This window comes from Dreissena polymorpha, chromosome 8, assembly GCF_020536995.1.
Source record: "Dreissena polymorpha isolate Duluth1 chromosome 8, UMN_Dpol_1.0, whole genome shotgun sequence".
Classification (NCBI taxonomy): domain Eukaryota; kingdom Metazoa; phylum Mollusca; class Bivalvia; order Myida; family Dreissenidae; genus Dreissena; species Dreissena polymorpha.
The window spans coordinates 102,939,054-103,008,375 of NC_068362.1; the positions used below are offsets into that span (position 1 = coordinate 102,939,054).

Consider the following 69,322-nt stretch of genomic DNA (forward strand, 5'->3'; position numbering starts at 1 on the left):
TAAGTATTGTATTAAAATCGCCTCCTATTATGTAATTTTTATCCATATGTTGTAGTAGATGTATTTCCAGTTTTTCAAAAAAACATGTTTCATCTTTGTTTGGACCACATATATTTATAAAGGTGATTTCTTGATTATTAATAATAACATCTCTTGTGCATAATCTACCGGGTACTAATTCTTTAAAATCGCCTATGCTTACATTATCTTTATTTTTTATTAAAATTCCTAAACCTCCACTATTTGATTTGTTCCAAATGTAAAAACTTATTCCACTCCATTTTGATTGCCATTTGTTTTTTGTTAGCTCACAAACATGTGTTTCTTGAAGTAAACACACTGTGTAATTATTTTCTTCAAACCATTTGAGTATACTTTGCCTTTTATTATCATTGTTGAGACCTCTTACATTTAAAGAGCATATTTGTTCATACATTTTTTTTCTCCAAAAGATTTTATTTGTATGGCTTAAATATAGCTTACTGAATCTTGCCTATTAATTTTATAATAGTACATATTTATATCCTGTTTTATTGACATGAATTGGGAATTTGTGTTTATTTGTACTGCTTTAAAAGAAAATGTTATTTAACGATAGTATAGATATGAAAATGTATACAAAAACATCACAACAATAAACATGCAGACGATAAGCACATGAATGCATATAAAAATCAAATCAGGCATTAACATGACCAGTGCAGAAGAAAAAAACACAATCATTCAACTAAGTTAAACAGATGTGATCCGTAATTATTTAAGTTCCCTAAATGTGATAAAGCGCCATTTAAAATATAATACTACACATGTATTTAAAATTAGCACATGAATGCTTATGAGAATCAAAACAAGCGTTAACATTACCAATGGGGAAGAAAAACAAATATTCAACTAAGTTAACTGATAATATCTTTAATTATTTAAGTTCCCTAACTGTGCTAAAGCGCCATTTTTAAATATACAATGCTTCATAATATCAACCTGGATTTTGATTCCTGTGTATATAAAGACAGCTGTTGTATGTACATGTAAATACTGTCAAATATACCTACAACATAGCTATGTTATTAATAATAAAGTAGATATGAATTTGTGTTTATTTCTTCTGGTTTAAAAGAAAAGTTTTTATGTTATTAACTATAGTGTAGATATGAATATGTGTAAACAAGCACCACAGCAATAAACATACAGACGGTAAGCACATGAATGCATATGAGAATCAAAACAGGCATTTACATTACCATTGCAGAAGAAAAAAAATCTACTAAGTTAAACAGATGTGATCCGTAATTATTTAAGTTCCCTAAATGTGGTAAAGCACCATTTTAAAATATACAATGTTTTATAATATCAACCTGGATTTGATTTCTATGTATATAAAGTCAGCTATTGTATGTACATGTAAATACTATCAAATATACCTACAACATAGCTATGTTACTAATAATAAGGTAGTTATTAATATGTGTACAAAAACATCAACACATTACAAATACAATTAGCACATGAATACATGTGAAAGTCACATAAAATGTACACTGTTTTCTAATAACCAACTGGATTTTGATTCTATATAAAAGCAGCTATTGTATGTACATGTGAATACTGTCAAATATACTTACAACCTAGTTGTACCAAAGTATAGTTAAAATGAACAATAATTTATTATTTTATCTTTTATATTGTTTAACCAACAGCTGGTGATTGTGTATCAGCACATTATGTTAACTCACACTAACAACACCACTATGCTCTTACATTAACTGTATTAAAGCTGCTTAGCTGTTGGGTTCCATTTTTTATTTCTATAAACATTTTGTTTTAACAGTGTTATTGTAGCTTATTTTAAAATATATGACATAAACTATATGATATTTTATTAACAGATTTAACATGTTTTCAAACATGTGTCAAATATATTTGTTACCTATCCGGCGCAATTAATATGAACATGTGTACATCATATTATACTGCTAAGACGTGCTAGTGTAATATACTATTTGTTATACAAGTTTAGGTATAGACGTTTCATACTGTATCAGTTTATTTTGTTTTCTACTAAATCAATCTGTTCATGTATGAAAAAATAGAGTAATAGGGCAAAATATGATACAGTTTTTATCATCTACAGTTTTTATCATGTATTAATGATCACTTTAATGTAAGGAAATCTTATATCTAATAAGAGATCCTATCAAGGATAGTGGTAAATAATGTTTTGTTGTAATTATCCCTTACCACCGAAAGCAAAAGAAAAGGGATTAAATCACAAGTTTTACAATGTTTATAGCCACGGTTGAGTGGCCACTAATCCTGTGTGGGTGCAACTGCTCCTGGATTTAGGACAGGTATCTGTTATTGTACATCAGTGTTCATATTTATATACTTCTTAAAATCAGTTAGGCTGCACACAATCACTGGTTTTACTGCTTATTTTGTAAATAACTATAGTTTTCAGGTTTGCTGGGTTATTGCTTTATCACAGTATTTATGAATGAATAGTGTGTTTTCCTGATCTATAAAAACGAAAAACACAAAAAACACCTGTTCTGCTCATGATTTCTTTTTTTGAGGCCATGGTAGGTTCAGCCATTCGTCATATTGCTTGTCTAAGACTCTGTGTATGTTGCCATCTCGGTTTTTATAAAAAGAATTGTCCACTTCTACTCCAGACTGACTCTACAGTGTCTCTTTTCTTTAATCGCACAGAGTTGAAGACGTCTTGGTTTAATGGGGTAAGGTGTTCACTAGGGTATATTTTACCCTGTTTTAACTGCCTGCTCATTTTCATAATCTGGATCTTTTTGTCTCTTGATACGAATTTTATTACTACCGGTCTGCATTTTCCATTTTCAAAACGCCCTATCCTATGACCATAATCAATATCAGTTTTGCTTAGTTGAATACCAGTGTGCCTTTTTACAACGTCTGCCACAAGCTTCATAGTGTTTTCAGGTGTTTCAGTTTTATCCATATCTTGCAAACCATGAAAGACCACGTTGTTAATTCTGGTATATTGTTCTAGCTCATTTACTGCTTCTTTGTTTTCATACTTTTCTTTAATCAATGTTTCCCTGTTCATCACTTTTCTGCGTTTAACTCAGTATGTCATTTGTCTATCTCTTTCTTCAAATTCTCATTCTCGCTTTCTCTATCAAACAGCTTTGATTCCAATAACTCGATTCTATGGAGAAGACTGTTTTTCATTTGCCCAACAATTTTTTCAATCATGTTTTCAAGACAGCTGTCATCTTTCATTAAAACATTTGAGAGTTTACTATTGATTTCACTTAGCTGTGTAGAAATTTCTTTGATGCTAATGTTATCTTTATTTACATTGCTTTCTGTCTCTTGTTTGTTATTTTTCTCATGTTTAGGTTTCTTTTTGGACTGTTTTTTGCTTTCTTCTTTTGGTGAATTTATGCTGATGTCTTGTTCACTTACGCTGCTTATATATTTACGTTTATTGTCTTTTTCCTCACTTTTTTCATCACACTCGCTCTCAGATGCTTCTGAAACTTCTAGTAGTTCTGAGGTCATATCTTTGATAATGTCTTTGTTTTGTGAAGAATTTGATGCCATACTTTTTTGAACAGTATACTTTGTAATGTTTTAAAAGCAAGTTTTGATCTTTGCTTTTGAAGCTAGTTCTGTATTGTTCATACCTTTTTTGTTTTCATGTCCAGTATTCCATTCTAAACTTTAGTACAAATCATGTTCTGTAACAAATTCCCAACACTGAGGATAGAAACTTTTAAAACATTTGTAATTTTATTCTCCAGAAGAAACACAACATGCACTTCAAGGGAGAGCAGTCATCTATATGTATTGTGTCTTTATGTAATGTGTCTATATGTAATGTGCCTATATGTAATGTGTCTTTATGTTTGGGTCTTTATGTTATGTGCCTGTATGTAATGTGTCTATATGCAAAGTGTCGATATGTAATGTGTCCATATGTAATGTGTCTATATGCAATGTATCTAAATGTAATGTGTATATATGTAGTGTGCCTATGTGTTATGTGTCTTCTTTATGTAATGTGTTTGCATATGTGTCTATATGTAATTTTGCTATATGTAATGTTTATATATGTTATATGTCTATATGTAATGTGTATATATGTAATGTGTATATTTGTAATGTGTATATACGAAATGTGTCTATATTAATGTGTCTATATGTAATGTGTCTATAGCAAAAAAATGCAACTAAGTCAACTATAGTTCAGCAAATAAATGGCATATATCCTTTCTCTCTAAGTAAAAAATGACCATAAAAGGCAATCAAAATATGGAATATGTATAACTAATTTCCAAGTTTAAACGATTATATCTTAAACATTGAATACGAAAAAATGATTGGCTAATTGATACAGTATACCACATCAATTGATATTTTAAAAGACTCATTAAATAATCAAATTCAAGCTCAGCATCGGAAATCTAACCCGTTTATAATAACAACATGTGAATTACTCACTTTATAATATTTCGTTTAATCTTTTGACTAACTACTACGAAACATGTATAAGTTATAAATAATGCATGATTTCTTACAGACTTTTTTCTTACCCACATTACATACAGACCTTCATTGTGTTGAACTACAGTAAGCAACTCCTATGAATATTCACAACAGATGTAACTAATCTTTATTGTCCACAGAGCCTAAACGAACTAATCGTCCGCTCGAGAATAATGGCATACTGTTGGCAACTTCCGTGTATACGAGTATTCATATAATATGCTCATCTATGCCAATAAATAATATTCATTTAAATATGGATGATTACTATTCCTCCGCTCGAGTAGTAATATGTCAGTCTGTTGGCCGTCTGGGAACTGTTGTCAAACACACGGTCTTGTCTCTGATGTATTTATTCAGAAGTGGATTGCGAACACAGTACATGTGTATCGAGTGCAAAATCGCCTATGTTCGCTCTCGTTTGATAGGTTTTGACTCTAAAATAGTAATTGTTTATTGCCGATATATACATTAAACAATATACTCGTTTGTATAAGTTCAGTACGCTCTATTTCTTAATAACTTTAGCAGGATATTAAATTTAGTAATAAATGATTTCGAAGTCAACATTTTAGCCTCGCAATTTTAAGACAACATATGATCACGAACGAGGAATGCTATATATCATTAATTAAAAATCTGTTTATGAAACTACAAAGGTTATTTAGGATCACGTGTTCATCAGAATATGAACGTGGCCAATATACTTTCATTGCGTTTATGCTTTTAATGTATATTCCCAAATGTTAGTGTATGTATATTTTGAACTGGTAAGTTCGTGTGCTACATTTATTAAACGTGCAATGCAACACCTGACTGTTTTATTCATTCTTGTATAATGTAACAAAACAAACAAATCAAAATAAAGGTGTCTAACTCAAAACAAAATTCTTAACTATTTAGATTGTTTAATTAACGTTATTTTAAGAAAGCGAATGAAAAATAGTAACTACAATTATTTTATAAAATTTGACACAGTTGCTTTTTCATTGTTTGTTTAACAAATTAATTTAATTGCAAGCCTTACGTGTGCGTACTTACGACATGTCCAGGGTGACTTCAATTAATTATGGGTTGACATTTGTATCTTAATGCTTTGAATTGATATATCTAAGGCACTAACCCGAAGATTGTGTACGCTTTGTGCTTTGGTTTATTCGTTGTCACTAGGGCATGATTAACATTTACGTCTCTCTCGATAAGAATAAATGTTTTATTATGTACTTCAAGATAAAAACGTGTGTTGTGCGGATGTGTTATAAAGTATCCCCGACAATAGTGACAATATTGTCAAAAACAAATCGTCAGAGGTTGTTGAAGTTATTTCAGTTAGAATCATATTATCATAGTTTATTATCAGTTATATTCACTTTCTTACTGCCAGTTGAACTACTTTCTCTAACCGGCTCCAATAGGATTTCGTAAAGATAATACTATTTGTATTGGTTGCATAACACAGTAAAACAAATACAAATACAAATACACTTGTATAGCGAAAAACTATAAATATTCTATTGCGCTTCACAAAACGTCCTATATACACAGATTGAGATATCCTCTAGTGAGCTTGCAGGTCACATGAATGCATCTAAGTGTTATGGAAACGCTCAAATAGGTAGGTTTTGAGCTTGCTCTTAAATGTTGTTTCCGAGTCAGCCGATTTCAAATGTCCGGGAAGCACATTCCACCATTTCGGTCCTACCACTGCAAGTGACCTGTCGGCGATCTTTGTTCTATGCCTCGGCACACGGAACATGATGCCTACTGATGATCGCAAGCGGTAGCTGCCTTGTGCATGTGTAAACATCGATCGGAGGTAAATTGGCGCATTGCCCTTAACGACCCGGAAACCAATGACAAGCACCCTGAACATTATTCTGGCCTGCACTGGCAGCCAATGTAATCGTTTTAGCAAGTCGGAACTACGTTCTTCATACGATGCGCAGGTTACTAACCTGGCAGCATTGTTTGAATTCGTTGTAATTTGTTCAGCTGACATGCCGGTATGTCAGCAAAGGGTCCATTACAGAAGTCAAGATGGGAATGAATTAGACCATGAACAAGAAATAGTTTTGAACAACCCTGTTTATCCCAGCGATATACATTGTGAAGATAACCGGGCCGGCGCAAGAGCCCTGTGGGACGCCATAGCGTAGTTGCATGGTGTCAGAAAAAGCATCGCCAATCTTGACCTTCATGGTTCTGTCAGTAAGATAGGATTCAATCCACCTGAGTGCATTGTTGGTAATACCGAAGTCATCTTGCATCAGCTGAGGAGCTGAAGGAATGTCTATGGTGTCAAATGCAGTGCTAAGGTCAATCATCACTACAAGTGTCACGAGATTCAGATCAATTGATTCAAGAATATCACCGTACATCTTCAGCATCACTGTTTCAACTCCGTCATATCTCCTGTAAGAACTTTGATACTGGGGTAGAAGATTGTGGATGTCGACATGATTAGTTATTTGTGACAGTGCTGCCTTCTCGAGTACTTTGGAAAGAAATGGGAGATTGGATACAGGGCGGTAGCTCTGGGGTTCTAAGGGAAGACCTTTCTTCTTCAAAAGAGGCTTTATGAGAACACCCTTCCACTTATTTGGAAATGAGCCAGATGTGAGCGATTTATTTATAATGTCAGTAATAATAGGTATGAATAGATTTAAGTTATCTTTCCCTTTTGAGTAGGAATGACATCTAGTTCACATGTTGTAGATTTAGAGGTCATTATCAGTTTAGAGACTTCATTCTCTGAAATTGGCCGAAAATCACTGAAAGTTGCATGTGGCAGTCTTGAATCAGATGACTGAATGTTTGGGAAATCATGGCGAACAGAGATTTTGTCAAGAGTGTCCCGCAAATTGGCAATCTTGTCTGCGAAGAAGTGGAGAAAATCATTGGCCAAAGTAGTATCATCAGTGCGAGGAGGCAACTGGTTTTCCGTGGATCGGCCCAATAAGGTTGAAGTAACCTTGTACAGTTGTTTCACATTACCTTCTGCACCACCTACCACATCTTGATAGTACTTGTCCTTTGCACCAGAGAGCGCAGACGTGCAGCTATCTCTGACACCTTTGTAAACGGCCTTCATTATTCCAGATTTATCGTTAAGATAAAGATGTTCAATCTTTCGTTTGTATTGCTTGAGAATTCTAAGATATGGGGAATACCAAGGAACAGTCGGTCTACTGCTATAATTCTTCACAACAACAGGGGCATGTTTGTCTATGATCTGTGTTGTTGTGTCTGAGAATGATACAATTAAGTCATCAAAACTCGAAGAATTAGCTGAGAGTCTGTTCAACTGTGCAAGATCATGCTGTAGTGCATATTTATCCACAGCTTTCCAATTACGGTAGCTAAAACAAGGTTTACCACGGGTGAAAATAAATTGCCGATGGCATTTTAGTTGGATATGACTCCTCGAGAATGTAGTTTATCAGAATCTTTAAATGTTACGACGAAGCTTAACAAATATACTTACATTATTTTACCAAGCTAACAATCAGCATTATCTAACATACGACGAAACAGTGATATTACATTCTGAGACCCAATATTCGTGACCGATTTTAACCTGTCTTCATTTTTAACATCATACAAAAATGTACTGTCTTGCAATACGATATACATCCCGTTAAGTCTTAATAAGATACTCAAACTATAAATTTGCTTGATCATATTATGTGTTATTGGTCAGCATGTAAATTTTGAACGACCAAAACTGATATTTTAACATATATTCATTACAATTTGATAGGAAAACAATCCAGCGATGTATTCATGAGTTGTGAGTTAAACGGATTTTAGACAAATGTCGAAATACATGTGGGCATGTACTTTTTTACACCCTACCTGCGTTTTATCGATTATCCTGCCAAATTGACTGGGGAAATGAACCGAACTGATTGACTGAGCACTGTATACAATGGTAAATAATACACTATGTATACATAGAGAGTGGCGTCAACGCTGACCAGTAAAGTGACCGATCTATATTCCCCCGTCGCCAGTATATTGAAGACAAGATTTGAAATTTAAGTTGGTGTTTGCTTCGTTTAAAATTATGCAGTTATATATTGGCCTTGCTTATATCTACAATTGAGCTAAACATTTATTTTCGTATACTGTGTTTATAGTTAGAATCACGGCTTCTGATTCATGCGATAGGAGACCTCCAACACTGGAAAGTAACATTTATCGTCCCTAATTGGATGCGCATGGCAATCGTTTATACAGAAATATAACACTTTATTGTTTTTAATTGTGCATCATATGATTTTTACTGCTGTCCATACACGATATTGCAGCGCTGAGGGGGACCACCCTATTTCCATGTGCAGTTCTACAAGAATCAATACATATGTTAGAAGCCTCAAACAGATTTCGAGGTAAACCCTAATCCAACAAACGATGTACAGATGATTTATATGCATTCTAATACAGTGAATAAACATCGACGTGAAATGTTCAATTAACGTGCCAATTCAAAATTAGCTTAATGGCATTGGCGTTGAGATGTTATTTAATCAGAAGTGTTGAGTATTGAGACAAATTAAGCTGAGTAATCAAAGTCGTTTCATGATTTGTAAGAGCTTTACTATGCTTTAGCGAAGGTGTAGGTAGCAATCTTGCCAATTTATCTCTACATAAGGAGACAACTGGATAATTATAAGTTCATCATTTCTTAATACCGTAACATTCTTAGGGAGGCTAATAATCTCTCATGATTTCTAAGTTCATACAGTGAAAAAGCTAAAGGAATTGAATGTTGCTTGAATGTCCGGATATAATAAAGGAAGAACTAATGGTAACCTCCGTCCCACAGCAACAAACACAACAACAACACCACCAATACAGAGATCATCAGGATTTTTTACACATGCTCGAACAAATTCCTATGTTTAATCAAGGTAACATGTCATGGGTCCCATTGCATGCTACTTAAGCACGATAGAACGCTTTCCAACACATGGTATGTAGAGGGCATAGGGGAAAAAACTAAACATATATTTGTCTGAATATTAAGGTCATTTTGATAGAAATATTTATACTAAGACGAAACTGTTATTGAAACTTGGAAGTGAGATTTGTTATATCATGTAAATTTACATATTCGCATATAAATATAATATATATATATTACTGAAACGCGAAACACACATAAACTAAATACATAACACCATTTAGGTTCACATACATTTAGTTCTTTTGTTATTAGAAATACTTCGTTTATTTTTTAATCAAATTGTTGTCACAAAACAAAAATGTATCACAAAGGATATTAGTTCGTTAATGCGGGTATGATAACGATATTAATGTTGCTGTAAGCAGGACGATTGCAAATGTTTGGACTCACTTTTTTCTTACATGTGTAATTGTTCACATCAATACGCGTAATATATAAAATTATATTTAAATTAACATTATTCATTTGATTAAAATTGACTTGTAACGTGCATGAGAATTTATAAATATCATTTAATGACCAAGCGAGGAAATAAATATTATCTTTTGGAAAATGTTTATGATCAACTTAATATGCGCGATTGTTTGTCTACATGAAATTGTTTTGTATTCACTTAATTATAAAAAACATATGAAGTGACGATAAAACAGCCGTCGGCTCGAGAAAAAACAATTACATTACTTTTGACGTAGTTCAGTATTTACAATCAAATACCCACAGCATTTCAGAATTAGAAAACAAGTCGAAATTCGATACCAAAATCTCAGCTCGTCTGTTTGAAATTTATTATTGAGACATTTCAAGGCATTGAATGTCCCGACGGATTTGAGTGAACATTTGAGTCATAATTCTTGCATCATCTCGACTTTCTCGCGACTTAATGATTCAATTATTTCATGTACGGACATGGGACCGGATATGTTTAAGAAATCACTTCAAATTTATTCCCGTTTTTGGTACGGATTAATATGTCCAGAAGAGTTCAGTAAAATACATATTGGATCGATTATAATTATGTAGATTCATAGGGCTGCACAAACTGATCAAGGTTTGAAATCAAGCAGTGCTTGAATATTATATTAATTTATGAGTAGTTGTACTGGCATGCATTTGTATGCGCCTTTAATTTAGAAGCTTTAGTCGCTTACAACGTATACGAACATAAATTGTTTATTACAGCCACAACCTTGGTGTATATGTAAATAACAATATAGCACTTCATGTGCACTCATGTTGGATAAGGTTGTTTAAGATAAGATAATGATTGCTTGTTATGTTATGTGACGCCTGTGTTCATTTGAGTAGTATTTTCTTATTCAAATATGTATTCTAAAGATATCAGAGGGGGTAATCACGTGACAATTAAAATGGCGACGTCCATGCCGAGGCAGGTATTTTTCGTCATTTTATACCCTTTATTACTTGTATTATTATTTTTTATTCCGCTCACTTTCCAGCCATATTAGGAAGAAAGCTACTGGCCTTTATTTCATAGTAATATTCGCTCTATATCTCGACTTTACTCAATGCGAAATTTCTTAGCGGAATGACCTAATTAGGGCTCCACTAAGAAAATTTGCGGGGAGTAAAGTCGAGATATAAAGCAAATTTAAATACGAAATAAACGCTAATCACCTTCTTATTGATATGGCTGGAAAGTGAGCGTCATTTAAATAATAAAGTGTATAAAACGGCGAAAAATAACTGTCTCGGTATGGACGTCGCCATTTTGACTATCACGTGATTACCCCCTCTGGATATTGTACAGGACTTTTTATTATACGCCCTCATGTTTTGGATTAAAGATTATTCATGCTCAAATATTGCCACGGCATTTTACATAACAGGGAAAATTGCCGTATGGACCTTATAAATCTGAACAAACGTCTAACATGAGATTGCGATGCTTGTATCGAGGCGTTACAGCTGTATTAGGCTCGAGTAGTTGATAAGTATATGGTACTCGAAAAAGGCTGTCATATTCGTTTTGTGTGAACATATACTTTCTCATTCCCTTGATACGATTATTACGATTTGGTGCATAACATCTCTATTAATGTTTACATTCAAAAGTGGCTTTGCAGTTTCATTAAATAAACATACTTGTTATTCTTGATTCGTGTTGAAAAGAAGTATCCTATTTTTTTATCCTATTTTTTAGAGGAGACAATGACACTTGTAAGAATTGAGCTGTTGAAATGTCGCTCCAACATTTTGTTTATATTATTTCGTCAACTCTATTGCAAATAAAGAGGGTCAAGTGAACACATATTTAAGTTTATATAAAATGAATGGTTCTTTCCAAACAAACAAACTAATAAACGAATGTCACCAACTTTGTATAGATAAGTATTTACTTGCCTTAAATATATACGACTACCCGTTGTGACAAGAATTTCTCTCCTTATTATACTGGAAATTCATCTGTCAAGTATTTCATACTTATATACCTTATATCACAAGTGAAGGTGTGTTGATTGCATTGAACATGCATTACACCCGACTTGAACTGTTATTGTCTGTCTGCCTCCGGTGTTTGAACTATGTTGAATTTACACCTTACCAGTTGCCATTCGAATTGTGTGCCAAAATAGTTCATACACAAATGAAATGCAAACTCATGCAAGTAAAGTATTAAAGTACAACCCATTAAAAATCAGTTTGTTTGATATTGTTTGTGAAAACATCATTTGTAAGAAAATGATATACACAGCGATCATCGCACTTCTTGTGTTCTCACATTCAATTTTAGTATCCATTAAGGTTTCCATGGAGCTGTAAAGACGTTAATGTCTGTTCAATTAAAAAAACGACAGATCCTAGCTTACTACAAACCTCCTACGTTTCGTAAGTTAATGTCTTGAACAAATTGACAGATGTATCAGGAGCAGACAGGATAATGGGGGAACACGTTTAGCATCACTGCAGAATTAACATAATAAAACGGATCTCGAACCCTTTAAAAGGGAAGGATCACTATGACTTCAATATATTTAATATTAAACATTAATATGGTTTCAACTTCTATTAAATAATATTCCATGAAGCCCTTTGTATGCAAAGTGGTTTTGTAATTTATCCGTCGGTCGAGTCCTTTGTTTGGTAATTCGTCCGTCTGTCCATTAGCAAAAATTAAATGACTTTAGGCACTTAATATGAATCTGGATCCTGCCAATAGTCAGAAAAGACTTGATTGGAACTTTGTGTGATTTACAAATATCTTTAGACAATATTGTAAAAGCTTTTGACAACAATTGTAGGATTTTATTTGATGTTCTTTTGATATGTTTGATATGTTATACGAAACATGTTTTACTCTGGGTCTCGTCTTTGAAACCGAATTCTAAGTTTTACTATTTTAGTTATATTGTGTTGACAGTATTTTCATGGCATATACCCAATAAAACAAACATGCATTCTTTTGTTACCATTTAGTACGATCTCAGATGAATAGTATATTTTTATAAACAGAGCCTAACTCCATCGCTTAACAGTTTGCTCGAAACCTGTAGATAATGTCGTTTAATATGAACGGATTCAACGGTGATCGGCATTTAATTGTTTAAATTATTTGTATATAGAAACAATATCTAGTGACAAATGAGCTGTCATTAACACGTTTTTAATGTATGCATCATAAAAAGAAAATTGCATTTTCTGGCCGCCAATCAGATGCGACAAATTATTATCCAAATGATTTCAGTCTCCAGTGTTTCATTTTCCCCTATTTATACAGCCACTGTCTTAGATTTCATCTAGTTCATTGATATCACCACAATGCAGTCTTTTATTATCAGAGTTATGTCTGCAGCAAGATTTATGCTGTTGCATTTTGTATTCAGAGCTCTCTAAATAGAGGGGATAAAACGATGTGGATGTGTGAGTCGATCGCATCTTTAACGACTTAATGTGTCTGGTAACCATCATCCGAAATAAGATTGCATCCCTCACTAAGCGGCAGACAACGATAAGTGATTTTTGTATTACATACTATACATTTCAACTCCAACGAATTGTATTTCGCACTTACATTTGTATATATGCATAGCATACAATTACAAAGAAAATTGATGTTAATCAGAAATCTAATTAATTTGTACATTTACCAAACTGTCTGTAGCTCCAAACGTATATTGAAGTGCGATAAAAGGCATTCTAATCTATAGTTGGTGACATTTAAATGCACGAGTTGTTCAATTTTAATTGTTTTTTTTATATATAGATTTTACGGTGGTTTTGCGGGAACTAATATTAATATTTATATAGTGTATGAGTATAGAATAGTTTAAGTGTACACTCTTGTTAATTTAGGCTTCTTTTTCATTGAATAAATGAATCACAGTGGCATATATGTTGATCAACCTCGCATTTGCTATGATTTGCTGTGTCGATACAAACATCCCTGTTCATAATTGAAAATCATGAATATTGATTGTACTTTTCTCAAACGCGAAAATAAACAATTTATAACACATGTAAAGTTTATATGTTTATGTTACACATACTTTCACTATTTATAATTTACGTTTTTTTCATAAGTTGCGATATTGAAGCGAAAACCAAATTCAACACTGACATAAAACAATAATATGTTGCCAATCTATTTAACATCAATAATTACAAAAATCACATTTTGTTGCTGTCAATTATAACTAAAACATTTGTATATTGTAATGGTCATCCAAGTTAACAAATGTAAATAATAATCGCACTTCTTCGGACATTTGTGATACTTATATGTTTTTCTGTCTGATTAAATAAGCGTCCGGACTTTCCTGTCATACTGTTTAGAAGTATATTCAGTATCATGATGTGGTTGACAGAAAAGGGATAGTTTACAGAGCATTAACTTTTATGTCACGAACGTAACACTTATTGCGCTATTGAAAACGTAATGGTTTGGGATTTCAATTACATAAACTTTGGAATGTGTAGTTTGCTTGTTTTCACGAATGCTTACAATCATACACAAAGGATTGAATGAATGGTGTGTTCTATGCAGATAGTAGCATACTTCTAAATAAGATGCAAATTCCGAAAAAAAGCATAACATCGAAATGTTGTATCTGGATATGTCTGTGTTGTTGGGATGTTTTTATTGTCAGGCTAACGAACTATCAACATCAACCGTATGCGCTTCCTCATTTGAAGACACTGTATTAGCACAGCTGTTTATTAATATTTAACTAATAATTTGTGTTAAATCGTACGATTTCACATTAGATCTATGTGTGCATGCAAATGCGGTATGCATGTTTAAACACATAAACACATAAACACATAAATAATCAGGTAACATTTAAATAAGCTCCATCGAAGTTTACTAGATTTAACTTTATAAAGGAATGAGGCTTAAACTTTGACCAATTTCAAGCAGATTTAACTATATGCTGTGTTAAATTGTAGGATAACCAAAGTAGTAGATGGGTTAAACAATACAAGATTAAATTTGACAAATTGTTGATAAAAATGTTCTAAATGATAGTGTTTAAATCTATAAGATTACACATTAAATCCACAACAAATAACATTGGTACCAAACTGTGCTCTTAATTATGTCATGGTGAGAAATTGTGTATATATTATTGTGTGCAGTTTTACTTCACTTGAAAAGATGTAATATGTGATTTTGATGCTATACTATTTTGATAAATTTATTCTAACGAAACATAATCAAACGAACTGAGCCCTATTATTACATAAAATAATTTCCTCCTACAGCTGAATGATTTTACGTACCAACTTACGAGCGATTGAATAAAGAATGGTTTATTCAACAGGTTGCTTTATTATCACCTGCTATGTGACTGCTTTTGTTTGCCCTTCACCCCTAGCTCATGTGTTCTTAAATATAGATTATACATGAATTTAATATTTACTTTTCAAATCAATAATCAATATACCGTATATATATATAAGTCGTAATTAATCATAACAATGCAGCGTTTCTTTTAAACTCGTTTAGCAAAAGACATAAAAATCCAAGACCAAATGGGTAGTGAACTACGGTCTCCCGCGTGGTCACCATACACTCTCACCGCGATGCTAGAGAGCTTGAATCATTCCACATAATGTTAATAAAGACCTTATTTTATTACACAGCTGACGCAATCAAGTAGCTGACAATATCACTTGATTGCGTCATTCAGATCAATGACGCTTATGTCTGCAGTCGCTGTAGATAACAATTGTGAGTGTTTAAGATGGATTAGTATAAAACGTGGCTAATAACAGTGTTGGAATGTATATCTCGAATAAAACCGGTGAGACTGAATTTTCGATTTCTTTAACATATCGATTTTTTTTTAATAGCGCGATGTTTTGCTTAAAAACCGACGGATTAAGACATGTGTCATTTAATTGTTCTTTAATTTTTCAAAGGAAATCCATGTTGAATTTAAGGATAATTTATTTGATAATAAGTCATTTGCTTGTCAGTCGATCAAATAATGTCTCTCCACAAAGAATTGCATGCTTACATTACGTTCTTAAAAATGAAAAATATTGATGGTGATAAGGAAATGTATATTTTATAATGTTTGCAGAATTTTCATGGAATTGTCTCGTCATGGAAGTAAACAAATCTTTACAAAAACATACATGGCTGTTACACAATGTTGGTGAGTAGAACAAGAATTATTAGATGCTTGAAGAGTAAGTTCAAAATGGCAGCTTTTTTGTTGGTATTTTGAAGACGTGAAACTATAATTTTGGTGTTATCAAAACTGTCGGTGTTCTACTTGCGTGTTAAATATATTGAATGCTGATTAAATTTGAATCGAGGCATCTAGCGATATGTTATCTTGTTACTCTGCTTTGGTGTGGAATTCCAGAGGACTGTATCGAGGCGCGTAAACGGGAACCATCAAAAACAATTTCAATATTACTACGCAAGGTTAATTCAGTTAATTTATTCTGTTTTTAGCAATTGAATGAAACAAAAATTTTGCATAAAGAGCACATTTAATATTAAACATGTTGCAGGATAAATATAATACTATGTTAGGGTTATTGTGAACTTGAATTGATCCGTCTCGTCTCAGAAAGGATTACACGGCTCTGCAAACCTTGCGATGAAAACCTTTCTTTAACTCGTCGGATAAGTTAAGGTACACAATTACACTAAAATAGTCTATCTTATTTTCATAATATAGGTCCTTCTCATCATATCGTGCCTTTGTTAAAAACCTCTAAACATGCTGGGCAGTAAATGTGTTTTTTTTTTCCATTTTTATAAGTTTTATTTCTTTGCTCTTTATTAATGACTATTGCAACAATTGTTCCCATAATTTCCGGCTTTCATTTGAAAGTAGGTCATGCTTATTCAAGGCCGATATTATGATTACACATACTTGTGTTAGTTTGTTATTTATTTATTATTAGGTTTATTAAATATTGTATTAGCCGTTTATTTGTGAAAAAAAAAAAAATAATTTAAGAGAAACATGAACAGGTTTTTCGTTTCTCCTATAAGAAACTATTAATAGAAAAAAAACCTTGCGCATATTAACGAACATTAGGAACCAATCAGTAGCGCCGATACCATGAGAAACGGTGTAAATGATACTGATAACTACATGGTGCTGAATGTCGCCAGTACTTTGGCAGCTGAATGTCGCCAGTACTTTGGCAAAACTACTATTTTAATGCAGTTGTTTTTGTTATGTCCCTAGACTACACATTAAGCAATAGATGGACGTATTAAACTATTAACAATCGTTTCACGTAAAATATTAAGATGTTTTCTGTAAGTGGGCCGATACTACGGATACACATTCTATTCTCCATGTTTAAAATAATTCAAGGACAACTGAAATAAATACATAGTTAATTTTAGGAACACGTTTTTAATTAAACTATAACAAATATTGCCGGTATCGCCGAAGCAATTTAATACTAGTGATATAAGAGTTAATAAAAAATCACAAGACAATAACCTCATAGTAAAACGTATTAGTAAATGCACACAGCTGTTTGAAAATTAATTTATGCAATTCGTTTTTGTGCATTTTCATTAATGATCTTATAATACTGAAGGAAATAATTTGATCGTTGTTTTTTACTCGAGCGGTAAAACTGAATACTGATAATTCTGTATGAAAAACTAATACCGGAGTAATTTCATAAGTAAAGCTTTAAACATTAAGGGACTACTTATGCATTGAAACTATGTTAATTTTATATGCAAAACAACATTAGTTTTGTGCTGAATAAGCTTCTGTAATATATGTTAACATGCTGATTTCCTTTTATTTCTAGTTATAGTCATTATTCACGGTCAGAATACATGACAGTCTGCTGAAGGCTTTATATTGATGCTCCTCGAATCTTTTATATGTCAATGTGAGATAGAATAAGTGTTTCGCGGCATTTATGTTATTTTCGAATTCAATGTAATTGTCTGTGTGTCAGCCGTTGCTTGAATGAAGAAACGAACCAAAATATAACAGCTGCACAATGATACGAGTAAGTAAAGAATAGAGTCCGGTAAGTCCATATCTAATTTCGCAAGTTGATCTTAGAAGTAGACAAACGACAATCAAAGCGACGCATATACGATGATAGGGCATTTCAGATGGCAGGATGAAGTATACTATAGCAGTGAAAATACTTATTGAGACAATAGTGTTAAGAACCTTAATAAATCAAAGCGCTGAAGGCACTGAAGTTGTTCGCTGTTGTCGTCGTTGATAAGCTTGTGCGCGTTGCACAGGCTAATCAGTGTGCACAGGCTTAATCTTATTTGACGTGCATTAAGCCCCGTTTTCTCTGAAAACAGCCAATATATACAGATTTTAATGATAAACACTAGACTGGCCAATGTCGACTAACAAGCTGGTATATAAACTCACTGCTAGAGGGTATAGACACTCACTGCTAGAGCAGAATCATTTGTCGTCTGCTGCAGACAGGCAGCGGTAATCGTCCCTTGCAGAGTGAGTTGTGGTTCTTACCGTACTTAAGGCTGCTTAGCACATACAGAATTGCAAAATATGCTCTGTAAATTTAGCGGCCTATGTTAAACTCCAGCCAAGTAATTGACTATTTCCTGGCATACTTAATATCATATACAACTTTGATATTATGGAATGCGTGATCTTAGGCCTTCATGGAGCCTTGGTCTTATAAAGCAGTGTATCTATTAGATAGACATTATTTAGCCTCGTACATGTTACTTTTAATGCACATTGTGGATGCATGAATGCAATCTAAACCGAAACATTCTGGAAATTATTTTGAGGCTGTCCAAATCACCAATTCATCTAAAAAAATACAATATAAAGAAGTGAAACTCCAGCTGCTGGAGTAGTATTGAATTATTATTATAAACAATTAGTAGGTCCTTTTTTAAAGGCAAGTGACCGATTGCCAAAACATTACAAAACAGGACAATACTGCACAATACAAAACAACATAAACACAAATAAGAATAGAGCTGAGGTCACCGCCTTGGAACGTTCAATGCAAAGCATTGGGGGTTTTAAACCGGTTTTGGAGCGCTCAACCTCACACTTGGCCCAGCAATATTCATAATACATGTATGTGTAAATAAAATTTAACCTCATAGCATTGTAACTAAAATTAAACAATAATAAAAGGGAATTAAAACGCATTCAATTTAATTACCATTTAATTACTCAATGGTATTGAAGATACCAGAGCAACAGATTTACAATTTTTTTAGGAACGATGAAATGAAACTATGAACAAGTGTCAACTACATTCCTTCTTTATAGAAAAAGATTTAAGAATATAGCATCATGAAGTTTATATTTCAGATCATCGTCGCACAAATACAGTCAAGTAGATCGTGATACATTATGTAGAGAGAGACGGATGGAAATTGCTTTAATAGTTTTATTTAAGTCGATAAGTTTCACACATTATATGCGTTTTAAGAAAAACCATATACCATCCCTTAGTAAATATTTTATTTTAAATTTCCCCATAATAATTATAGTAACGTCAGTTTTAAAAATGGACCCGCCAGATTGACAACGTTAAAACTAGTATGAAATTCAAAATAAATCGCGGAGCGATTGCATGGTTCTTAACACATCAACAAGGCAGCGACATCGTTCATTCCTAGATTAAAGAAATGCGTTTATCTCGTGTTAGTGTGTGTTTTTGTTTTTAAATCTCTCAGTACTTTGAATAATATTGTTATGAAATGCATGACGCGAAATCTACGCGTATTGTGTTCGATATGAATAAAATGGGTTCTCATTTTAAACTTTGATAAATGAGTACTCTTTTGAAAACCGTATTGAATGGAAGTCAAAAGCCTACACAGAATTAGGGGCTTCCCGTTGTGTTCGATACAAAACCGCTGTTTTCATATGTAAAAGCAGACTTTTGTTTATATGTTGCGAAAGTAACATAAAACGAAAACTTTTACTTCAAGTGGCACAAGTCAATACAATATCTAACCAGAAAAAAACTTGTATTTTAAAATATGACATGTGACCAATGTAACGATGAGCATGTTACAATACAATGCAATGGAAAGCGTGAACTAACACAAACTAAACTAGTGTGATGTGGCTAATTCTATGAACGCTGCTTGATTCATTTACTTTGAAATATCTTTCATATACATATATGAACTTTTCATGATTTCATATAGACTGCTACATATCATGCATGTGTTACCTTTCGTTAAATTGAAGTACTAAATGCTTCGTACTGAAATCGTTTAAGCGTGTTTATAAAAGATGATACCCGTACGTGTTGCATATCCTCGTTCATCAGACAGTTCAAGTTCTGGTGCTCTTGTTATCAATAGACCATGATAAGTCAAATTAAATTCTCTATTCTCGCAACTTGATTTGAATTGTGATGCCACGAAATATAATTAGATGCATTTTAATACACAGTTCTGGACAAAGAGTGAGGTTTACGCACCCTTAAACAGGTTGTTTACCACAAATCTATGATTTGCAGTGACCGTTCCAAGGCGATGACCCCAGTTTTATTACTTGATATATGTTTTTCTTATGTGTTTGTTTATGTGTCTAAACGTATTTGTCTCAAATAATGGGCATCGCAGTATTGTCTTTAGATTGTCATCAATATCACCTTCTCATCTGAATATCATCGTAGCAAAGTCACTGAATTTGCGTTTCTGACTTTTTGTTCATAGCAAATTCTATTTTGTGTATATTTTCGCCACGACTGTTAATTACATGTGTACAATAAATGACAAGTTCTTTAATTCATGTTTTTTTTTTCATTTTAATATAATGCATTTAGAATCATCATGCACAGAAAAACACCACAATATATTTCAATAACGCAAAAAAGTAATCAACCTAAGTGTGATTTGTTTCAATTTAATTAAAGGTATTTGAGGAAAGTGGTTACAATTATTTAATTCTTTTATATTTTAGAATATTGTCACGAGTTGCTATTTCATATTGTTAAAAAACGAGTTGAAAGGCGAGCCGTTAATGACCGTACTTACGAAAGTCTTGGTTGATATCGATGAATTATGTGATGCCATTTCTATCTTTATGCTTTAAATTGATATGTTCAAGTCGAGAACAAGCATATTGTGTATTCTTTGTGCTTTGGTTCATTAATTGTCATATACAATTAGTCTTCAGAGGATATACGAGTGTTGTAAGTATTCAGTATTATATTTCAAGCTTCAAATTGTACATACTGGCTTAAATATAATTAAGTAAAGAATATTGTTATTGGTTGTATTCCACAGAACACATGGTATACCATGTGTGGAAATAAGGATTTAAGAGCATACACTAGTAATTAATATGTATCATAAAACGTGTATTACATAATAATCTTTAAATGGGACGATGCAGCTTTTAAACAACACTTTAATTTATAGACCAAGCTAACACAATGTTTCATCATAATCCAACATTTACTAAGAAAAAATAATTGGAAATAAACAGCAGCATAAGTAGAAACAACTTCCGGGGACCGATAACAACAATTTAAGCAATATACACATCTCTTTATTTCATTACAGATGTACTGCTGAGATCAAAATTGTCTTGCAAAATTGTATGCGTCACTTAAGTCTTGATAGAATACACGAAATAGGATAACTCTAACTGTGCTTGATCATACTGTGAATTTAATATTGGTTAGCAGGTTAAACTTGAAGGTGTTTCATAAGGCCATAAATAATAATGTTCATGAAGTGATAACAATTTGAAAGTAAAAGGTCAATAAGCTTTTAAAATAACTGATACGAGAGTGTTTTTCTTACTAATTCGTGTCGATAGCCATGTCTAGCTCTCCGATATTAATCTGTTTTCGTAATGGAAGCAAACTGAATTGATTAAAGCGTTCATAACTGAGTACACTGATATGGTCTATTTACACTCGTGCTAATCGAGCACAAACAGAACCGAATGCAAATAAAGAAAACAATCCAGCGCATAATGCATGCGTATTGAGTTCACGAGTCCCCGGCAAATGGTGTCGAGCTATATGTGGACATGGACATTGTTAAACTTGTTCTGCGTATATCTGGATGACCATGCACCGCTATTAAGCAAAGGTACTGGTACGATTTATAATGTAGTACAAACAATCGTGAATGATGAAATATGAATACACAGGGGCTTTTACGCTGCACAGTTTAGTGACCTATATATAGCTTTGGGTTCCAGTATATTAAAGACAAGATTTGAACATTTAAGTTGTTGTTTGCTTCGTTCGACATTGTGCAGTTAGATTGATTGATTGACACTATCTACAGTTGAGTTGGAAGCATTTCTTTTTGTAAAAAATGGACATTAACAATTCTGTGTAAATAGCGCCTTGTGATCAATGCGCAACAACGATACGAAACATCAAAACCAGACAGTTACAGTCATTATTCGACTGGTCCAGATATACATTTGCGATAGCATTATGATGTGCGATATCGATAACTGTTATACATAAATGCTGCCATGTTATTGTGTACACGTATTCATTATATTAAACGGTCTGCTGCCCATACGGTGATATAACAACAATAATTGACAAGCACATTAACATGTGGAATTCTTCAAGACACCTGTTAGTATTAAGAAGCTTCCAACATATTTCGAGTGTAAGCCCGGCCCAACAGACGATACACATATGGTTTCAAATGAAGTGAATACAGAACTACGTGAACTAAAAAATGAACTTACGTCAATAACATTTTAGCTTAACGAAATTGACTCTTAATGATGTCAATTAAATCAGAGGTTTCGAATATAAATTTAGTCAAGCTGAGCAATACAAGTCCTTTCATGTTTAACACGAATGTTTTTATGAAATTGAATGTAATAATGTGGTTTTAGGTTGCAGTTATGCCTATGAATCTCTACATCATGTGAAAACGCGATAATCATTATCTTAAGTTGTTAAAATACCGCAATATTCTTAGGTAGGTTTATCATTTCAATTAGTTTGATCTCTCCTATTAGAGAATGAACAACCGAATGAAATTCAAAGCTTCTAAAATATTAAGAAACATTATGAAGCATTTTTCAGAACCCCACAGGAACTATACATATAACAACACTATCATATTCCTTTGTTGTTTTTTAAATCAATGTACTTCGTTTTTTGTAATCTTATTGTTAACAGTTTTGTTTCATGGTGATATAAGTATAGTAATAATAACATACTCTTACTAAAATAGAGAAGATATAATAGTATAAGATGTGTAGAACTATCTTAATGGTTTTGAGCTCTATTTTGCGCGTCTTTGCTGCTTTAAACTTCGTTAAAATAGAACAACATTTATCTATGCGTGTATCATTACGGAATATTTTTTCCTGCGAGCACAACGAACACAAATTGTCAGGCTCTGTATTCCTGACAAGTATAATCGCGATATAAAACATCGAGCATTAACTTATGAAAATATGGTGAAATAATATTACTGTCCAAACATGTTTGCATTAAATCTCAATGAACACATGGTATAACATTATATTCTAAATTGTAAAAAAATACTTAACTTGATGTATGTTACCTGTTGCACAATTCTATCTATACATATTATCCAATACATGCATAACTCATTCGATTAAAATTTGATTTGACCGTGTTAAAAAACATCATATATTATATTATTTAAAAAAAGTGAGAAAATTAATATTTTTTTATCGAAAATGCTTATGTTTATGTTGATTTGCGTAAATATTAGCTTACATGGTATGTTCTTGTATACTGTCAAGAGTGCATAGTGAACAGATATGGAGTGACGGTAAAACAATCATGGGCTCACGAACAAACTCACACCTAGATTGGTTTCTTATTAATATCAATACGTTTGTTCAATATAAATCCCGAGCAAAACAACAACAGCATGTTTACCGAGCGTTTCCATTACTTGGATACGTCATGGGGCTCTTCGTTAGCATCCATTATTGACATACACATATCTGCACAATCTCGGTATATGAAAACACTTTGAAACTTGACTGCAAAATCAAGCTACTCTGTGTGAAATTAATTAGATTTCCATTTCAAAGCGTATGATGTTCAGAAAGTATTAATATTAAATAAAGAAACGTTTTGTCTATGTACAGCGCGTGTAAGGATTCAATTATTTAATCTACGAACATTTGACTGGATATTATTTAGAAACCACTACAAAATATTCCCGTTGTGAAAATGGGTAATATTTCCAGGATATTTTATAGTCACATACATGTTTCATCGATTATTATTAGGTTGATACATAGGGGTGAACTTTAAATACCATATTAAAATCCAGCAATTCTTAAATATTCGAGTAGTGTATGGGTATGTGTACTGACTAATATTTACAAATAACTGTAATTTAAGAAGATTAAAACGATATAAACTAACACATACGTTGCGAATATAACATTATAAAGAAGTGAAACTCCAGCTGTTGGAGCAGTATTGCATTCTCATTATATACAATTGGTTGGTCCTTTGTTTGAGGAAAGTGACCAATTGCCAAAACAGTACAAAACAGCACAATACAAATTAACGTAAACACATATTAGACCTATTGGAACGGTAAATGATAAGCATCAAGACCGTGTGAACGAATTGTTGATTAGAAACAAAATTACCATGGTTCTTCGGCAAACAGAAATATGATTCTTCGTTTATGCGGACGTTTGCAAACTACTAATATAATAATCATTGCAAGCAATCATTATTATTTGTTTGCGTTAAAAAAAGGTATTGATACATTTAAATGCATATACTTTAGTGTTTGTTAAGCGGGAATTTATGTATTATGTATCTTAGTTTATTGTATTATTGTTTTAAACAGATGTTATGTCCTTCACTTGATGCTATTATTTAGCGGTCGTGCATTACCTCTCTATTACTGCTCAAATTGCAATATGGCTTGCAGTTCCTTAAATCAAACTGGAATGTTCCAAATGATTAGCTCAGAAATAAGAGTATCATAGACATTATAAGGAGGCAAGAACACTCGTGATAATTAAGATGTTAAAATGACACGTCAAGCGTTTATACCAAATATATTATCGTATCAAAACTATTGCAAATAGCAAAGGTCAAGTCAAGTTAAATTTAGTTTTTATCCACATAATTACTTTGAAACAATAAACTAATAAATAAGAAAACACATTCGTTGAATTGATATCCGCCGCCATATAAAGTGTGTTTATTAATTGTTGCAAATCACTTTATATTTGGTATAATCCTAAATAAACTATTAAAGTGTTGGTTTATTGTTTTATGCATTGCGATTCTCGTCATTGATATATGTACACCTATGCAGTTTTATATTGAAATATTGTAGCGCCTTGATGTAGAACCCTAAAAGGTTACACAATACAAAAGTAACAAAGGGACATAACACTTATTTAAGAATTTGAAAGGTATTGGTTCTTGAAAATTGCACCTCCTTTCATTGATATGAATACACCCACGAAGTTTCATGTTGAAGTCCTGAATAGTAGCTGAGTTATTGCCCTGAAAATAGACATATTATTTAAGTAAGTGTAGGGTTATAGGTCATGTCTATGGCACTTCTCCTTATTGATAAATACATATACCCATGCAGTTTTATGTTGATATCTTATAAAGTCTTTGAGATTTAGCCATGACATGTTTTGTGACAGACGTACGGAATGACAGATTGACGAACGGATGGACAAAGCCTATTCTATATCCCTCCGCCTTTTTAGGGAAACATATTGAAGTGTAGGCTATTTGCTTTTATGAATTGCAATTCTCCTTATTATCACCACGCTTTTCGGAGAAAGAATGGGGATTATGTGGTTATCTCCGCCGTCCGCCCGTCCTGGCCACTATCTTCTCCTACACTATTAGCACTACAATCTTGAAACTTACACACTTGGTAGCTATCAGCCTATGTGCGACGGTGACGGCGACGGAATTTTGATCTGACCCCTGGGTCAAAAGTTATGGGGGTTGGAGTGGGGTCGGGTCAGAGATTTACCTGCGACCGCGATTCGAAAAAGGTTCATAACTACTGTGTCCGTTCAGATATTGCTTTCATATTTGGTATGCATGTGTATCTGGACAACACCTTTCCATGCGCATAAAATTTTTGAACGTGGGATCCGCGTTCAGGTTTCGAAATCTGCGACCACGATTCAAAAAAGCTCATAACTTATGTGTTCCTTCAGATATTGCTATCATATTTGGTACGCATGTGTATCTGGACAAGACCTTTTCATGCGCATAAACGTTTTGACACTTGTGACCTTGAATTTGAACCTTAACTTCTTCATTTCTACACCGATTTACTTCAAATTGTAACTCAACATCTCTTATGACAATACGGTCAATCTCAATTATGCATGGCTCCATTGCCGACCCTGGGGCACCCCTAGGTCGAACAGGTGGCGTGGGGATACGCGTCGGCCTCTGCCGCGCCTTTTCTAGTTGATAATCTATTCACGCACGCATATCATATTGAAATAGTGTATCGTATCGGAGTAATAGCCCTGAAAAGATACACAATACAGAAACAACAAAGGGAAATAAATCTTATTTAAGAAAGTGATGGGTTATGGTTCTTGAGCAGGGCACTTCTCATCAATTTGCATACACCTATGAAAGCTTAATGTTGAAAATATGAATAGTATCTTAGGCATAACCCTGAAAAATTACATCATACCAAAAAACAAAGGGCAATTACTCTTATTTAAAAAAATGTAGAGTTATAGTTCATGTACATGGCACTTCTCCTTATAGTGTTTGGGATAAAGGCATGACATGTTTTGTGACAGACGAACGGACTGACGGAACGACAAACTGACGGACGGAGGGACAACGCCTATTCCCTATCCCTTCGCCTTTTGCGGGAAAAACAAATTAAAAGTGTAGGGTTATTGGTTTAATGTATTGCAGGCCTCCTCATTGATATCTATTATCTATCCACCAATGCAGTATCATATTGAAATTATATATCGTATCTGAGTTATAAAACATATGGTCATGTAACATGTATGTGTTCGTGCGTTGTATGAGTATATATCGTTTCGCGAAATGAAATTGGCATAATATGAAATTGTGCCAACAAAAAAACACTGGCATTTTGTATTTCCTTAAATCTATGTTACCATACCACATCTAGCGTTGAAATTTTGGTTTTTGCTATAAAGAACCCTGATTTTGCATGCGTTAACTTTGTTTATCGACATACTTTTCGAAATATTCGCTTATTTGATGTTTTGAGCATTTGTGTAAACGCTTTATACATTACATTAAAAAGGGCAACGTTAATAACACGTACATGTATACATATCTATTTCGGTTAATGCTGTTTGTTTACATTTCTTATATAATTAGCATAAGTGCAATTCGATCACGTTAGCGTACACATGTTTGAAAGACAAAATACTTTATAGTTTCCATTAATTAATCAAGCTGGTACTTCGTTTTATTTGTGAAATCTTTGATGACGTATTTTATTGATATGTTAAACAACGAAAAATATGTATAGAACATAATGTTAATAAAATCTAAATAACTAAACTAAACATTCTTTCTTACTATTAAAATGGCTTCTTTTCAATCTAAAAAAAGCAAGGTACATTCATTTTAGTCTATCAATAAAACCTCCATTTTACTTTTCTGATCATAAAATAATTTATTGTCTAAAACCGTCTTAAGCATTCAGCATCATCATTAAAAGAGCATTATTTTACTGATGCTTCTGAAAATCTTCGCCAATCAAAAATGATTGTTTTCTAAAACGAGCATCAAGTAGATTAATTTAATTGAAAGGCTTTTAAATGGCCTCGTGAACCCGTGGGTAGTTCCTGATAACACGAACTAGGATGAGGACATGTTCTGTAATGAATTTTCGAATGTCATCACCGATATAAGAGCCATCTATAATTTCAGAGAAATGTTTATTGACTAGATAAATAATTGATCATACTTTTCTTACGTGTGATTACTTTTCAGTTTTGTTATTAGTCAGCTACACGTTTTATAGAGGGGGCCCTACATGTTGTATGTCAGTGTTGTCAAAGTTCATACGAAGTATCGTGAAATGCGAATGTATACATTAATCATTAAATATTTTGCTTTATTTTGTTTGCCTAAATTTTACGCTTATAGGTTTTAAATTTTACGAAATAGGTCGTGTTCGTTTTTTTTCCCGTTGCTCTAACGCGATTCCAAAGTGTATACGTGGCGCCCGATATTTTTATAATGCACCACTATCGAAGACAAAACACGTATCACCAGCACATCATCAATTTATTTCCATCAAATTTGATGGCCGTTAGGGAAATATTGCCAAATACTTCTCTCAAAATTCGTCTTTATCGGATAAACGATATTTAATAGCTATCTGGGACATATTGTAGTACATATAATAATATAACATCATAACAGCGGACAAACTATGCGAAATATATTGAGAATATATGTATAGCTTAAAGCATATCTGAATGGATCACACGATTTTTTTTTTCATTGAAAGTGATGTTATCTGTATGTGGTTTTGAGTGATATATATTAACATTATTATACACAAATATTGAAAACAAATGTGACAAGATTGCCTAGTTTTTACAAATAAAATATTAAAATGTTATTCACATATGTCTGTCTATGTTGCGATTGAACAAATTGAAAATAGGTTTAAACCGGAATTGCATCGTGACAAATCATCTTTTACAAGATTGCAATAAATAGCGAGTACTAAGTACTGCAATAATGTGTTTAAGTACACGTCACTTAAAATACTTATATGATACAGATTTGCTATATATAGTAGAAGAGGTAACTCCTCCTTCGTTATGTTATATGGCGGGCAAGGCTTAGAATAAACAAAATTAGCAAGGAATGCCAAACCGTTTGTATTCGTGCAGACACCCGTGCGCTGGATATGTTACACATAGATAGTGCAGTTAATTGTTTTGTTTCCGTTTGTCACGCCTCTACGTTAACATTTTAAATCAAAGCGCTTGAGGCACTATAATTGTTCGCTATTGCATAATCTTAGAAGCAACTCAGTTTTCAAAATTGTGTTATAGCTTTTAATATCGCAAGTTTGAAATGATATTAACCCATTCAACTTTATAAAGACTGTGTCTTAAAGCACAGGTCGAATTGTGTGTTTTTTTCGAATCATCAATAAGATGATTATTTTAGCTTCATTTTGGAAAACAGGGTTTAATGCATATGCATTAATTGTCATCCCAGTACCAGATACTCTTAAAACGAAAACACCATAAAATCAGGAAATGTCGTCCTTGATTAGCTTGTGCGCATTGCACAGGCTAATCAGTGTGCACAGTCTAATCTTATTTGACATGCATTTAGTCCCGTTTTCCCTGAAAGAAGCAAATATGTACAGTTTTCGATGATAAACTGGCCAATGTTGTCGCACATGCTGTTAAGCACTAGACTGGCCAATGTCGTCGCACAAGCTGTTTAACACTATTGATTACATACACACACTCGATGTCTGCAGTGTACCAGTGGTGAAGTATAAAAATGCAGATGCCATGGTTATCGTTCCTAGCATAGTCGAGCAGACGCTTCTAGCATTCGTCGTCTGCATAATTTTACTGCAGGTAGTGCAGGCATACGAGTGCTGTCGCTCATGCAAAGAGTGCGCTTTCATTGGAAAATATCGATAGTTCAATACAGCGACGCTCCGCCTAGCGTAGTAAAAACTAGACTGACTTGCAAAACTTGCCCGACATTAGTTGTCCGCTAGCGCGAACAACTAAAAAAATGAATGAAACGCAACGTCATGGCGAATTTTTAGCGGGAATAAATATGACATTTAACATTTGACGTGTTACTAATGACGTAATGAGCATTTGAACTTTATATTTTTTTCAGATACGTTTTTGCTGTTTTGTATTACTTTTTGTGACAAATAGTGTTAAAATCTTGTTCAGGATCCAAACTGTTTGCTGTTCTGATAGTATTCTTTGAAAAAAATCGAAGAAAATGCTAATTTTTGAAATACAGCAGACGACATTTTTGCAGACGACAAATTTCCCAGCATGCAAAGGGTTAAAGATTTTAAAGCCGATTCTACTGTTCAAAACGAAATTCTGCAGATGAGCATGAAACATATTACGCGTTTATAAAAAATGTAGCGTTAAGAAATGTTATTTTCTGTTGATACTATGAACTGTAATCGCCACTTGTTTCCCTACGAACATTTACCTAATATAATATTGGGATTCAATTTGAAACCGAGTTTAATGATTGTAAATGCTTTTTGTTTCTTTAGTATTTTATCTTAAAATAATTTATGATTTGAGGACAATTAATTTCAAGAAAAGAAAAGCCTCAAGTTATTTTTCTTTTTGAATAGTATAAACGGAAATGGGCCGTGCTCTGTGAAAAGGGGGTTTAATGTATGTGCGCATAGTGTCTTCCGCACAGGATAATCAGGGAACGACACTTTCCGCTTGTATGATATTTTTCATTTTTTTACGCACATGTATTAAACACCATTATCACAGAGCGCGATTCCAATGTTCTTTTCTTTCTTCATCATATGCAGAATACTTGTTTGCGAGATACTTTGATGACAAAAAACATGTGAAAGTACATGAATGACACACATGGCATGGGTCATGCTCTGTCAAAAGGGGGTTTAATGCATATACCTTAAGTGTCGTGCAAAAATAGCCTGTGAAGCCCGCACATGCTAATCAGGGACGACGCTTTCCACATTAACTATATTTTTGCTAAGAAGAGACTTTCTTGAAACAAATATACCATAAACGCGGAAAGTGTCGTCCCTGATTATCCTACGCGGACTGCACAGGGTAATCTTGGACGATACTTTTCGCACACTCATTTCAACGGCTTTTCACAGAGCAAGGCTCATATATCAAAAGTGTATATAGTATAACTATAACAAACAACATTCTATGATGGCTTTATAATTTAACAAACGTGAGTTCATTTCCACATTTTTTTTAAAGAACATTGTATGCAAAATGTCTACAAAGTATAAATGTCAAAAATTAAATCCAATTTCTGGGCGCTTCCACTTTCTTAAACATAACAGATTGCAGTACGTTGGGAGATTTGTACGATGTCAGTCTTGAAATCCTTTTTATCTTACTCATGTCATTCTTATTGATTGTTTAAACAATACATATAATTATAGCTTAATTAACAATATATTTTCTTATACATTGCATAACTAAAGAATCATTTTATTTGAAATGAAATGCACATTAAATACTTGTTAACATCCAATATCATTTTGATACATACACTCAACATTTTATCAAACCAATTATTAAAACTTTGGACATTCATAACCTTTCGATACGATACTGAGTATAATGACATTTTGTTAAGTAACAATTACATATTTTACCTCTCAATTGTTTACTATATTAAATATGTTTGCAATTTATACGTTAACGACATTCGGCGAAATTATCATCAATGCAGCTAGGCCACGTAATTTTTCAATTCCACCTTTGGGATTTACGGCACACAATTCTTTGGAAAGCATGGCGGAATTCCCTGTTGAAGATGGTGTAAATGATTGGATTCAAAGCGGAATTACAGTAACCGGCCCAAAAGACAACCGTAAAGACCACGTGTCCAATGCAATCACAAAAGCTGGTAATAATGTACAATGTAAAAAATGGAAACCAACACAATATAAACGCTGCCATAACTAAACCAAGAACAATGGTAGCCCGTCTTTCACGTGCTTTTGCTATTTTCCGTTTGTGTCTTTCGTGTTCGCGTAGAGAGGCAGTTCGCCATCCCTTACTGTTTTTACCGTTTCTGCCTTTATCTCTCTTCTTCTTCCGAGATAATCGTGTACCTAGATTTTTTATAAAAACGTTTTGAGTGCCCTTGGCAGGTTTTAACATCTTCTTATTGCTCTCATTTGCATTGTTGACAACAGTTATTTGACCTTTATCAATTACTTTCTGTTTACTGTTCAGAACGAAATGAATTTCATTCGTATTTTCTTCTTTTCCAATAGATATCACGTTATCTACACGATCATTTGGATCACATGTGGTGTTTTCAATCGGTTTTTGCTTTGTATCCAAAGAGCAATCATCAACTGTGTCATTCTGAATGCTATTGTCAGTTAAAGATTCAACTTGTGACTTTACATCCCTAATAGAAGACGAATCATTGCATTTATTTTCTATTTTCTGTTTCAGTTTTTTAGCCTTCTTCGTTAGATTTTTACGCGCCAAGGCCCGAGCTGCCCTGTAAATTTTAAAATAGACAAACACCATGATAACGCATGGAATATAGAATGAGCCCATCGTAGAATAAAGTACATAACCGATGTCATCACTTAATAAGCATAGAGGATAATCTGTAATTGGAAGCGGGTTCTTCCAACCAATTAGCGGAGGGACGCAAATAACAGCTGACAGAGACCAGACGGCTGCTATCATAAGAGCGGCTCTTTTTGGCGTTCGTAGTCGCGAGTACTCTATGGCTCTCGTGATAGACCAATACCTGTCAAGACTTATAAGGCAAATGCTTAGTATTGAAGCAGTGCACAGTAATACGTCTATTGCCTTCCATAGGTCGCACCATATGCGTCCGAAATACCAATAAGCCATCATTTCATTGGCTAAAGAAAAAGGCATGATCACCAAACCAAGCAGGAAATCCGCCACTGACAAAGATGCGATGAACCAGTTCTGGGTTGTATTAAGCGTTTTATCAGTAAAAACAGCTATAACGACGAGTAAATTTCCGAAAATAATAATGAACATAATCACTGAAATCAAAACTGATGTCAAAATAATGTGTGCTGTGCTATAACCGTTGGGGAGCATCGAAAATGAGGAGCTGTTGTTGTAGCCCGAAATCGGTGACCCTGATACGACTTCTGATGCCATTTCTTTAATCTTCTTATTTCATTCCGTTTTCAGGATTCTAAATAGGCTTTTTGAAAGTTGACACTCTGATGAAATTTTATTTATCTTCGTATATCATTCCGTCGTTTTCAATGTTCCAAATAGGATTTTTGTAAGTTGAAACTCTGATGACATTTATTTTATCTTCTTATTTCATTTCGTTTTCAAGATTCCAAATATAATTTTTAAAGTTTACACCTTAACGTTCATGTCTGATTTCAAAAGTGATTTATTTTAGATAGAGCTTGTATATATTGATTTGATTTCCATATTGCGTACAAAGGAAGTACGCTACACATTCAAGTTGAACATATCCGTTTCCCTCCAATATGCACACGTTAATCGGACCAGTGCTTTTATCGGTGCAAGTAACTGCCATCCTTTATATTGTTCGTTCCTGAAATTAAAACAAAAACTTGTATGGGCCTCGCTCTGTGAAAAGGGGGTTTAATGCATGTGCGTAAAGTGTCGTCCCAGATTAGCAGTAGGCACAGGTTAAACAGGGACGACACTTTCCGCCAAAACTTAATTTTTGCTAAGAAGAGACTTTTGTTAACAAAAAATATCATAAAAGCTGAACGTGTTGTCTCTGATAATCCTGTGCGGACTGCACAGGCTAATTTGGGACGACGCTTTACGCACATGTATAAAAAAAACTTTCCACAGAGCACGGCTCATATGTATAGTTCTCATCATCAGATAATACATAATAAATAACAAATATAAATTTTAATATAAAATGGTTTTTATACAAACAATAATTCTTCTCGTCGACTATTGGGCGATTAAATTGCCATGTTAATCCACATGATTACATTCAGTTTTGTAGTAATAAGCCCATATAAATATGCCACTAACTAAATGTTTGTTTATGGAAAAATAAGCTCTAAAGTTTAAGATGATGCTGTAGTGAATTAGGATATTAGGATGACGCTATCAGGAAATTGCTTCTTTTCCTCGGATGCTATTATAAATTTCATTTTTATAACTTGTTTGGAAAATACTACTTCGTCGAAATTAAGCCACGAAGAATCGTGTACACTGGAAACTTTAGGCATTACTGGGGTTTGCTATTTAAATTTCATAGTTAAAAGTCGGACACGTTTGTTTTAATCCAAACATTCGGCTTGTATCAATAAGTTACATTACTTGAAAAAAAAAACTGATTGCGTCAAACTTAACTTGACCAAACAATAGTCTTTTACAAAAAGATACAATCCGAGCTTGAGAAACATTATGCGATTCGATCCAAAAAACGAATGTGTTCATATAAATAAATTTGTTTTAATTGTTATTGTCTTTGAAAATTTGGTATACGATACGTATGACGAATATTGTATTGGTTTTTGCATAAAAGTAGGACAACAAATATGCCTGATGATACGGTATGGACTTTTCACAAATTAAAAGCCAGCGGCGCGGTACACATATGACGAAAAGTACAAAATGATCGAAATTTGTCCCCCTATTAACCATTCTGCTCAAAACACCGAAACAAGCACTCCCACTTTTGTAAGATTAATTAGGTACTTGACAGCAGATGTAATGGACAGATTTATCCTGCTACTAGCCTGTTTTGTACTGATCCAATGGCAATTGTATTGAATGGGTTTGCTTTAGAATCGATTGTCAACTACCAGAAATGGCCATTACAAATCGATTGTAAACTGATATATAATGAACCAATTATAGTCTAACAACAGCAAGAGACAATCAAATGTCAATATCATTGAATATTTAAATGTATCCTGTACAGATAATATGAAACCAAAACACTAATCGGAAACAGCACGCACACAAATATTAACATAACATGTGTGTTCAAAACACAATTAAGTAAATGCGGAAAATCCCATTTCGTTCTTCGGACGTAATTAATCACGCCTGAATTGTACGTAGCGTCTGATATATATAACGTGTTATGAAATTTGACCGGACATTATTCATTATTAATTGCTAAATTATTCCCCTGGTCATTTATATGGACGGGGCTGATATCTTCCAGAGATCATTGACGTTTATTCACCCTTCTTAAACTCAGATTGCGTCTACAATTATATCGCTGTTGAATGCGTTTAGGATAATATAACAAAGTACACTGATATATCTGGGTTAAACATCGGGCACGCATGCAATAATCTAACCGACGTTCTTAGTTTGAGTGTGTTGTATTAATTACATGTAAATATACTCCAGATCAGTATACACCAATACCGTTCTGTTGTATATTATCTTTAAAAAAAAACTTTCTCGCTGTCATTGCAAACGTTTCAAACACAAGGAAATAAACGATTTCGTTATGTTTTGAAATTCAACAATCACACTATAAATCAGAACAATTAGATTATGTAGAATTTACTTATTACTCAAATTTAAAAAGAATTTATGTTGCCATGAATTGTAAAACTGTTCCTAAAAGAAATACTTTCCTTGAATAATCTTGAGATTTATTTATGCTTTATTTATTCATTGCAAAAGTTGTTAATCAAAGCAGAATAATCTTGAAATAACATGTACTGCCTTTCATAAATGCAAACATTTAACATAAATATGCTCTTAAGCGTTGCACTCAATTATTAGTACTGACCATACATATGAAATTATGGCAATCGACTGTGAATTGTAATTTGTTGCACAGTCAACTTAATTACTACTGATTTTAAAGTTATGAATTAAAATCTTTATTACCGATAGAATCACAAATATGTATAGCTATAGAAAGTTCTAGGAGGAGTTATATAAAATGATTTATTTTATAATTTTTCAAACATATTTACACTTATTTTTAAATAAATTCGAATATTTAACATTATAAAACATTAGTAAAATGCGTTTGTGGTTATAACAAACAATTAATACAGAATTTCTACTAACCAAAATATTATGATATATTTTTTGGTCTTATCTATTTGGCGATATCTTATTAATTAAAAAAAATGAAATTATCATAACTCCCCACAATTGTTTTCTACTATGTTAAAATCGAGAAAGAAATATTTGTATAACCAAATCAATTTAAATGAAGTAAAAAATGAATGCTTGTATAAGCCGTTTGAGTATAGCACAAAAGGTATGCAGAATAACTAAAATAGTCGCATGAAGTTTACCTCTTGCTGCATGAACTAAATTTGAGTTTGTTTGCAGATAAATAACGAAACAACTGAAATGTCCTATTTGTTAAACAGTAGTAGAAACGAGGCAACGATTAATGTCGTATGCTTTAGCATTTAGCAGTTATTTCAACTTCAAATATTTAAAACGAACCTTAATAGAAATAAATCCATTTAAATACGGCTGGTTTTCATATCAATTGCTGGATAAAATCCTACAAATATTCACATTTTCACGTGTTGCAGACATTGTATCAAAGTAGCTTGTTTACATTCGTCGTCCGTATAAATATGTTACGGGATAGCGACTGTGTCCTTTTATAACTGTTATGCTCCCGCTTTTATGCTGAGTAACCAAACGCAATGGTTCTCTGTCTGTGTTATCCAATATTGCGGTAGCCGAAGATCACGGAGGCTACTCACAGCACATCCTTAAATCTATCGGATGAAAAAAACACTGTCGTTGATAGGCACTGAATTTGCTCAGCTGTGCATTTAAAGTAATTGAATTTGTGATAGAACGTCTTTGAAAAGGTACAGTTTCGTGATGACAACACGATAACTAACTTTTAAACACAAACGTTTTTTTTTCCTGGACTAAAACTCAATGATCCTTGAATATACAAGAATGTGGAAAACGCTTGCGGTAATTTTATGTGTTATGTGTTATTTATATCAAGTTTATTCGTTTATTTATATCAAGTTTATTCGTAATACGTATAGAAGTTGGAAATAAATATGAAATCAATTTGTTTATCTTATATTGACACTGTTAGGAAAATAATTATCAATTACGGGTTTAATATAAGTATACTTTAAGCAAGAATTTCATGCACAACTAAAACACAAATTTAAAACAAAAAAGAAAAGAAAGAAAGAAAAAGAAACGAGTGAATGAAATAAAACAACTCGTTACGAACATTTTATAAATCGCTGGAACTAGAAAAACGTTAAAGTTTTAACTGTGTATTAAAATGGAAATTCACTTGAGTTAAGATTTGCACAAACTCTGTATTGCAAAGGACACATGCAAGCAAACATTTTCCAATACAAACTTGTGTTACTATGATGCAGCCAATTAAACGTAACGTTTGATTTTCAATTAAACACACACATTATTTCGTAGGAAAGACACACGCATTGCACAAACGTTTTGAAACGTTTAAATATATAAAAAGCGCTCCGTAACCTTGTTAAAGTCCATAATGTATACATCACAAAGGTATATAAGTTAATTTGTTAACCGTCTGAACTGCATTCGGTGCTTTTCTCGTGTAGTATTCAGATTAATTAATAAATACAGTCCGTGAAAGAAAATCAAAATATTTGTGTACAGAAATTTTGATCTGATAAAATGTATGCATACGAATATTAAAAGAAAAGTAGCTTAATCAAATGTACTGCCTTTTATTCTTATTTTGGTCGCATATGATTGTTTGCTGTCTGTTACATGAAATTTTGCTTAACTTTTTTAGAATTTAATGTAACCGATCTCAACCTGTCAGGCGGACTTAAATTTGCATGTGTTTACAATATTAAGTTAACTGCTGCATTGAAGTTGACGAGTTGTAAATTTACCAATATGTTTTCGTTGATATTGTTTGCTGTTGTTTTTGTTGATAATGTCTGATGATTACAAAATAGTGAATTCGAATAGTGAAAAGGTTACATCAGGTATTTGAACAAACTTCTAAAATATTATTTAAATGAAAGAAATATGGTCTGGAAACCGTTAGCCCGGGCTGTTTTGTTTATCACCTTACCACTGTGTGCCCGAGCAAGAAATGCCATATTACGTGTTATCATTTGTTTCTAATTATACACACGAGTGATCGTTTTAAAAGTAAATTACTTAATTGTAAAATTCCTATTGATTATCTTCGATCGTAGTTGATAATATGTTTAATACCAACCTACGAGTGTTCTTTGCAGGAAAACGCTTGCATCATATCGAATGTCATGCCTCATAGAGGTATCTATGCAAGGCTTAGAACGCAAACATTTATAGAAATGATTTGAGAAAATGGTATATTGAAACTAAATTCCAATGTAGCGTGTGCTGCGTACAGTATGCGTACACATACTTACATGCTCATAGCATGTCTTATAATAACTGTGTAACGCAACACTGTAAACTATTCGATATAAGCCCAAGTCGAAAGATGAATATTCCGTATAAGTATTTTGTAAAAAGAATGATAATGAATGCATTATATTATGTCATAACACTGTAGCTGTTCTATCATATGAAACAACACACATTTTTCGACAATGAGCATGAGGTGTTTAGAGGATAAGCCATGCAGGTATTTGCAAGTGTAGTTCAGTCTGATATTTAGATAAAAGTATTGCTGAAATGTCTACAATAGTGACATGTATTATAAGGAAATGACGGTGTTTCTTCAGTTATTACAGATTCCTAATTTGTTTTTGATGATATTAAAGGCACGTACATAAACTTCAAACCTTTCATTAACAATTCAATCCTTCTAATTGAACAATGTTTTCCTTCATATTTTCTTTGTTTCAAATAATATATCGGTCTGATAGTTGATCTAATACTGCCGCAGTAAAGCAAATATCTGAGACGTTAAAAGAAAAACAATAATGCGATTGTGTTAACATATTTCATCATTTGATAAAATGGTCTTTCATCGCCTTTGCTGTCTTATACAACGCAGTTATAAGATATCATCAGAACGAGATTGTAAGCAAAACCAACTTTCTGAATACAAAAACATAAACATGCATCGCTTAAAATAATCGTTTGTGCTTGGTAAAACGTAATGCATCAGTCACTTCATATAAAAGAAAACAGTAATTTATATATTTTACCCATAACATGTAATCAGCAACGTTCAGCTATATAAATTAACAAATAAATATAAATATACATATTTTTATTCATTTATTTATATAAATATATAAGCACATGCATTTTTCGTCGTGTATCATTTTTAGTTTTGATTATTTCGCCACAAATAGGAGTGCAAATAAGTTGAAATGAACACAAAATGCAACATCATTGATTATTTTGCAACATTTGTTTCTTATCATGTTTGGTCCTGTAATGAGACTACTTAAACCTACATGTCCAGACAATTGAACCTCTTGACCGAGTGTGAAGACCCAGAATATAAGTCAAGTTGGTGATTAAACTGCTTGCAATACATAAGGAGAGGCTTTTACATATTCGCTCTCACTCCTATACCTAATACAGTCGTTAATAAGGCACTTCGCTGCTAGAGAAGAAATACAGGACTCATGCAAACCAAACATTTAACAATGATATTCACATCTTATCCAGAAATGGTTTATAATAAATATACTGTTACAGTAGTAAAGCATATACAAATATAAGGAAAAGTAATATTATTCTATAACCTAAAAATTTGTATACGTTTTACGGCAAAAATGCACATATAGACATGTTATTTTAAGTGAGTATTGTGTACGGGCAACATAAATAATCAAAGTTAACGGTAATCCGTGTATCTCCGAAGCTCTTCTGCGTAAACATTCCATTGCGTATTAACCGGGGCATATATATGTATGTCGTTCAAAAGCATAACACACTGGAAGTGACACTATTTTGATACAAAGCATGCATTGAATCGTCGTAAAATCAGATGGTTGGATATTTAAATTAATTTATTTTCCATAGGTTGCTCTTAACCTTAAACAGCATAACAATCAACCGGCAAATATCGTTTGATTTGGTTTTATTTAAAAATAACTTGTTTTCCAAAACTACAGACTGCATTTAAAACCAAACTCACACACACACATTTATTTGGTAGCCCTGTACAAAATGTACTTAAACTATTATATTCATTCACAACATTAATATCATGGAACCATGATGACGTTTAAACACTATTAGGGACTGTACGGGTAACATCTCTGTGCATAACCTTTGCATTTATCCCAAATATGTTTCATTCGTGAACTATTAACACATGCATTGAAATTATAACCAACTTGAGTAAACAAATAGCCACCAGTTGGCGTAAGAATTTGTTGCTTGAAGTTTCAATAAAACTATAAAAACCTCTCCTTGGTCGAAGATCAGCAAACACTTTTGCCTCTTTAAATGACGGTTGCACATACAGCTTTTAAGGCTGATGTGTACATTCATTTCAACATATAATATAATTATGTTCGTCTATAAAATGTAAAGAACATTTCATAAAATGGAATATGAAGAGGAATATTTACCTTAGTCGAAAATAGAAATGCATCTGTTTATGCCATAACAGGCTTATTGTTTAATATGGGACAGACCAGTGGTATAACTTCACTTGGTATAACTTAACTTTGCAAATATCGAGCTGTCTGAGTATGGTGTTAACACTAAATTTTGTTTCTTTTCTTTGACATGAAAATAACCAGCCCCATTACTATAATGCTTGTTTACAAGACACATGCATGCACTCGATGCTTTTATCGAGAGAAATCACCCTATTTATTGTCAGAATAAATCTTAGTTAATATACAACTGAAAGTGTTCGTGGCACGAATGTCGTATACCGTTGCGTGTATGGTCTCCGTTTATTTGATCGTTCAATTTTTGTTCCTTTACAGTAAAACGCTGCCGCTATGAACACCATTTATTTTCATTTTGTATTTATCCAAATAATACGCCGTTCTTTCATTGTCTAATACGAATAAAACTCTATTTACAGATAAGAATTTAGTCACAGCAGCGTTTTTCACACTTTATCATCAGTGTTTTTTTCAAGGTCGCAAATATGTGTTCATCGCCGGACAGTGTTTCCGCTACTTCTATTGATTTCTGGCAAATCGAATAAGTTCTGATTGGCGTAAGCGTAATTAATCAGGATGGATTTATTCATGGTATTACTCATTTTGAAGAGGTTATGTGGTGGTTCGACATGTGCATCCAAACCAAATAAGTGTATAATTTATTTGCGTAAATAATATCGATGGCAGTAGTTTGAACCATTATATAAATATACATATACTTGTCAACTTACGATGTAATATTATTCCGTGCGTAAAACAGAAAAAAACAGAACTCTTTTCTAAACCAACTCAAGCCTGTGTTGCGTGTAATCAACCAAGCCTGTGTTGTCTGTACAATGGTCTTGGCTTATGTGTGTGTAACAGTGTACATACTTTTGATCCTGCGCGCTGTAATAATTGTGAATATATAAATACAATGTAATAAAATATAACGAACGATTAATGGTTCCATTTAAACAAAAGCAGAGGTTGACTTAAATGCTAAGTGCAAATTGTAGAAGGTCTTCGGTCACCAGGACAGGCCTTGTGTGAGATTTATCTAGGCGAAGGATTTCTACACAAGGTAGAGAGACGATACACATTTGACAGGGATATTCAATTCGTTTTAACGCATGCAGTCTAGTGAAGCAACGACACTATTAAGGGTTTGAAAAAGGCACATCACCAGTTTACTATTTTTATAAACAATTAACCCGAAGTTTAGAAACCAAAGTGTCTTTATAAAGTTGAAAATTTGAAAAATCTTTCACTGTATAAATCCGTTCCATACGAATGTCATGTACAATTCTCTATCCTTGAATGAGCATTCGTGAGATAAGACATAATTTGCATTTATCTACTTGTTCGTACCTAAACAATGTGCTAGAAATGATTTAATAACATGTGCACTAAGTAATTATTATTAACATTTAATAATCACAAAACCTGTCTAAAATACATTTTAATTTCTCACCTTGAACAATACGTGCTTTAATGAACAACTTCATTCAATACCACTTTATTTCTTCACGGCAAATGTATAAGAATTTTCCCTGATGATTCGAGTAGCGATTTCACACGCTTTAGTACGATAAAAAACATCTCTGTCATTTTTTCAAGACAAAGTGCCCTCACTTAGTTCACCATAAAACGTAGCCGGTGTAACCGTCCATGTTACATCACAATATTGTTGTATACGTGTAGGTATTTTCTTCAAACACTTGATTTCATATGAATGTATGTGTTATTGTGTGATTATAATACAATATATTGCTGGCTAATGTGTGTTAGTCATGACACAATGAAACTATTAATTTATGTCCCAATAAAATCTATAGAATAACAAATCCTGAGAGTCGATAGCGTCAATGTATTTCATTGACGACGGACGACATTACATCTGATCAGGAATGTAATGCCACATATCTTGTTCAATTATATTTGACATCAGTAGTATCGAAGCTCCGGAAATGGTTGTCAGATGTGTATGTCAATAAGGTATCAGAGCAGCGATTGTCCTTGATATATGTAAAGAAGACTAGCACAAGTTTCATCATATTCATCCGGGAGTAAGGGTAGTCAGTATGTTTATAAACCGATGAATGATTGACTATGCGGTTGTGCTATATTTAAATATCATTGACTCATACATATAATAAGCACAAAACGTCTTGCTGACTTCTGTTTAAACATAACGGCCAATCCCTTCGATGTAAAGTGATTATAGTGCACATAACTTTTGAAAGTATTCAATCGTTAATATTTTCTATTATATGGTTTTATACGAATGTACTTTTTTAAGGTATACTTATTTGCGAGAAAAAGTGTTACAAAAAAGTGTGCACTATCGTTTCACTGTGTTATAATTGTAACAAAGAAAATGCAATTCACAATTTAACTCATTGTATCTATAAATTAGCATTACATAGCGTTTGGATTAAATAATCTCTTCATATGTGTTCTCTGCAAAATAAAACATTTTTTTAAATAAAATAAACGGTATAGTACTCCTAGAACATACGACTTTTATCTATTATACTAAATTATACTGAGAGAGATATATTCCCAGCAATCGCTCCAGAAGTCAGTGTAATGTATTTAATGTGTCACTTATCGTGCTTTATGCTCCCGCGAGATTGATCCCCATACATGATAAATACGTTAGGACTCAATCTCAGCTCTTCAAGGAGACAATAGTAAATTGAATTAATCCCGGAAATCAATACGTACCATTTAAGTGAATGTCTCATGCGTGTTTTTCAGTATCCTTAAAATATTACAATTCCAGTATTTCCTAAATTATTGAAGCTGCTTTATTTTACTTGATGATATTTTTTCTTCTTAGGCAAGTACTTTGATATCAATCAGTTCATTTAAGAATTAAAGGCCACCCGTTATTTATATCAGTCTAGAAATACTTATATTCTTTAATTATAAAACATCACGACGATATAAGGTTTCATTGTATTATCTTTTGGACGCATTGTCACTCAAAATTAAAAACAATAAGACTAGTTATTTTACTTTGCTACACAACAATGAGTGGTATGAATAACAAAACAAAGCAAATAAGTACTGTCCGAGTTTAAAAAAAGAAGGTAACGTGTCATGACCGGGAAAAAGTATTTTTAGCGGTCATAAGGCATTTAGAATATTTATTTCTAAGCGTTTCTCTTTCGTTATATTTAATAACACCTTTGTCTTGAAAACAAACTAAAAACGTCAATAATAAATAACAGTTAAAATATAAGAACATTTGGAGCCTAATATGAACTGGAACATCTCTGTACTTAATTGTGTCTTTTATTTTTTTAATTTGATTTGCGATGAGATTTATTTTATATATTTATTAACACTAACGGATTGTATATTGCCACCTTTGTGGTTTGTGATTTGTTCTCGCCTAAGTTCGATGATAAGAATAACACCGGAGGTTTAAGAACGATAATTTATGTTATTAACATGTTTCTTGACTGTCATACTCCTACATTCTCACTCGAACCGGTATTTTGTATGAAAAAATTCCGTCATAATTAAAAATATTTGTTTCGATTTACATATCGATATGTCCAATTATCGCCTGACATTTTTCTTTCTCTTTAACAGCCAAGTACCCATATTGTAATCGTGATTCTTGCCTTATTGTTTGTCGCATGCCTGTCGCGGCTATTCACACGTCTGCACGAACCATTAAATGACAATTCAATCATTTGAGTGTTGAAAACCAGTTCATTGTAATTGTCGCACTCAAAAACATATTCGTTTAAGTCCATCATTAGACATTCGTGGGTTAGTTTTATTTTAAAGACAAATAGTTGTTGTTGGAAAGTAAACACTTAATCATTACGATTGATTGGAAAATATACAGATCAATGACGATTATTAATCAATTGTTAGGCCATGTACATACATGCTTTATTTCGACAATGGCAATTTTAAATTGATAACCTTTAAGTTTGTGTTCCGTTATAAAATTACATTCCATCGCGACGACGCTTGTATAAAATGCACAAGATTTCACTATATGCTTATCGAGATCAATCGCTCCCTATAATGGGGCAATATATATATATAGGGTCGCATACAATTGACCATGTTCAACGAGCTAAACTAGCGTGTTGTATCGCTGTACGTTTGTTGTCTACGGCTATTGGATGGCCCTATTTATTTCTTTTAGATGTTTTTGGGCGTGAGTGTAAGTCACGTCCAATGTTACTGAACACAATAGAGACATATTATTCGATCTAGTTTGTATTGATTAAACCTTATATTAATCCTGTAACTTATAATAATCACCTAAGGCACGCGCTTTATGACTCTTTGAGCGGTGAACTACGCCTTCAAATTAAGTCGTGAATATCATGGTTGTAAATTTAACATTTAATATATTTTTTGTACCAATTTTTTTGTGCAATTCCCTACCTTAGTTATGAAGTGTCCTCGAATTTTCTTCATGTTTCGTTTATTTCACATAGTTGAGCAAAGACAGAAAGATTGTTAACTTATGTCGTTGCAAATATAAAATCGTGCGTTTGCACTTCTGTGTGATTTTACATTCTGAAACAGTTTGAAACTCGAGAAAAGCAATTAAGATGCTGATATAAAGGTAAAACAACGATGAAATGACGGTGCTTTTACTTGATTACATACGTTTAAACCCTCAAATAAATTCACAACAAATAAAAAAAACTAAATGTACACTTACCATCGCCCAGTTAAATTTGAAAATTAAAATTAAGAAAGGTTTCAAACAATATTACATCCACTTAAATTAACTGTTCTCATGAGAAGGTCAATCAACACTTTTCATTCTATATGTTTTGAATATAGAAAAAAAAACAATAGAGAAATACGCTGTTTACAGTGGTACAAAGATATTGTGTTACAAAACATATCATTTTTGGTCTCTCAGGGATGTTCCAAAACCTGTAGGTTGTACTTAATTCTTCAACATTTTGACCGTATAATATGTAATTGTGTGTCCCGAGAGTTTTATGACGCCCTAGAAGTCCTCATACGGTGTGGTATCTCATTATCGCCAGTGTCGTCTTTGCATTGTATCGGTTTGTTTTTGCGTTAATTAATTTATTCATTAAAATATAAATTGTATTACGTAATTAATTTGTAGTAATATGCGTTATGCATTAAAATGCTAACGCACATTTTATACCTTGCATTATTACTTCTTCCTCAACTTATGGACGATGCTCTGAAATGTGCTTTAATGGTTCTTTCTTCTGCAATGAAGTCATCTTTTTACCTAAACTTGTATTTATTTCATTGCATCATGCTTCAGAATGGTATTATTAATACCAATTAGATCTATGCTGTGATCATTATAAAACAGATGCAATACTGTTGTATTCAATGTGTATTTACACATTGGTAATGATAATTTAAAATTGACTGTTTTTATGAGGAATTCTGGGGTAGGTGTAATATGAGGTTAGACTTCAAAGCTGTTTAATTGGTCAAACAGAATACCGGCGTTGAACGAGAATTTCTTCCCTGATAATGTTTCAAGACTTTCATTTTCCTACATTTTCGACTCTCAGCCTTTTGGGCGAACTATGTGTGGTGGGCAGCAAACAGGCCAGGAATCATTCAATAGTTTCAGCATTTGAATTTCATTTTGCATTCCAGCTCCTTTTTCTTCAGCAAATGGACGTACAGCCACACATTTCCGACCTCTCCGAACGCAGCCCACTTAACACAGTATTCGGTGTAACGATTGTGTTTTTTACTTGCTATTGATCACCAAAAATAACTATAATGTCTCGAAAAAATTAACGTTTTGAATGTTACCTTGTTATCATATTAATAAAGAACATAACTAGCTGTACGTGCTAATATAAGTCCTAATATAAATCAAAACTTGTCATCTCCTGTTCCTAAGGTGGTAAAATATGCATCGTATTACATGTCAGACCAGTTCAAGTTCATATAATGAACAAACTTATGCAAAAGCAAAAAGCTTAAGACAAATACAAGCCCTATGAATTTTAAAGTTATTATTAAAATTCCAAATAACTTGTTGAAATACCAATTTGCTTACGTCATTTCAGAACCATTGAACTTTAAAATTAGTTACAGGACATTAGGGAAAACGGCTATCTTCAAATAACAGCCATGATTGACTTGCTTGTTCCAAGATCGAGTCTGTTATAATCAAAATTAATCAAAAATAGTTGTGTGACAAAATCCCATAGCTATGCATGACAAACATAAATAGCATGTTGATATCCTAATACATTCTTATCCTAAGTTAATGCATTTGGTGATTTATTATGAATGTTATGATATAGAGAAAACTATGTTAGTGTGATTTTGTACAGTTTATCCGACGAGTTGAAGAACGGTTTGCATGGCGAGACTTCGCGAGCCGTGTAAGCCTTTTGTGAGACGAGTCGGATAAATTCAAGTCCACAATCACACTAACATAGTTTTCTATTAATCCTACCATATTTGTATTTATTTTATTTGTTCCTGATGCAATCCAAATATAAGTATTTAATTGCTAAAACCAATAGCAAACCAGATTTAATTACCTTAATCTTACCTTGCGTAGTAATATTAAAATTGTTATTTTTTCCGTTTACTCCACTCGAAATAGTCCTTCAAAATTCCGTGCAAAAGCAAGACAAAATACCGCTATATGCCTGAATTCAAATTTAATTAGCCTTAAAAATGTTACTCACTCAAATAGAACACAGACAGTTTTGTTCAAACTAAAAATTTTGTTTCACCACTGATGTATACCAAAAACAAAAATGGCTGCCATTTTTAACCTTCACAATGTTTACCCCTACGTCAAGAATGATTCAACATTTATCCCCGCCGATATTATTAATTTTAGTCCATAGACAACTCTTTTTACACACTTTTTACACACTTTTTACTACCTGGCATACAAAGTCAAATATCTACTGGTTCTTGTTCAACTCACCTAAATTGTGTAAACATATATTTTATTTTCGTCAACGTCAAGTTTTGTTTGCATCCATAAAGAGTCAAAATTCTGCACACAACATAAAATATACATTCCTTCATCGCCATCCATATTTTCCATTTCCAAGCACTTGGTGTAAGCAGTCAATTCTTTGTGCATAGACATTCTTTGATCAACTTACAAAGGAACGACTTATTCAACAAATAAATTACCCTTTTAATTTAACATCGATTGCCTTCGAAAAGTTAGAGAACAATTCACTGACACTTTTATTAACCCGTCAATTGTTCAACATAATATCGCGTTATTCGAGTACATGCGATATTTTAAAGAAATCAAAAATGCAGTCTCACCGGTTCATTCGAGTAATATATTCCAACACTGTTATTCAGATTTTATTATATACCTGTTGAATGCTTTTAACAAAATACAGGTTGTATCAATCGTTGAAATAAAAAATCCCGTATTACGCTACTCGCTGTTTCCAATTCCGTATTACCATACTACTATTTTTAGAAGCCGGACTACTTTTTTGAACCATTTAATGACGTCACATTATGCGCACCGAATATAGGAAACCCCCCTTGTTAAATCTTCGACCCATTTAATGACGTCACACTACGCGTAGCGAAAATAGGAAAGCCCCCTGTGTAGTATTATTAGATACGTCGTCTGCAGTGTGACCAGAGAGTAAATATGGCCGAATTTTCGACCATGGACATAGCGGAATGGTCATCGATCGGTTTATTTGACTTAATTGACGATAGTTTTTTTGAAAATGAACTATTTGAAACGGCTGTTCATAATTCTGGAGAGAATGAAAATGTCAGTAGCACTGAAAATACTGAAACAAGTGCAGTGTCCACTCTTTTAGAAGCAGGTGTCCAGCTGCCCAATGAAAGTAAGTCTGATCTGCATCAAAATATAGATTTAAGTTCACAAGACCAAAGAAATCAAATGGCACAGATGAATTTAAATAGTCATGCTCAAGGTGAAACACGTAAACAACCAACATTTGTACATGTAACAGAAGATGAAAAGACAAATTTTGTTCAAAGTATGAAAAATGTGAACACTAGCCGCAAAACTGAATTATGTATGCGCCATTTCCAACGCTGGTTATCAGAACCACCACGCAATGAAACAAGATCTGTCTGTGACATCATGACCACTGAACTTGACAACTACATAGGTTCATTCCTCCTGTCCATTCGTAAAGCCGACGGGTCTGAGTATGAGCCTGACACACTCACAAGCTACCATCGAGGCATTGACCGGTTTGTAAAAGAAATTCATATTTATACACCAAAAACATAGTAGAATAAAGTGCTCAGTGTATAAACAATCAACATTGAATCGAAATGGTATTTCAGTGATGATCATGCAATGTTGTTGTAGTACTGTATTACTCACTGCTGTAGAGATAGTTTTAACCTATATATTTAAGCTTGAGTCCATCGAAAGCCTAAGGCTTATATAAACACTCTCGAGTCCATTTTCTGGGCTTAGAACCATTACTTTGTGTCTTTGTGAGAGATCTTAAGAACGCTTGCACGATGGTGATCAAACCCATCACCTCCCAGTGGCTAGACGGACACCCTATCCATAAAACATTAAAACATGTCGACCTTGCTGTTGAGTTAATTTACTACATCCAACATAAAGTGATTCAATTAAAATATTTAAACAGCATGAAATGTTATAGCTGTGTAATTATGCTTTATAGTTGTTACGTTAACCTGATTGGTTATTGCACACATCTATGAAAATAAAATTTAATTAAGTGGCAAATAAATGTATAAAAGTTATTTAACAAAACAATATGTAAATTGAATATTAACCGCACAATGATATTAACGGTTTAAAAAAATAATATCTCGAACAAAATGTAAATAATGCCCATAATTTTCAAATTATATCCAGTTAAAAAAAATCAAATAATTCTGTACATGGGTCAAGTTTAAAAAATAAAAGAATGAAAATCAATTGTTTAAATGTGATTTTTTCCAGATATTTAAGGGAAAATAAATATTCCCATTTTGGATGACAGAGAGTTTGAAACTTCTCGAAAGGTTTTGGCTTCCAAAAGAAAGGAACTGAAGCAAAAAGGAAAAGGAAACAGGCCCCATGCTGCTGAAGCCATTACCTCTGAAGAAAGAGGGATTTTAAAACAAAAAGCAGTAATTGGACTTCAAAGCCCAAGACAGCTGTTGAATCAAGTATGGCTAAATAATTCAACATTGTTCGGCATTCGTGGTGGAACCGAAAGTCACAACCTAAGATGGGGCGACATCAAACTGAAAAAAACTGATCAAGGAAGAGAATACCTTGAATACAATGAACGGTTGACCAAAACACGTACATCGGAAACCAAGTCGGATCAAAGGGCCTTTCCACCTAAGCAGTTTGCTCATACCAACAAAGATTCATGCCCTGTTGAAGCGTACAAGGAGTTTGCTCATCACAGACCGAAAGAAGCTCTGCGTGATGATGCCCCTTTCTACTTGTGTATTAACTATAGTCGACATGATGGGTCCAACAAGTGGTATAAATGTCAGCCCATGGGTGAAAACTCCTTGAGGTCAATAATGAGAACGATGGCCGAGAGGGGCGATCTCACATGTCGGAAGACAAATCACAGCGCCCGAAAAACAACCTGTACGACTCTCTTGCATAATGGGGTTGCTCCAACAACAATTCAACAGCTAACTGGGCACAAAAATGTGCAAAGTGTTAACAATTACGCAAAGGCTTCTCTCGAAATGCAAGCAGCCATGTCCGACATATTATCAGAAAATCCTGACCAACAACAAATTATGCAACTTAACCCTAGGCCTACCTATGGTTCTGTCATCCCGGCATCGGTGCGAAACACATCTATGTCAAGCAGCAACAAAAACACATCCAACGCCGCCATTGATGATTCCCACGATAACACAAATCTCCAAGGTGCACAATTATTCCGGTGTAACGTAACCATCAACAACTACTATGCACACTCTCCATCGAAGAAACGCAAGAGAATATGCATAGTAGAAAGTGACAGCGATTAACTGTTGGTGAATTATAAATCCAGCTGGTAAATCCAACAACATGTGCTTTGAACACGCGAAGATTAAAACCTGTGTGTCCCCTGTTCAAATGTGTACACGTTAGACTAATTTGCATAAACTGTATTCATGCGCGTGTTATATAAACTACGGCGTTCCGTTTGTATCATTGTGTTGTATGTTTTGTTAAAGCAAAAAATACAATTGTTAACTGTTTTCGTTAGTTGCTGTATATAATAAATGGAATATTACGCTAGTCAATTGTTCCAAGAGTTTGTATTCAGTCTCGTGGCTTGTGCTATTTCGCATCACACTCGAGGCTCCGCCTCTCGTGTGATACGTCATCACACAAGCCACTCGACTGAATACAAACTCTTGGAACAATTGACTAGCGTAATATTCCGTATGTATTTTAATCATTCATAGTAAATACACACAATAGGTATATTTAAAACGAGTGCATACATTAGCGTCCTTGATCTGAATGACGCAATTAAGTGATTTCCTCTTATGTATAGTACAATAAGGTCTTTTCTAGTAGTTTACCAATCAAGCTTTTAAGCTTAGCGGTCAGAATGTCTGGTTACTACTCGAAAAACTCTAGTTCAATTCCCTGTTGATTCGAAGATTTTTTTATCTTAAGGTGAATGAATTTAAAAAAAACAACTGCATACGGCTTTTTTTCATATACGGTATATTGATGTGAAAATAAAAATTCAATTTATGTATAAATCCAAATTTAAGAACAAATGTTTGAGGGGTGAAAGGCAAACAAAAGGAGTCCAATAGTAGGTGATGACTTAAGCAAGGTGTTGAATAAACTTTATCTTAATTCGACGGTTCGTAATTCATTATATAAAATCATTAAGCTGTAAGATAAAGGAATAATCACTGACAGTGGATTGTTTTGTGCAATACGAACGTTTTCGGTAAAATACAGGGCGCCAATAACAGTAAGCATAGAGTAATTTCTCCAAATAAAAGGTTGAATAGTATAGAAAAACAGACATCAATTTTTTAACCGATAAAAATTGAAAGGGGAATGAAAATTGCTTGCGTTCTCGAAACAAGAGAAGAACATGCATTATTGTGTATTTATCTATATGATGCCATTTAAATCTGAACTAAACAATTCGCGCAGAACAACTTTTGCACTGTAACAGCAGCAACTACTTATGCAAAAGTCGCAATTCAGAAGCCGATTTTTATATCCCGTTTAAATGTTGGAAGAGAAAATAAATAAAATTAAAAAGAAATCTAAACAAACGAGACACATTTTACGTGAAATAAATATTTCACAGTTTTTTATAAATAATAATATATAAAATATAAATGACAATCACTAGAATTTAAAGACAACACAAATGAGGAAAATCACTTGATTGACCTGATAAGGCATCACACTTATTAATTTAATCATATTAATATAAGTGGTAAAATCAATTTTACGAAAGACGGTATGAAGGTGACATGAAACCCAAGTGAATGCACAAAGTGTAATTTTTGTGAGAATCGCGCCTACTAATGTGACATTAAATCGTAGCTGACGTAAAGCTTGATATGTCGGACATGTGACGCGAATATTGAATCTATATACTAATTGTCTAAACACAAATATATCAAATATAATGCTTATGGTGGCGTCAGTTGTGCATCTTTGGTGAACCACAGTATAAGTAGAAATTGGAATACCACTGCATTATTATTACTACTTCTACTCACTACAGTTCTTCTACATTTACAGCACTTCTTGTGCTACTATTACCACTACTACTACTACTACTACTACTACTATTACTACTTCTGACACTTTTTCTACTACTACCACCATCACTACTACTACTACTACTACTACTACTACTACTACTACTACTACTACTACTACTACTACTACTACAACTACTACTACTACTACTACTACTACTACTACTACTACTACTACTACTACTACTACTACTACTACTACTATTTCTTTTACTACTCTACTACTTATAATACTTCTTCTACCTCAACTACCACTTCAAGTAATACTACTACTATTACCACTTACAGCTACTACTACTTATTCTAATACTACTTCTACTACTATTACTACTTCTACTTCTACTACTACTACTACTACTACTACTACTACTACTACTACTACTACTACTACTACTACTACTACTACTACTACTACTACTACTTCTACTACTACCACTACTACTACTTCTACTACTACGCAATAAAACACAAGTTGTCCGTGTATAACAGCCATGTGCGTGCTCAACAGCAATCGTCAAAACCAATCGAAACTCAACTTTACCTTGAAAAAACGCCATTAGCAATAGATGTATCCATTTTTTGCCAGTTTCAATGCGTCCCATGAGCAACTGGTACTTAAACAGTGATAATTAGTGTGAAAACAGTTATATTATTGTTAGTCCGTGTACAACAGCAATTGACGGTTCAGGAAATCGCAAAATATTCCATGAGTAATCTCCACACTCAGACCAACCAGAGGGAAACGGTTGATGCTCGATGAAACCGAGTCCGGCTGGTCATATGATTGGCGTCATCCGATTAAAAACAAGTAAGTAATAAGGAAGATGTACCTGTTTAAAACACTCAAATTTTCCATCTTATCGAGGCATCGGCGGCCATGTTTTCTCAATTCTGACCACGTGATTCCCCGCATTGTACTACTACTACTACTACTACTACTACTACTACTACTACTACAACTACTAATGCTGCTGCTGCTGCTGCTGCTGCTTCTGCTGCTACTTCTGCTACTACTACTACTACTACTGCTACTACTACTACTACTACTACTACTACTACTACTACTACTACTACTACTACTACTACTACTACTACTACTACTACTACTTATACTACTAACTACTTAAATACTAAGCGTATAAAGGCTATACAAGTACAAGTCACGACTCTGAAATATGAACCCAATGACTTCTTAAAACTACGTTGATATTTCTTTAATTAATGTTTAATAGATATTTGTTGTTGGTGTTTGCTCAGAAAGGTAATAAATAAGTTAAGTATATTAGACCGATATGATACTCAGTTCATGAATCTGTAATTTATCATAGTGTGACTTTGACAGCACCTGCCCCGGAACGCATAATTATCTTGATCCTGTGTCACATATATTCGCATGCGTGAATGATCCCAGATATTTTTCAGTGATCACATGGTTTTATATGATCGACGAGAATCAAAACATACCGTGATATTTAATGTTAGTTATATCATTCATCATCGGTTGTCAAACCTCTTGTATCAGCTATGTTTAATTTAGATATGTTGATACAATAATTTGACAAATAAAGCTTCTTGATTAAAAGAAACCCCAGTGTTGCTTCAGTGGTAAATGATTCTTGATTTGACTTCCGACGTTTACATCGAACGCGACCTCTCTTTTACATCGTTTGCATCACTTCGATTTGTACAATGATAATGTGTAACACTGATTTTCGAAAGTAGCACGTCTTTGTATTTTTTGGACTATTGGCTCTGGGATGCCACATCATTTATGAAACACTTATTATCTCACGAGAGTAAAAAGCACCCACGTTAATTATGAAAGCACATCGATATTCAATATGTTTATTTTTATGTTATGAAATTGCAAAAGAGTAAACTCGGCTTAGAGCCTGTTAGCGTTCTTTCAGTTATCACATCTCCACACACGCGTTTATAACAGCCTTTGCAAAAAGGTCAAGTTAAATGGCAACCTACATTTTTGTCTGAAATTTGCAAAACTTACTTAAACGCAGCTGCGCAGGTTGATTTATTACCACAGTTGGAATAATGCACTATGACGTCCTGTGGTAAGAAGAATAAGCCATGCCTGATATATTGTTTTTTATAAGACCATATGAGGGAAAGTTTCCAACACCGTTCAGTAGAAGAACGTCCTATTTAAATGGAGACCGCAGAGACCATAGTTATACACTTGAAACGAAAATGATCCGGTAGAAAATGCAATTGAAGCGTTTTGGTATAATTGCACGACGGAAGCTAAGAGTTTCCATCAACCGGTTTTTTCTACAGAAAGTTAAAAAGTATGCAACCCGTCTACATCCACCGCACGGAAATTTTAATTCACATGTCTGGATTTAACCTTTAATAACAATATTAATACAATTAACCTAAAAAAAATCTGACATATTTTCTCAGAAAAACTTGACGGAATGACTATTGAAAATGCCATGCCAGTTCTTAAGAAACCGTTTTTCAATATTTTTCTTTAATACCCCGCCAAACTATTAATTAGGAGAAGAATGATCAAATAAAATGAAAATGTCATACAATCGACCTTTCATATTCCTGATATCGAGGTCTGTTTGAATCGCATTTCACTATTTAACGATTTGATAACGAAATATGACCATGTTGAATAAAACATTGCTCCTTCTTTTGGTAAACATAATTTAATGGTATTGACTATTTCAATATAGCTGATTAAAACGAGTAATGGTTACATTTAAACAGAAGCGGATGCTGACTTAATTGCTTATTGTCAAGTTACTTCCAGGAAGGTCTGCGGTCGCCAAAGCAGGCCTTATGTGAGAATTACCTTTGCGAAGGATTTCTACACATTTGACAGGAAAATTCACTTGAACGTGAATTATTAATATTATGCGTTTGTAAAAAAAAGTCACAGCATCGAATTTCGATATTTTTTTAATTTAACCGAAGTTTAGAAACCAATATTGCTATATAAAGTTGAAAGTCCTGGCACTGTATACATCCGTTATTCGTCGAGAAAAAAATATGGAAATGCAATTCACCATGCTCTATCCTTGAATGAGCTTTTGTGAGGTAAGACATATTTTGCATTAATCTACTTGAAAAGCAACGACACATGTGCTAAAAACAACTTTACAACACCAAACCAATTTATAATCATTAACATATAATAGTCACCAAACCTGTGTAAAAAATAACAAAATATTGTTTTTGTATAAAATAAACGGTATAGTACTCCTAAGGCATACAATTTTTATCTATTATAATGTATTATACTGATATACATATATTTCCAGCAATCGCTCCAGAAGACAGTGTCATTTATTTAATGTGTCACTTATCGTGTTATATGCTCGAGCGAGATTGATACTCATACGCGTTGAAGACTTTAAGACTTAATCTCAGCTCTTCCAGGAGACAGTTATAAATTAAATTAATCCCGGAAATGAATATTTACCATTTAAGTGAATGTTAAATGCGTGTTTTTCAGTCATCATATTATGCCATCTTCCCTGCACATAGGTTGATACAAGTATTAACGTACATTAAAGCTCCTTAAAGTATTGCAATTCCAGTTTTTTCTCAAGTATTAAATCAGCTTTTTTACTTGAGAAGATGTTTTCTTCTTACGCACCTAATTTGATAGCAATCATTGTATTATATCAGTCTCGAAATACTTATATACTTTAATAAAAGAAAATCACGACGATGGTAAGTTTCATTTCATTATCTTTCGGACTCATTGTCACTTATAAAATTGAAAATAACAAGACTAGCTATTTACTTGGCTTAACAGTAACGAGTGTTATGAATAACAAAACTAAACAATTTAGTACTGTCGAGATTTTAAAATAAATAACAAAACAACACCAGGACACATTATTTTTAGAAGCCACTTGTCATTAAGAATGTTTATTTCTAAGCGTTTCTCTCTCATAATATTTAATAACACTATTTTCTTGAATAAAATTAAGACGGTCAATAATAAATAACAACTTACATATGTGAACAGTGCATGCAGTATATGTACTTGAACATTAAAAACTTAACGTGTATTTGTTCTGTGTACAGCAATGGCCCTTAAACAGGTCATGTTTTAGCTCCAATATCTTTTGCTCAACCGATACGCTATAAGTACAGCTTTGACATATGTCATTATACACTTGGTATCTATTTGTCAACAAACGTTTAGCATGCCCTCGTATGGTAAGTTCCGATTAAGATTTGCTTGCTTGTTCATGCATTAAAATATTCTTTTAAATTAAATTATTTATATAATGTTGATTTATGTACTATGCATATACAAAAAAAAGCTTTTTTTTACCGGGCATGTTCTATCTCTACAGCAGCCATGTAGCCATATTGTTAACCTGATTATTGTCTTATTGTTTGTAAAATGCATATCAGGTCCATTCACACGTCTACACGAATCATGCGATAACAATTGACTCATTTCATTGTTAAAAACCAGTTCATTTTATGGTCGCACTCACACACATATTCGTTTAAGTCTTTCATCAGACATTATTGGGTTAGTTTTATTTAAAAAGACAAATTGTTATTGTCGGAAGGTAAATACTTTTTCATAAAGATTGATCGGAAAATATACAGACCAAAGCTGATCGTTAATGAATTGCTAGGCAATGCACCTACATGTTTAATTTCGAAAATGTCAACTTTAAATTAGTAACTTATAAGCAAGTTTGTTTTTCTTTATAAAAGTACACCTATTCCATCACGAAGAAGCTTGTATAAAAGGAACATTATTTCACTATGTCCTTATGAAGAGAAAATGCTCCCTATAATGGGACAATAAATATCGGGGCACAGTAAATTGGCCATGTTCAATAGGCTAGACTCGCGTGTTGTATCGCTGTAACGTTTATTGTCTACGGTGATTGGATGGCTCCATTTATTTCTTGTAGATGTTTTTGGATGTCAGTGTAAATCACTTTCAATGTTACTGAACAGCATAGAGATCTATCATTCGATCTAGTTTGTGTTGATCAAACCTTATATTAATCTTGTTACTTATTATAATCAAGTAAGACATGCGCTTTTTGACCCTATTATCGGTGAACTACGCCTTCGAATTGACTCGTGAATATCATGGTTGTAAATTTAACATTAAAAATATATATAATATTTTTTTGATCAATTTCATATCTTAGTTATGAAGTGTACTAAATAAATTGTAATTGTTTATATTACATAGTTGAGCAAACACATGTTTAAATGTTTACCTCATACCGTTGCAACTATAAATAGTGCGTTTGCATTTCTGTATGATTTTACATTTTGAGACATTTTGAAACTCAAGATACAACAATTATGAGGGTGATATTAAGGTAAAAAACACGATGAAATGTCAGTGCTTTAACTTGATTTCATGCCATTTAACCTTCAAATAAATTTACAATAAACAGTTAACAACGTATACGCTTTCCATCGGCAGGATTAATTTAAAAATTGAAATTGAATATGTTAAAACATAATTTCGCTCACTTAATATAAAATATAACTGTTGTCTTGAGAAGGTCAATCTACTCTTTATAATGAAATAATTTGCGATTCCGTGAACAATATTTTTAACATTGAAAAGGAGACAATCGAGTAAAGCTCTGTTTTGAGTGGTGCGAAGATATTGTGTTAAAAACGATCATTTTTGGTCTCTTATGGATGTTCCAACATCGATAAGTTCTACTCAACTCTTCAACATTTTGCCTAATAATATGTAATCATGTGTCCCGAGAGTTTTGTAACGCCCTAGAAATGCTCATACGGCTTGGTACATATGTATCCCCATATCGTAATTTTCGACTTTGTGTTTTTGTGTATTTGGTATTTGTCGTCGAAAATTACTATTATGTCTCGATACAATTCGCGTGTTGAATGTTACCTTGGTATCATATTTATAAAGAATATAACTTTTTTCACTTTTGTGTAAAAGCCATCATCAAAAACATGTTGTTTTCATATAGATAATAATTAATAATTCACTGCTGGTATAACAAGAGCGCCTTAAACAATGCCAATATAAATCAAGAACTTATCTTCTGATGTTCATAACGGGATCAAATATATGCATCGTAATAGATGCCAGACCAAGTTATGTTCATAAAATGAACATATTTATGCAAAAGCAACATACTTAGAAAAAATGTGACACATGTTTTCTATATCTTATTATTAAGACAAACTTAAGTTTCTTGCATTCTAAAGTAATTATTCAAATTCCAAATAGCTTGTTGAAATACCCATTCGCGTAGGTAATTTCAGAACCAATGAACACGCTGCTACATAATATCAATTTGTTATATGATCATATCCATGTATGCATTGTATGTTTTATATTGAATTAAAAAAAAACACTAACTTTAAAATTATGTTCTGGACATGCGGGACAACAGCTGTCTACAAATAACAGCAATGATTGACTGAGATCGAGTCTGTTATACTCAAACTTAATCTGAAAGAGTTTCGATATCACATCCCATAGGCATACATATATAACATGTTTATATCTTAGTGCATTCTTTTTCTAAGTTAATGCATTTGTTTATTTATTATGAACGCTATGATATAGAGAATATTATGTTAGTGTGATTTTTATACTTGAATGTATCCGACGAGTTGTAGAAAGGTTTACATGGCGAGACTGGGCGAGCCGTGTAAGACTTTCTGAGACGAGTCGGATAAAGTTAAGTTCACTAACATTGTATTCTAATTATCCTACACTTTTTTTATTGTATTTGTTTATAACGCAATCACAATAGTAGTCTTTAATTACTGAAAACAAAAGCAAAAAGTACTAAATTAACTGAAACTTACCTTGCGTATTAATATTTAAATAGTGATTTCTCAAGTTTACTTCACTCGAAATAGTCCTTAAGAATTCCGCGCAAAATCACAGTATCAAGACAAAATATCGCTATATGCCTCGATTCAAGATTAATAAGCATTCCAAATATTACACACTCAAAAAGAACACACAGATTTATTTTCAAACTAAAATAATAATTTCACCACTGCAAAATACCGAAAACAAAAATTGTTTCCATGTTTAACGTACACAATGTTTACCCATACGTAAAGCATAATTCAGAATTTATCCCCGCCGATATTGTTAATTTAAGACCATAAACAACTCTTTTTTTATTTCTTTTCTGCACACAACATTAAATATACATTCGTTCGTTGTCATCCATCTTTTCCATTTCAAAGAACTTGGTGTTATCCGGCAATTTCTTTGTTGATAGAAATTCTTTGATCGACTTACAAAGGAACGACTTATTAATCAAAGAAATTACTCTTTTACCTCAACATCGATTTTCTTCGAAAAGTTAAAGAACAATTCACTGACACTTTTGTTAAGACGTGAATTGTTTAACAAAACATCGCGTTAATTGAGTATATTCGATATGTAAAAAGAATCGAAGACGCAGCTTTACCGGTTTCATATCTGTAAATTGAAAATGACTGCAGACATTAGCGTCATTGACCTGAATGACGCAATTAAGGGATTTCGTCACCTGTGTCGTAAACAATGTATTTTCTTACAGTTTAGCAAGCATGCAAGCTATTAAGCGTCGCGGTCAGAGTGTCTGGTTACAACGCAGGAAACCATAGTTCAATTCCCCGTTGCTTCATAGATGATTTTTATCTTAAGCTAAATACATTTGAAAGAAACACTGCATTGGATTTATAACGTACGGCTTGTTTGATATACGGTATATTGATTTGAAAAGTAAACATTTAATCCATGTATAGATTCAAATTTAAGGACAACGTACGAGGGTTGAAAGGCAAACAAAAGTAGTCCCATAGCAGGTGTCTACTAATGCAAAGTGTTGAATAAACTGTATCGTTATTCAAGGGATATGTATTGTATTATATTATATGAAATCATTTAGTTGTAGGATAAATGAAAAATCACTGAATTGCATACATTTTTATAGTGTGTAAATTGTTAACAAAACCGCGTATTTATGATTCCATACACTAAGCATTAATTATACATCTGTTGTTAAGATTAAATCATTTATCACCAAACCACTGTCGATGACCCTTAGCATACCGTTGGCTTTAAGGCAGTACGAAAGGGGAAAAAGTAGAGCTATAGAACTATTATTTGCTCTTTTGAAGAAGCCATGAAAAGGGAGTTAGATTTCATGTATTGGCAATTATTTGCCAAACCAATATTTCTTGTATTATACTGTAGAAGTTACTGATGATCACATGGTTAACATTTGTTATAGTATGCAACCATTGCTTGAAAATCATGTACGGTGTGGAGTGAGATGCCCTCGCCCCTCACACACCTATGTACGAGGATAATTAATATATATCAAACGGAATACAACAAAAAACAGAATGGGGAAAACAGGTCAAATGTCTTAAGCCATTGTTCAGTATAGTATTGAAGTCCTATGAAGTTTTTCTTTCGAGCTAATTACACGATCGATAAGAAATAATACGAAAAAATATTTTGTAACAATCAGTGTTCCATATAGCAATAGCCACAATTTGAACGCTAGATGTGTTATGGTGACACATATTTATTGAGATACAACATGCTCGTTTTTATATTTGTATGGCAAAATATATTCCGTTTTAATTTAATTTCGACAATGTATTGAAATGAAACATGAACACCTACTTGGTACATGAATATGTGTTGCGTATATTGTCCCACAAAAAAGAATAAAAGAGCATTTTGTATCGTGTTAAATCTGTGTTACCAGACCACATCTAGTGTCGAAATTTCGGCTTTGGCTATAAGGAACATTGAGTTTTTATGTTTTAACTTTATGTTTTGTAAATATCGTACGAAATATTCGTTTATTTTGAGTGTGTATGGGCTTTAAGTAACCACAGTTCCACCAGGTCGCAGGTTCATAGATATGACGTCTCAAGATTGACATCACCGATAAAAACACACACTCTTTTATAACACTCGAAGCAAAATGTCAAGTTTGAAGACCAATTGTAGTTATTTTGAAATTTTCCATCTCCGCTCAGTAGGCGAAATTCCTATTCCTATTGTAACGAAAACCAAAGAGATCATAATTATGCACTTTGAACGAAAATGCACCGAGTCAGTGTAGCAAATGAAATTGGAGCGTTTTGGCATAATTGCACGGCAGTAGATAAGAGTTTCCATCAACCGTTTTTTTTTACAGAGAGTTTAAACATATATATCCCTACTACATCCAAAATACGCAAATTGGAATTAACATTTCTTGTATTGTCCTTAAATGACAATCGTAATATAATGCGTCTCAAATCTAAACTGACATATTTGCTCAGAACAACTTTAGGGAATGGCTATTAACAACACCATACTTCTGAAACCGTTTTGCAATTCGTTCTTTAATATCCCGCCAATCTGATGATGGGAAAAATAAAGATAAAAGAAAATGTCGTTTAGTGTTCTAATAATATTTAAAAATCGAACATTTTTCAAAAGGAAACATAAACGGCTACACTAAAGCCAAACATTTTAATCTTGTCACACTGTTCGCAAAATGATTATTTGTTGTGGTTTGAAATATTAATATATGAATGATACAATACAATATAATTGTAAAAATTACTAATCTCAGGAAGAAAAATATTAAAGACTATAGCCATGTATCCATCCAGTCATAATTATTTATATTTTAAAGAAAATGCACTTGAATCGCGGTATAATTCTGGAGGTAATTAACTGGTATTGCTGATATTACGGTAGCAAATTAATAGCAATTATATGCCCTTACATAACAGTTTATCGTGCATCTGTGTAATTTGCCACTCGATGGGCAAAAGCTCTGGCTACAAGGGAACATAGTATAGTCACGAACTATAATTACCAGGGGAAAATGAACAAATGCGCTAAAATGAGCCTTTGTAAACCGCCAAAGCACGGCAGCAGATTACTATTTCCCTAAGTATGCAAAACGGTAAGGAAACCATCTGATAAAGCGAGTTGAATGTGTTTCTAAAAGATATATTTCCGATGAACAACTGATAAGGAATCTGAGTGGAATCGACATTCGTTGTCAATGAATTAGCATAGAACGAATATAGCTTGTATTTATTCATGTAACGATCAATTAAAAAGCAATTGCCAAAAATAATGTGGAAATAAATCGTAGATTATTAACAAGTTGACATTACCTTCACATATCACGAATGTTTTATGTCGTCAGACAGTAAATCATAACATATGAGCTTGCGGAAAAATCGAACTAAATAGAAACTTTCAAGGTGATATTTTGTGTTTTTTATTCCGTGCTCGCTAATTTGAAGAACAACAAATCTTTATATTTGTGAATATCAGCTAATACGCCGTATGTATTGAATGCGGTTACTCGTAAATCACGTATATTCTAAAATCATTGCTAGTGAAAAGAAAAATTAGATCATAGTGATAAGAACGTTCGCTTTACAATTGACGCGCCACATTTTCCGATATCGAGGTCTGTTTGAATCGCATCTCATTATTTTAAGATTCGATAACGAAAGCTGACCATGTAGAATAAAACTTTGCTCTTTCCTATGCTTAACCTGATATAACTATTTCGAAAAAGCTGTGTTTAACAGTGTATTCTTATGTATCCTATGCACTGTAATAATTGTGAATACATGCATGTAAATAACATGTCATAAAATAAAACAAAATTAATGATTACATTTCAACAGTAGCGGAGGCTGACTAAAAAGCTTATTGTCAAGTTACGTCCAGGAAGGTATTCGGTCACCAGGACAGATCTTGTGTGAGAAAGGTACAGAGACCAGACACATTTCGCCGGAGCATTCACTTCGTTTCCAAATATTAAGTCTAGTGTACCAAATTCACTTTTACGGGTTTGAAAAAGGCACAGCAGCATATTACATTTTTAAACAATCAAACCTAAGTTTAGAAAATCCGTTCTTCGTCGAAAAAATATGGGAATGCAATTTACAATTCTCTATCCTTGAATGAGCATTTATACGATAAGACATATTTTTCATGTATCTATTTGTTATGACCTTACAAATATGACATAAAAGATATAATAACGATCACACCGTCGAATTAAAAGCAACATATACAAAACACAAAACCTGTTCAACAAATAGATATGCATTACTAAATTTTAAAAAAGTGTTTAAAATAACAACGTAACACAATTCCATTTGATTACATCACGGCACCTTAATACGAATTTTCCCTCAAGATTCGATTAGCGAGTTCACACGCTTTGGCACGACGGTGTCATCAAGCCCCGTGATAATTATGTCTATTTTGTTTTCAGAGAAAGTCCCCTCGCTAAGATAACCATAAATCGTCGCCGGGGTAACTGTCCATGTTATGTTAGAAGAGTGTTGTTAATGCGTACGCATTTTCTTCAAACATTGATAGCATATGAATATGTTCAGAAGTGAATATAACAGATTGTTTTTCTGGCTTATTTGTTTTGATCATAACGCTATAAAACCCTAAGTTCTTTCACAAATGAGGGGTAAAGCAATACAAGATCTATAAAAACCTGAGAGTCGATAGCGTAAATGTAATACTATTAAATTGATGCAGCTTAAGTTCATGACATAGAACATTGCACCAGATCTTGAATGTACGGCAATATATCGTGAAATCATAATATTTGTCATCAATAATCTCGCTGCTCCGGATGTGTATGTTAATAAGTTGACAGATCAGCGATTTTTATTGATATATGTATCATATACACCCGGTAGTAAGGGTAGTACGTATGTTTATAAACCAATGAACGATTCACCATGATGTAATATCATTTTCAAATTACTTTGACTCATAATTATATTCCGCATAAAGGACTTGATCCTTTTTTTTTAAATCAATCCATTCAATTTAATGTGGAGTAGTGCACATAATTTTAGAAAGTAATCATGTGTTTATATTGTTTATTTTGTGGTGTTATAAAAATGTGTTTTTAATGAGGCATTCTCTTTTGTGAGAAATGGTAAGTTGCAAAAGAATATAAAATATCGATTCTCTGTGTTATAATTGTAATAAAGAAAATTAAATTTGCAATTCAAATCATTATTTATAAAGATAGCATTACATAATATATTGTTTGGCTTAAAATTAATTTAATATGTGTTCTCTTCAAAAGACGGTAAAGTACTCCTATGACGTACGACATTTATCCGTTATAATGTTATACTGAAATAGATATATTTCAAGGTATCGCTAAAGAAGACATTGTCATAATTTAATGTGTCACTTATTATGTCATATGCTTCTGCGAGATTGATCCCCATACATGATGAAGACGTTAAGACTTAATCTCAGCTCTTCCAGGAGGCAAAAGTAAATTAAATTAATCCAGAAATCAATATGTACCATTTAAGTGAATGTTTCATGCGTGATGTTCAGTCCTCATAATATGCCATCTGTCCTGTAGATAGGATGATACAAGTATTACCGTTATTGTACAAGAAAAGCTCCTTACATATTAAAATTCCAGTTTTTCCTCAATGATTAAAGCTGTTTTGTTTTACTTGACATGTTTTCTTATTCTCAGACACCTAATTTGATAAATCAGTTAATTTAAAATTAAAAACCGCACGCTGGTTATATCAGTCTCGAAATACTTGAATTATATCATAATAAAACTACACTACCAAATGAAATTTCATTATATTGTCTTTCAGACGCATTGTCACTGATAAAATTTAAATAATTTAAATAAGGCTATTTATTTGCTTAACTTAACAATAACGAGTGGTATGAATACAAAAAAAGATAGTTACTGTCCGAGATTTAAAAAAATATAAAGAGGCACCAGCGGGGCGAATTATACAGCGGTCACTAGTCATTAAGAATGCTTGTTTTCAAGTGTTTCTGTCTCTAGTTATATTTAAGAATATCTTGTCGTCAAAACAAATTATAGAAGGTCAATAATAAATACCTATTCAAATTTAAGAAAATTCGGTGCACACTAAATACTTGATTAATGAACACTAAACGTTTATGTGAGCTGTGCACAGAAATTGTCCTTATACAGATTATGTTTAATCTCCATATTTCTTCCGCAACTACTTTATGCTGTAAGTCAAACTTTGACATATTTTATTACATCTTGGGTATTTATTTGTCAAAGAATTTTCATGGCCCTCATCAGACTGTATAGTATGTTCCGGTTAAGGTTTGCGATAACTTGTCCATGCGTAAGAATATGATTTTAAATTAAATGCAGTACTGGTTTTATTATGTAGATTTATGTACTATGCATATACATGAAAACTATGTTACCGGGCATGTTACTCCTTGCATAACTTCTTCGACTTTTGATGATGATGTGGAATGTTCTCCATATGATTATTGGTTTTGATATATTTTCAACGAAGCTTGTTTCAACTATAATGTCTATATGTTTCCTATTATTGTGTATCAGAATATAATTATGATGTTCTGGTTTATGCTAAAACATTTAACATTAACATGGTAAATCACTAGACTTTATTATGTCTTTATTTTTTAATTTTTATTCGATTTGCGATGATATTATGTTATATTTTTATAAACACTAACGAATCTTATATTAACACATTTGTGGTTTGTAATTAGGGCTCGGCTAAGTCCGATTTGAACAATAACACCGGAGGTGTCAGAACGAAATAGTATATCCTTGACATGTTTCTTGACTACCATAGTCCTGCATTCATACTGGAACCAGTATTATTTTTTACAATTTCGTCATATTTTCAAACTTCTTTATTTCTAAGTGAATGTAACATATCTATTTATGGCCTGACATTGTTCTTGTTATTTAACATCCAAGTACGCATATTGTAAACCTGATTCTTGCCGTATTATTTGTCGAATGCGTTTTGCGTCTATTCACACGTCTGCACGAAGAATTAAATTTCAATTGAACCATTTGACTGTTGAAAACCAGTTCATCGTAATGGTCGCACTCACAAATATATATGTATGTTTAAGTCTATCTTCAGACATTCTCGGGTTAGTTTATTTGAAAAGACAAATTCGTGTTGTCGGTAAGTTAATATTTAATCATTAGGATTTATCGGAAAATGTACAGACCAAATACGATTGACAATGTACCTACTGGTTTAATTTCGACAATGTCAACCTTAAATTAATCACTTTTAAGTTTCTTTTTTTTTTATAAAATTACACATATCCCATCGCGAAGACGCTTGTATAAAAGACACGTTATTTCACTTGGTACTTATCGAGATGCATTGCTCCCTATGATGGGAAAATACATTTCGGGGCGCATACAATTGGCCATGTTCAACGTGCTAGACTCGCGTGTTGTATCGCTGTACGTTTTTTGTCTACGGTTATTGGATGGCTCCATTTATTTCTGTTAAATGTTTTTGGATGTCAGTGTAAATCACTATCACTGTTATTGAACAGCATAGAGATCTATCATTCGATCTTGTTGATATTGATCAAACCTTATATTAATCTTGTAACGTATAAGGATCAATGTATGACATGCGCTTTATGATCCTTTTACCGGTGAACTGCATATTGGAATTAGGTCGCGAATATCATGGTTGTAAATTTAACATTAACTGTATTTTTGTGCAATTGTATAACTTTTTTATGGAGTGTTCTATAATTGTCATCATGTTTCGTTTATTTTACATAGTCGAGCAAACAAATGTGTAAATATAAACTCGTGCGTTTGCGCTTCTGTTTCATTTTACATTTTGAAACATTTTGAAACTCATGAAGAAACAACAAAAAATGATGATACACTCGAGCAAACAAATGTGTAAATATAAACTCGTGCGTTTGCGCTTCTGTTTCATTTTACATTTTGAAACATTTTGAAACTCATGAAAAAACAACAAAAAATGATGATACAACGGTAAAAACACGATGAAATGAACGTGATTGCACTTAACTACATACGCATGTACCTTCAAATAAATTCACAATAAACATTAAACAAAATATTCACTTTTCATCGCCTGGTAAAAATTGAAATTTAAAATTGATAACTATAAAAACAAAACCTTTCGCTAACCTCATATAAAATATAACTGTTGTCTTGAGAAGGATCAATCAACTATTTATATTTAAATATTAGACGATACCGTGAAAAATATGTTTTGATAGTTGAAAGAAACCAATTGATTAAATCGCTGTTAACAGTGGTTAAAATATATTGTGTAAAAACTGTTCATTTTTTGGTCTCTCATGGATGTTCCAACACCTGAAAGTTCTACTTAACTCTTCAACATTTTGGCCGTATAATATGTAATTATGTATCCCGAGATTTGTGTATCGCCCTAGAAGTGCGCATACGGTTTGGTATCGCGTTAATAAACTTATAATTAATTAAATAACAAATATATTGTATTACATAATTAATTTTTAAGTAAATAGGATATATCTGCTATGCATTAACATATCACCGCGTATGTTACAGCACATTTTATACATTGCATTACTGCTTCTTTCTCAGATGCTTGACGATGATCTGAAATGTGCTCTGTATGATTATTTCTTCTGTAATAAAGTAAACCATTTTTCCTAAACTCGTATTTATTTCAATGTATCGTGTTTCAGAATGTTTTATTAATACCAATATTGCTGTGCTCTATATAAAACCTATGCAATAATGTTGTACTTACACACATGTAATATGTATATACACCTGTCTGTTTGTGTGATGAATTCTGGGCTAAGTGTGCTGTAAGGTTAAACTCCAAAGCTGTTAAATTGGTTAAAAAGAATACCGGCGTTTAACAAGAATTTATTTCGATAACTGTTCTAGACTTTCATTGTCATAGATTTTCGCTTCTGGGCCTTTTTCGGCGAATTATGTGTGGTGGGAAAGAAATCCTTTAATAATTTCAGCATTTAAATTTCTTTTTGCAAACGCATGCCAGCTATTTTTTCAGCAAAATGGACGTACATTCACAAATTACCGACACAGTATTCGGTGCAGCGATTGTGTTTTTGGTATTGGTCGTCGAAAATAACTATTATGTCTCGATACAATTCGCGTGTTGAAGGTTACCTTGTTATCACTTTAATAAAGAATATAACTATTTTTACTTTTGTTTGAATGACATCATCAAAAACGTGTTGTTGTCTAATATATAAGAATTATATTTTGCTGCTGGTATTACAAGAGCGCCTAATACAGTGCTAATACAAATCAAGAACTTTTCATCTGGTGCTCATAAAGGGGTCAAATATGCCAGACCAAGTAATGCTCATAAAAGGAACATAATTATGCAAAAGCAAACAAAAAAGATGATGCACAGGCGTTCAATATATTCTAATTAAGACAAGCACAAGCTTTATGCATTTTAAAGTAATTATTCAAAGTCCAAATGGCTTGTTGAAATACCCATTCGCGTACGTCATTTCAGAACCAAAGAACTTTAAAATTATGTTCAGGACATGAGGGACAACAGCTGTCTACAAATAACAGCAATTATTGACGTACTTGTTCCGAGGTCGAGTCTGTTATACTCAAACTTAATTAAAAAGAGTTTTGAGACCACAGCCCATAGCTATACAAGGCATACATATATAACATTCTGATATCCTAGTGCATTCTTTTCTGAAGTTAATGCATCGGGTGATTTATTATGGTTGTTATGCCATATATAATACTATGGTAGTGTGAGTGCGTACTTGCAATTTAATCCGACGAGTGAAAGAAAGGTCTTTAATTGCTGAAAACAATAGAAAAAAAATAAATTAATTAATTATAACCTTGCCTTGTAATACTTAAATTGTTATTTTCCCTGGTTACTTTACTTGACATAGTCCTTACAAATTCCGCGCAAAAGCAGAGTGTCAAAACAAAATACCGCTATATGCCTCGATTTAAATTTAATAAGCATTTCAAATGAAATACAATCAAGTAGAACACAAACAGTTTTTTTCACTGCAAAATACCAAAAATAAAGATGGCTGACATTATTAATTTGCAACATGTTTACCCTTACGTAACACTGTTTTACGATCTGGCATGTAAAAGTCAACCATATACTGGTTCTTGTTAAACTCACCTAAGTTGTTTTATAATATGTTTAGTTTCGTCAACTTCATTTTTTCATCCACGACGAGTAATTCAGCGCACAACATAAAATATACATTCCTTCATCGTCATCCATCTTTTCCCTTCAAAGCCCGTCGTTACAGCAGGCGTATTCCTTTTGAATAGACATACTTTGATTGACATACAAAAGGGAACTTTTACTTCATCAAAGAAATTATTCTTTTAATTCAAAACGATTTCCTTCGAAAAAATAAATAATAATTCATTGACACTACTTTTCTTAAGCCGTCAATTCTTGAACAAAAAATCGCGTTATTCGAGTGCATTCGATAATTTAAAGAAATCAATTGGCCGCCACGTCAAGAAAGC

At 33.0% G+C, this 69,322-nt stretch overlaps 1 protein-coding gene across 1 annotated transcript; it reads right to left on the reverse strand.

The window, feature by feature from the left end:
* Window positions 1-30,897: 30,897 nt before the first annotated feature.
* LOC127842652 (5-hydroxytryptamine receptor 1F-like) lies at window positions 30,898-36,318 on the reverse strand. Its single transcript, XM_052372280.1, has 2 exons — window positions 36,100-36,318; window positions 30,898-33,232 (listed from the first exon to the last, which is right to left on the reverse strand). Exon 2 carries the CDS (start codon window positions 32,815-32,817, stop codon window positions 31,402-31,404), a length of 1,416 nt encoding a protein of 471 aa, XP_052228240.1. The 5' UTR covers window positions 32,818-33,232; window positions 36,100-36,318; the 3' UTR covers window positions 30,898-31,401.
* Window positions 36,319-69,322: the final 33,004 nt, after the last annotated feature.

Bases quoted from the DNA above. Each gene is read 5' to 3' on its own strand.
- LOC127842652 (XM_052372280.1), bottom strand. From the start codon at position 32,817: ATGGCATCAGAAGTCGTATCAGGGTCACCGATTTCGGGCTACAACAAC.